Source organism: Haemaphysalis longicornis, unplaced genomic scaffold, assembly GCF_048455015.1.
Source record: "Haemaphysalis longicornis isolate Haplotype H1 unplaced genomic scaffold, Haemaphysalis longicornis Haplotype H1 scaffold_14, whole genome shotgun sequence".
Lineage (NCBI taxonomy): Eukaryota > Metazoa > Arthropoda > Arachnida > Ixodida > Ixodidae > Haemaphysalis > Haemaphysalis longicornis.
In genome coordinates this window covers 29,873,212-29,934,159 of record NW_027526245.1, presented here as the reverse complement: position 1 = coordinate 29,934,159, position 60,948 = coordinate 29,873,212, and the positions used below count along the sequence as shown (strand labels likewise).

The 60,948-nt window shown below is 47.9% G+C and overlaps 2 protein-coding genes across 3 annotated transcripts in view; one reads left to right on the top strand and one right to left on the bottom strand.

The window, feature by feature from the left end:
• The first annotated feature begins 681 nt into the window (after window positions 1-681).
• On the top strand, window positions 682-45,500 carry LOC144164824 (neprilysin-1-like). The gene is made up of 12 exons (XM_077695085.1): window positions 682-870; window positions 2,156-2,254; window positions 5,465-5,542; window positions 5,636-5,748; window positions 7,414-7,472; window positions 7,547-7,598; window positions 8,638-8,705; window positions 10,866-10,996; window positions 14,832-14,897; window positions 37,718-37,825; window positions 38,443-38,519; window positions 45,160-45,500. The coding sequence occupies exons 1-12, from the start codon at window positions 682-684 to the stop codon at window positions 45,257-45,259; spliced, it is 1,140 nt and encodes a 379-aa protein (XP_077551211.1). The 3' UTR covers window positions 45,260-45,500.
• A 15,035-nt stretch (window positions 45,501-60,535) lies between these two features.
• The window catches only part of LOC144165221 (aminopeptidase NAALADL1-like), a 105,068-nt gene continuing 104,655 nt past the window's right edge, over window positions 60,536-60,948 (bottom strand). For both annotated transcript variants that reach the window (XM_077695337.1, XM_077695336.1), the window contains one exon: window positions 60,536-60,948. This exon is cut by the window's right edge and continues 708 nt beyond it. The gene's annotated coding sequence lies outside the window, so the exon portion shown is untranslated.

Genomic DNA, 60,948 nt, shown 5'->3' with positions numbered 1-60,948 from the left:
CTTTTTTTGTATTTTTAGGAGCGGTGCACCGTCTGTCGCTCGCGCATCCGGCCGCGCGCGTGCGCGTGGGCGAAGCGGCTGGTTTCGGTATCGTTATCCGGGCGCTTCCCGGTTTTTGCGCCTGCAAAACTGATGTCTATCTGATTTCAATTGACTCAAAAGGTGCCCGCTTGTTACTCTATCGTTTTTATTTAGAATTTTTCTTGTGTTACTCGTGAATAAACTGCATGTATGGAAGAACATGAACGATTTTTTGTCACTTTAGGGTCACCCTAAAAAATTACGGTACTGTTTTCTCGAAATAGATTCATCCGAAGAATTTAAATCAGCAATAAAAAAATCGACTCTGGGGGTAGAATGTGGAGCAAACATTTGACCCTCAAAGGGTTAAACAAGCGCGAAAATTTAGCGTTCGTGCAGTGCACTCCCTTCACCTGTGCTTTTCGATAGATTCATCTTTCGCCTATTCTTCACCAGCAGGTGGCGCACTAGGCATGTTGAGTCCTTTTCCTCCTGCGCCTGATGATTTAAGTCTATGGACGTTTTTCCTCCACTTTTCATTTTCTACACACAAGCAACGCCTACGCACCATGACTGCGTTGCGGATCAGCGGCTCCCTCTCTTGTGTTGCAATGCAGGTACATAGTGGTCAACTACATCGCTTGGCGTGTAATACAGCTAATGGGGCCGCTGTCCATCGACCGCCTAAGGCGGGCGGAGTTCCGCTTCGACCGGTACCGCTACTCTCTTATGGAGATACAACCCTTGTCTCGACAGTGCTTCGCGCTCACCTTTAAGTACATGCGTTTCGCCATCGGGAGAATCTTCTACGACCGAGACACACACCGCATGATCGAACGACAAGCAAAGGCAAGTTGTTCCCACTTGGTTTATTCCGCGAAGGTGGCGTTCGATGGCATTGCACGCCGCCAGACCCACCTCCCACCACCCCTACCCTAGCCCCCCTACCCTAGCCCCCTACCCTTGTGCATTTTCGAAGAAAGCTCCGTCAGTAGCGCAAATGCTGTTTAGTTTCGAGGACACGAAGGCATTCTTTAATTGAAGAGGTCCCTTTCAGACCAATGACGTTAAAGGTCTAAAGGCGCGAACTTGCTAACCCTTTGGTAACAAGTGTTCGCATTTAGAAATGTAGTCATGCCATGACTAACAGTGCCCGGTTAAAACTTATTATCAGGACCATGCTTGAAGCAACCCCCACAATGTTAGCACCTATATACGATCGGTGTTCCACGCCATTGTTTGCATTGGCACGCGCGCAACGCAGCATCCTAATAATAGTATTCACTCAAATCCTTATGCAGATTTTGAATTTGGAAAAGTGACCAACTCAAGTGTTTTCTGCTTTGCGACAACTGTGTTCGAAGCAACAAAAAAACATGTTTAGGTTTACAACGACTGATCGATTGGTTGTAGGGTTTAAGGCGCCGACGCAACGCCAGCGATGAGGCGCGCCGTTGTGGAGGGCTCCGGATTAATTTTGACCACCTGGGAATCTTTAACGTGTGCCGAAATCTTGTACACACACGGGTGTTTTTGCTTCTCGCTACCCATCAGAAAAGCAGCCGCAGCTGCCGGGAATCGAACGCGCGTCCTCGTGCTCAGCAGCACAAAGCCTTAGCCACTGAGCCACCGCGGCGGGTAGGTTTACAAGGACGCATGCATGAATAAATATCGGATTGTGCATATTATGGGGACATTCGCGCTTTTACAACTTGTTATTTTTTTCCCTCAAAACGATCATTTAAAATATTCCGAAGTGAAGGAAATCAGACGTGCTAAAAGCGAGAAGCACCACAAAATTTTAATGGCTGTTTTCGGACACCACATATGTCTAGCTACAAACCATAGGTAATTGATGCCTCTTTTGATTGGTAGGCTAACGGGTGAACCGTCATAAATGTCTCACCTCGCCATCGGTGTTCAGCCGATTGCTTCTTGATTTTTTAGCTCTACTTTTCGCTGTGTAAGAGGGCAACGGAACTATGCTGAGTTCGCTTTAAGGATTTGGTGTAATCGATTTCAGATACCAAAGGCGCACCTTTGCACTTTCCTCCTCAGTTGTGGTTTTTGAACGTTGAGCCACAACTGATCTTTCTTCGCAAAGTGGGATTCCTGAAGTATTTTCATTTTGCAGGTGCAAGAGTTAGCGGACGAGATTAAAGATGCCTTGGCAATCTTACTGGACCTCGTAGAGTGGATGGACGACGCCAATAAAAAGTCTGCAATCTACAAGGTAGGGGCCTGAATGCATTTCGACGCTTTCTAGGCCAGAAATTGCATGCGTTATAATTATTTCCCCCTTAGCATGGAAGCTGTTCTCATGGGATCCTGAATGGTACAGGCCAAGGCAATTGTATTTAGGTTTCTTAAAAGGAACCTGACTGTAATTACAGTATACTACACTATAAACAACAACAAGAAGCCGTAAAGAATGAGAAGATTGCGTGTGTTCATCTTATTTCTTTTGTACATTAATGACGAACAATACCAAGTCAAACATTATAGTTGTATTTTATACGCTGATGACCGGGAAATTTATTCTTCAAACACATGTTTGGATTCACTAATATCTCACCTAAATTCTGGTGCCGCTAAAATCTTCCCCTTTTTCTCTAATAAACGTTTTCTACTACTACTGCAGTGATAATATGCTGAATAATATTTGCCGTAAACCATACTTCGTGACTTTTTCATCCACACTTGAAAGTGTTCCAGGAATTCCATCCTTAATCCTTGGTCCGAATTTGCTTCGCGCTTTTGACCATGCGAAATATCTCGACATCGAATTCGATAGCCATAGGAAATCTACAAATCACATATGTTTATTAACTCGTAAACCTGCCTATGGTGTGAGAAAACTAATCGGAAATTGACCCTATTTTAATGTACGCGTATTAATTTCACTTTACTTCTCATTCCTTCACAGCCATATGTCATATTACATTTCTCCTTGCGGCAACACATATCAAACTCACATGTCACCTTTACAGAACACAGAAAACCTAAATATTAATCACTTACAGGAATTTTTCTTGTAAGGCATTCACATTACTCAACACATTGATATTATGTCAACTGGTGCTTTAGATATTCTGCTTGCGTCCTAACGAACAAATGTTTTTGAGGAGATTTACGTATTTCGTTATTATCTAAAGAACGAACTCGATATTTCACTGCTACTTTTTCTCACACCACAATAGCAATCTTTCCCCAAAACCAAGACTAACTACGGCTAACTAACTGCGAATTATTTGCCGTCATGATTCTGGAATTTAATATCTGCCAGCATGATCTCCTTCAATTCATTTATTAAACAGTCCGCTCCACTGGGTAATTTTTGCATATTGGGGGTTAATAATATATGTGGGTATGTGGATGAATAATACTCTCGTACACATTTTTTCTGTAATATAACAATTTCTGAGGATTTTTACTGCTGTTAACCGCATTAGGTGTACTTTTTGTAAGTACTTATTTTGTAGGAGGTCCCTTCCCAGTCTATGATTGTGGGAACTGGTTGGACTATTAATTCTTCGTAACATTCAACGGCAACAATAAACAAACTGAACAGAATCTAATAGCAGATATCCCGTTCCAAGACAGGTAGCTATTATGCTAACAATCCGAACTAAGTAAGACGGTCAATAGTAAATGAAATACTACAACAACTGGGGGCTACAATGCTGAAGGAAAAATAATTGGTGAAAACACTTTTCAGTAATTGAACTCAAGCCACTCAAACCCCGGAAGATTAACTCATAGCCCACTAAGAGAGGCTGCTTAAGCTAAACAACCTTCTCCGTGATTGTAACTGAATAAACAAAACATTGACATCATCCAGCACGTAAAACCCTACCCCTACCCCCAAGAGACATCGAAGTAAAGGCGATCTCTCTGCACCCTAATATTCAGTACGGAGTGAATAAAGAACTTGGCAGCAGGATAATCTGAAAGAGAGTTTCTCTTCTCGTCCTGAACATTTTTATAGACAGCTGCGACAAATCATTAGCGTGCTGAAAGAGCGCAAAAAGTCATTACGGCAACCAACCAGTATGCTTTACAAACCGCAAGGAGCACGAAATGTAGTGCAACCACCACTACTTACGAAATACAGCTTGCACTGTAGAACAGCAGCTCTCGGATAACCCACATTACGGCACTTTGAGCCATGTATTGTAGCTGCTAGGCTTATCAGGAACTGCTCATCAGTGTCCTTTTTAGCTGCTGCAACTGATAGAACTCGTACGCTAGGTGTAATTGCCAAACTACAGATATTTCCTAAACAGAACCAAAACAATTGAGAAGAGAGAAAAATACTCTCTAAAAGAAGGGTTAGTTTTTGTTACACCAAGTGGCGCATTACTGAGTATGGGTTATTGGAGGATTTAACAAAATTTTGTCGTAGAGTGACACGTAAGGAATATTTGTGGCTGAAATGCTACGCCGCAACGTTGTTCACGGGCACGCACTTTGTGCACAAAAAATTGCGCACAACATGGTTATCAATCTCTGGAATTAGTTTTACTCATCGGTTTCAAAAAAAAAAAACATTCACGAAAACGCCATCGAATAGTCTCCAAAACATCACTCCATTCCTCGAGGTCCCTCTGAATACCCTACCAGCTACAACCGAAACGACGAATGAGCATGCCAATCAAGGTCATCTGACCGATGGGAAAATGCGAACACCATTCCCATACGCCACTAAAATGACAAGCGCTTACCTTGTAATTCCAGGAATGGATGCAGTCCCACCGCCCTCCATACCATCTAGACATGCTGTTTGGGGAAGTAATCATATTGGCTGAACTCAAAATTACGAGACCTATTTTCAAGCGAGGCGTTTCTACCATTACCGTAAAAGTCAAGTCCTTGCCGGATCATTGTTTGCAGCCGCATAATGGCTGACCCATTTTTTATAACAACACTTCCGCACTCTCTCTATTTGTGAATGTTCTAAACACCGTAGAGCGCAGTAGGCAAGACAAAGGACGAAAGGGGACACGGACGAGCAGTTTCAACGGTATTTAGGTGGAGTACCAACTGGCTCGTACCCATACGTTGTTAAATTGTGAATGTTCGCCTGTAAAAAATTCTCTTTCTCCACCGCTCGTTTGTTCGACACCCCTTTTCCTTCGTGCAAATGAAAAAGGAACCGTTACCCACAAGATGCAAATATTGCCAGCTCACTTTCAAAACACATAGCATTTAAATACATACCAAGCTCAATATAAAAAAATATCTAAACGTCTACGAGTAAGCCTAATAATGCGTAACGTCATCTCTACACACGCAGAAGTTTGTCTTTATTTGTTTTTACGTGCAGTCAGGCCTGCGGTAAAAGACGTTTCGTGAGTTGCAACTTCACGTCAGCTACGCACGCCATTGAAAAGGCAGAATTTTCAAAATGCGCCAGTTAATTTTATTATTACGCTGCTTTCAGCTTAGAGAAATGAAGATCAGCCTCGGATTCCCATTCTGGATAAGAAGTGACACCGACTTGAACGAGTACTACTCCTCGGTAGAGTATCTCTCACCTTTGCAAGCGGCTCGTTTTTCGAACGCTGTGAATGCTCCTCTCACACTCGTAATTTCAATTTTGTTCCTTGAGCAGACACCGGATCTCCGAAAGGAGGAGTTCTTCGTTTCTGCCAGCCACGTCATTAAGGCTTATGTGGCCACCCAACTCCGCAAGCTCAAATTCATCGGATACAGACAAGACTACGGGTATGGCGCCAACCGATGGATTTTCAGTAGCTTATTCAATTCAGTTTTCAATTCATTTATTGAGCATTCTTAACAAAGAACAACCCCGATGCTAGGGGCAGAACAAAAAGCCGCCATGCAGCAACTTGACAAACGTCCTTGCCCCTGAGTTTGGCAACGGGCACAACGAGCACTGAACACACACAAGAAATGAAACCAAAAATTTGTAATTACACAACTAGCAACTAAATAAACAGGAATACATAGTTCTGCGTAAACAAGGGTACCAGTATATACAAGCACAAAAGGAATTTCACATCAAATTCCTCAAACAGAAATTACAGAAACTTTAAAGATTGGCAGCAAACAAAATTAACGATTTAACATCACGCAGAACGCAATGTGCAATATATTAGATTATCGTTAGCCAAATACTGTAGAAAAATGGTTATAGATTACAAAGAAATATATATTTCCTCAGTTTTTTAAGTTTGTAATTTCTTATATGTTTACATTCATTGAGAGTTTATGGCAAGTTGTGCTGCAGTGACTGCAATTTATAGTTATTACGAAATTTAGGTATGGACCAGATATCACTATTCCGCGTACACAATGTGTTTGTTCTATGCTTAAGGGAGGACATGTTCGTCGAAAAATGTTTAAAAGAATCGGAAATAAAATAAAATGCACGTAAATTCGAAATTGGTACATGTGTTCTACTTTGACTAATTTGAGGTCTTTGAAGGCTGTGTCCGTCGAAGCGAGATATTCCAGGTTAGCAATGTGTCGGACAATTTTCTTTTGAAACATAAAAATTTTGTTACTATTCGTTTTGCTTGTAGTTGCCCATACCGAACGGCAATAGTTAATATGCGACATAAACAAAGCATGGTAACTTTGAAGTTTCGCCTTCACAGGCAAAAGCCGTCCACAGCGAGATAACACTCCGGTAATCCGAACGAGCTTTTTACAGATAGTTACTACATGTGAATCCTAGTTCAGGTGAGAGGTAAAATTGATCCTTATAATATTGTGTTCATGGGTAATACAAATTTCATTTCCATCGTATTCAAGGACATGATATGGCTATCCACTAAAAAACATTTATGGTCCGCCTCCTTGTCCTGTACTTTATATTTTTTTATTTGTATTATCCTCACCAATTGCCGGAAATTCTTCGCAATTTCCCCTCTCACTCTTCTCGTTCGTGCACATGGTGCACTACGTTGGAAAAGGAACCCTTTACACTAATCAACTATGATGGAAGACTAACACTGAGGGCCGCTGACTTTTCCTGAATTTTAGCCTTAGTGCCATCTTTTGCGACTTCCCAGTTTTGGTCCTTTACGAACACAAAAAGTGATAGCGTAATTCCGTTTTGCTACAATGCAATAGCAGTAGATCAAGAACAAATGGCGAGAAAAAAACAACTTTTGCTTGTTTTGCTATGGCATCTGTAAGCATCAGGGTATTTTATCAAACGAATCAAAGAGAAACGCATCAAAATGTTAAGCCGCATTGTCACCTGACTTCCAAATTCCTACGTCGCTCCAAATATATGTACGAAACGCGCCTCTGAGAAAACAATACGGGTGATTCAGTTGTTTCTTAGTACTTTCTTTTCATCTTATGTATGTTTCAATGTTATTATAAGCACTGTTCACGCAAGTTTTGGAACTGTCGCAGATGGGTTGAGCTGCAAGAGCAAGAGGACCCAATTTATCAGTATCTTGGAAACTACATAAGTAAGTGCGTTTTTTAAACACTTGGGCTTACGTACCGTGCCGAACAACCTCTTACTTTATTCACATACCCGCAGTGCTACCGGAAACCTACCTTCACGACCCCTTCTTCAGGCTAACGGCCAGCCCGTAAGCGCTCCGAAATTTTTTTCCTGCTCACTTTCTTTGGAGTGTATCATGAAATATTATTTCATGTATCCGGTATCTAAAAGGGTGTGGTGTCGTCTTGCATATAACAAGAGCTGGTAGCAAAATGTTTCGGTTGATCGGAAACATTACAAAAAAACATTTTACACAATATTGCAAAACCACGTGCTTACCACGTTAAAGTTTCCACGTTACGGTTTGCTGAGACGCGAGGTTTGGTAAGTGCTTAAGACAATTTAAATAAAGGTTAGCAATGGTACAGTGAAAACTTGTTAATTTAAACTGCGCAATTCGGTCCGCTATGTATCCACGAAATCTGTGTTTAAAAAGCCCGTTAGCTTGAACGTCAGTAGGATCCCCCATATATAATTACAAGTTCCCGCCAACGCGCTGGCGGCTGCTGCTGCACCTGGCGCACGGATAAAAAATGGGTATGGTGCAAACGCACGATGATGCATCGCCTCCGCTGCGAAAGAACAGTACCGAAAGAAGAAAAAATTAGGTAAAATCAATTTAAATACTCCATGGCAGACGGTTTGGAAAACGTATTCTTTGCGGACCACGTGATGATGCGAACGAAGTGGTTCGTGGAGTGGAGACAGATGAGATAGTTCTTTGGTCAGAAACACGCAGGCTGTCGCCGCCAGTGACGACGAGGAGTTGGACGAAGCACATATGTGGCGGTGTGCTAGAAATTTAAAGTGGAATGAGTACCACCAGTTTCATCTTTCGCTTTGAAGAAGGCAAAAATGAGGCCTCCCGCTGCATTCGCTCGTCAACGCAAAACACGTTGGATGTCGTTTGCTAGCATAGAAAGGTAGGCCGAAATTGCGCTGTTTTTCAGTCAATAAATGGTGCACTGCTTCCTAACGGCGTGGGTAGTTATTCGTTGCTTTTAATAGTTCAAATTCTTATTAGTTCTAACTGAGGAGGCTTCACCTTGCGGTTGGAATTGCGCACCATTTACTCAACTCTGTTCCTAGCCTAAATAATGACAGTTGTCACATTTGTGTCCTTTCAGATCTGTCAACTTTGGGGCGCTGGGCACTATACTCGGCCACTATGTCACCTTAGGTTTGACGTCTTACGGTGGGTGTTTCCAGGTTGCCTAACTGACCGTTCTTTCTTTTTTGTGTGTAGTGGTATTTTCAATACCCACAGAGCGCTAACCCCGTGGGTTTTCTAGCTTTCAAGGAAATGTTGCTGATCTCGCGGAAATTAAAAAAAAAAGAACGCACTTTGCTTTTTTACCCTGACGTTATAAATTCACAGAAAAGCAGAGCATGAACCCTTTTTATGGTATTAGCAAACTCCCAAACAGGATTTTTTGGTTTACTACAAGGAGCGTTCCGATTTAATTGCCTTAAATCACCGACACCTAACCAGAGTGTGAAAGATGAAGTCGCCAAGGCTGTGAATACAATATTGGTACGAGATGGATGTATTTACTGTGAGCTTAGAAGATGTAGGATGAGCGTAGACGATAGAGCGGTCCGTGAATGATGGTGCCAAGTCGAAGCGCAATCTGGTTCTCCTCTTCTTCCTTTCAGCTTGTTCAATTGGTTACCGTGGCAATGTCATAGACGCATAGGCGAATATACGGCGCTTGAGGCTTGCGTAACATTTCCCCCCTCGCAGACGAAGCCCCCAGGGCGACTCAGCTTGTGGAGCGGTGTTCACAACGTTTGAGCCGGGCAACATGGGCTACTTGCGTTCTTTCGCTCTGTCGGCCAGTCAAAGTCAGTCGCGAGACAACATATGTGACATCGCTGAGACGTTGTCGTACAACAAATCGACCTACGTAATGTGCCAGAAGCTTCTCTCACAAGCCACGCTTACGCAGCGGTGTCCAAAGCCACACTAAATCACCCCGTGCGTATGTCGGCTACTGTCGTAACGCTGCTTAGAGTGCTTCTGAGGGCCAGGATTCGTAGGCGGGCAAGCCAACGTGCTTCTTCGGCAAGGCAGGGCGTCCTAGGATCGTCATGCTTGAACAAATGGAATATGGTATCGGGGCACCTACCGGGCTGGCGGGCGTAACGAACGAAGAAGGCGCTGCAGCCGGTTGTTTCGGGCTTCCCAGTATTGTATGCGTATGTGTTAAATCGGTTGTCCCAGTTCTTGTGGTCCGAGCTCACATAAATTGATAGCATGCTCGCTAACGTACGGTTGGTACGTTCCGTCAGTCCATTCGTTTGAGAGTGGGAAAGGTGTGGCATGGCAAAATTGGACGGAACAAAGGCGAAGCAACTCTTCAACGACGGTTGCAGTAAACTGAAGTCCACGGTCACTACTTATGACGTGCGCTTGTCCATGGCGTAGCAACATGTAACGAAGCAGAAAGAGGGCGATCGCTGTGGCAGTGGCAGACGGTAGAGCAGCCGTCCCAGTATAGCGAGAGAGGTAATCCACGCATAAAATGATCCAGCGATTTTCATGTGATGAGTGGGGGAAAGGCCCTAACAGGTCAATTCGAACTTGTTGGAAAGGACGACGTGGCGGGTCAACAGGTGGGAGTCGCTCTGCTGGAGCAGTTCTTGGAGTTTTGTAGCGTTGGCATTGGGTACAAGTGGCGACATAGCGCTCAATAGGCTTGCGCATGTTCGGCCTGTAAAACCGTTTTTGAGCGCGGTGAACAGTGCGCGGAAGCCCCATGTGGCCAGATGTGACGTCGTCATCCAGAAAACGTAGGACAGCGCCACGGGGGCTTTGCGGCACACCAAGGAGGAGACGAGATCCGGCAATCGAATAATTCTTATTGTAGTAAATTTCGTTTCGGACGCAGAAACGCTTGGACCTTTCAGCGTTAAAAGGTGCTTCATCGTTTTCGGCGTTTGTCAGCATTATGTATGCAGGAAAAGCTGATTTGTTAGTAAGGCTCAATCCAAAGCTCATTACTGCAGGTACTATGAAATGTTACAACATCAGTTTTGGTAGAACCCCCGCTGAACCGGTTGGTGCAAGGTTGCAAATTAAAACTCGACATGATTGGGCACGACCTGTTTGATGTGCTCTTCCGTCATAGCTCTGATTTCCAGGCGCAGCTATTAAGTACCACAATACTGGTTTCAACTAAAGTGGGTTTACTGTACAATTAGTAAACAGCACAATGTATTTCATAGGTGAAACTATAGTCAAGATACGTTTCTTCACGGCATTCATATCTGCCTTTTACCTTATATTACACAGCCTAAAACGGGCCAAAAGGGGCACACATTTATCATGTCGTGTGGGCCCATTTTTTCTCAGGAGGCTATTATAATTTCAAGGGCGACCTGGATGACTGGTGGACGCCGAAGATGCGACGTGGCTACGCGTCTGGGGCCATGTGCTTCAGCAACCAGGCCAACTGGTTTGTCAACCCTTCCACGGGAGATGGGGTGAGCGCGTCGTTCATTCTGTCGTGGACTGTTCTTTTGGCCTGGTAGAGCTCCTCCAGTTTACCCCCCAAAAATTTAAGCCGTTCCACACAACATGAAAGCAGTGGGAATTGAGAGCATTGATTCACATAATATGCTTTAGCGCCGTTATCCGCTCACTGCTACCACCCATCAGGCTCTTCACGGCCCTTTCTCGCTCCTCTCTTGATGAATGGAATGGAGGATTGTCCAGTGCAATTCAAATTGCGCGCCTTCCAGTGCTCGTGTGCTATCTACCCTGAAACAGCGCCAGCGGAAGATTTGTTCTTTTTGTGCTTGCTTTTCAACCTGCACGTGCCTGCGCCCGCTGGCGTCTTACTGCGCAGTTTGAAACGCGCCATTCCTGTCTTGCACTGCCACTTTTTTTGCTTACTATAGTAAAAACCAATCCAACCTGCGTCCGTAACTAAATGAACGCCCGCGCTGCCGGCTAGCTACGTATATTTTGCCGATAATGCACCTGCAGTTTTCTTTGCGGAGAAAACGGGGAGACGTATGACAAGCGCCAGCGATTCAAGAGTTTCGAACGATTGTGACTACAGACGGGAACTCTAGGCACGAAAAGTAGCCGCCTGTAAGGCACTGGACACACACACACACACGCGCGCGCGCACACACACACACACACACACACACACGCACATGCACGCACGCATGCACACGCACGTGCAAACGCACACACGTACGCACACGCACACACACATGCAAACGCGCACGCAGGCGCACGCACGCACACACGCATGCGCACGTAGTCGCACACACACACACATGCACACGCACACACACATGCACCCGCACGCGCGCGCACACACACACACACCCACCACACACACGCACATGCAAACGCGCACGCACACACGCATACACTCACACAAACACGCGAGCGCGCGCTAGCACGCACGCACACACGCAAGCACGCACACACACACACACAAACACACACACACACACACACACGCACCCGCACGCACACGCACGTTATAAAGCCCATATAGGCACGAACCTGAAAATAGGCACGTATGTGCCCAATAAAATATGGCTTCAAGTGTTTCATTACCCTTTGTTTATCCTTATATGTCAAATAAGCTTGATACGGACCAACGGAAAACAGGAATTTGGCCTACAGGTGCGATCTATAGTTCAGACTATATAAGCTGCTTAGTTTTCGAAGCCTCTGTGCGACGCTGTTATGACGGCACGCCGGGGTTACTTAGGTCTGTTTTCTCGCTGCGCCTCCTGATTTCGGCCGTAATATGTTACTCGTTACAGTTAGCTACGAAGACAATGCAAGCACCTGAAATGTTATGCTCTTAATACGTATTTTTCTTCAGTCTACATGGCATCCACCGTCGAAGGCAATCTTTTTTTAGTTGGCCCGTGCAGTTTTCTATACACGCGTATTCATGTCACTTGTGCCCGTTGAGAATAATACATGATTTACTTGACCTTTAGGTTAAAAAAAAACCGGGACACCTAAGCACTTATCAGTCGTGAATGACACCTTATATAAACACGTGTTAACGATATGCATTATTATACGCGTACGCCCAGGTAGTCGTTGGGGAATATAAATATTGTTTTGATACAATACCTCGAACACTCCAAAGGAATGAAATAAACGTGGCAACGTACCACTGAAGCCCCACCAATCATTCTCTTTCAGTATAAGAAGTGACACAAAACACAGGAGTTTCGATCCTGCCTTCTTTTTTGTCGAGGCACATGATAATGCCCGTGAAGGGAACTGTTATGAAATGGCCCGGACAATTTGAATGCGGTAGCATTAGAAACGAGCACAAACAGGGTAGCTGATGATCGATCTATAATAAGCTCCCCACTGCGACGCAATTATTGTCTGAAATGCCCGATGACGGACGGATAATTCTTCAGCAAGCAGCGTAGCATTTAACCCAATTGCGGACTCCGGGCTCAAATGTCCCGTCCATTTATTAAGCAGAAGGTAGTGCACAATGCTCTTGCCGCATGTTTACTAAAAGACTAAAGGGATCATTTAACAAGGGCAATACACGACACACATGATGGTTCACTTCAGGCTGTACCGAATGCCTCCAGAGTCTTATCTCGCAAGGGAGAGTTCTTAGGCAGAGTGTACTATCACTTTGTGTTCTCTCGAGTGTTCTCTCGAAAGTTCACTCACATTGCAAGATTTTCGGTAGTAATTTCATAAAACTGAGGAAGTAAGTAGCGGCTTAAAGGCCGGTCGTAGTGTGCGTCCACCCATCGCCGCCAAATGCAGAGGGTGCTAGCACCAAGCGCCATCAAGAAGCCGCCGTACCCGCCGCGGTGTCTGAGTGGCTAAGGCCTTGTTCTGCTGAGCCCAAGTACGCGGGTTGAATCGCCGCCGCGGTGGCTGCTTTTGTGATGGAGGAGAAAATCGACAACGCTCGTATGTTGAGATTTTTGTCACACGTTGGAGATCTCCAGATGGTCAAAATGGATCAAGAACCATCCACTATGACACGTGTCTTTTCCCAGGTATATACCGTTCGGCACCCTCAATAAATAAAATCAGGAAGGCGCCCTCTTTGCATGACAAGACGGTCCCTGCCCAGGAGTGAAGCAGGGTTTCGTGTTTCAAAGACGACACTCTTCGAAGCACGAACGGCACTCGCCCGCAGGCGCTCGGAATTTTCTTGGTGTTTCTATCTCCGCACTGGAGAAATAACGATCTCCTAAATAGCTTTCCTGTGAATTTAGAAATAACTTTCATAAGTGGGCGTACTCACTCCGCGTGTAGAATCCTGTGAGAACTCAGATTTATTGCAAAGTGAATGCTTGTTCAACCTCGCGTAGGCGTTTTTTAAATGGCACCGTCTCTACTCGACAGGCCAGGCCGAAACAGTTGAAAATCTGCTTGTTGAAAGAAGCTTTTGGGCGCCTGGACTGCTCATTCTGCCTGCGCAACATCATCCCGCCGATTGCATTGCGCAAATGACGAAGAAATACTTATTCTCATATACAAAGCTATTCTGTTCCTGTCCGATTAAACTAATTTTTTCGTAACACCCCCGATACTTCATTTGTAAGTTTTTGGGTTGATTTGCTGCAAACAACGGCAGTAATTTTTTGTTGTGTGGAAGTACCCTAACGTACATTTCGGAGAAGGTGTAAAGGGCTCTATTTGTGACGGTTGGTTGCGACACCAGGTACTGTATAGAAAAATAAATTGGTGCGTATATACGACATTTATGTCCATGTTCGTCCCCGTCTGCTCAGTGCCACATTCTCTTTTAACACTGTCATGAACCAACTCGTTCCAGGAAAAACTTTGCTATTCGCTGTATCAAGGTTACCCGCAAGCTCCTATGTTGAGGGCAATGTTCAGGTCCGCCAGAAAGCGTAGAAAACTCTCGGATATAAAGTAGTGATTTTAAGAAATAGCTTATAGCTCCAAGTAATGAATTAGCAGTGGCCCTTTTTCCTTCCGCTTCTTATCTCATCTTTCGCGCTGTTATAGGATGAACATCCCGAGGTAGCATTCAAATTTCTTTTTGAGCTTTTGTGTGCTTGATTTATGTTCTGTCTGACGGTTTAACGCTTAAAACATTGCACTTCGAGGCTGCCAAGATTTCAAGTATAAAACTATCAACGTTTAAATGGTGTCGTTTTCACATGCCTCAAAAACAGATTTGCTAGGTTTTTCGTTTAAGAAACGTGTCTGACCTCTAGGAACATGACACCCTTTGCAGTTACCTAATACTTAAATTACTTAACTTACGTAAACACTTAATTAAATTACTATTTCGCGTCTAATTGGTTGTGATGTTTTATGCAGATAAACACGACCTTGGATGAAGACAAAATCGTGGCTGACTGCGCAGCTGTGAAGGAGGCATTTAAGGTGAACACGGTGCATGTCTGCAATAGAAAAATCGAAGCGGCTTAGCTAAGCTAACCTTGGGTATACAAGGCAAAAGCTTAGTTTAGTCCGGCTGAGTCTTGCTTTCACTTGGTTAACCTTTGATGTAGCTGTATAGCCGACCACGGCTCAAAGCCATTCGGTCCCGTGCCACACTCTTAGAAGGAGGCCCAGCCTCGCTTTCATTCTAGTCGAACGCGGCGCAAGGTGAGTCCCTTCGCCCGAGACGCACCAGCGCGCATGCGTGGGAGGCTTCGGGTTTGGTCGGATGTCGATCAGCTGAGCGGCCGCACCGTCACCGATACGACGGGAGCGGACGCGATTTGAACAGAACGACCTAAAATGGGGCGTTGCGCGGAGCGCCGACAGCGGGCCCGGCGAATCGCGTTATGCGCTTCGAAAGGTGTGTCGCCGGGGGTGTGTCGCCGGTCAAAACGTTAACTTGCGCATCCTGCGCGAAACCACTGGACGACGGTAGTAAAGCTTTACTTTAAGAAAGGAAACAATTACGAAAAAAAACTAGCCAAGCAGAGCGTATCACCACAGCTAGACGCGCTTATCGCCACTTGCCTAATTCTTTTTTTTTATTTATCCGCCGTGGTTAGTAGGTGGCTGTTGCGTTGTGCTGCTGAGCCCAAAGACGCTAATTTGGTTCCGGCCGCAGTGGCAGCTTTTCTGATGCAGATGAAAAGCGAAAGCTCTTTTGTGTGGGGATTTCGGTCCAAGTTAAAGATCTCCATCTGATGAAAATAAATCTGAAGCTCTTCACTACGGTGCGCCTCAGAGGCTAGGGGTAAATTCTGCGCGTTAAATTCCACAGTCTATCTATCTATTTATGTAAACGGTATACAGAATGTAAGTAGTGTAGAGTAAAGAGAGTGTAAACAGTATACATGCGAATTGTGCTGACTGCGCGTGCACCAAATTCGCATTGATACATAAAACCGAGCTATCATATCCGCACCATACCCTATTGAGCAGTACACAACGAAGACAGAAATACACCCGCTCAAGAGTACACAACTTCGTGTATTTGAGTGATTACTCGAAACTACATGTAGTCTCATTATTCACCAACCAAAACCATCGTTCTACGCGTAGTCAGTTCCATGATGTTTTGGGGGGCTTGTACGACCGTCCTATTGGTACTGGTCGTAGAGGTTTTTGGTATGGCCAACATTTCCCTATGATATAATGAGCTTTTTATAGCAGCGTTGCGGAAAACATGGTATACATACACAGAAAAATCATTTCCAAACGTCTCACTGCTGATACGGTTTCTAGATGTGAACATTGCTCCTCAGTTGGAGGCAACCTTGGACCCGTGTAAAGTGACTATCTTGATCTTGTTTGCGTGACGCTTGCAACAAATGTAAGCTCCACGCGACTCTTTTCGACAAGGTCACCCTTGGAACCGCTTACGCTGCCAACTTCACTGCTCACGTAGACAATGTGAAAAAACTTGCACTTCTACTGAGCTAGAACGCAAGTTGCGTACAGCATACAACTTTATGAACAACCCTGTCGCAGAATTTCCAATGACGCTATTCCATTGAGACCCCGTAAGCTCCTTGTGTACAATATTCCGTATCGCACAAAGTTCCGCTAATCTCATTCGCCGCATGTGACGCTTCATCAAGTAACCTGGTTTTTCAGTGCCCTGACGATAGACCTCTCGGCCATTGCCGTAATCCACTTTCAAGGAACTGACATTCCCCGTCAGAACTGCTACGCTGGTGGCATCTTCACTTCCGCTGCCACCTTCCTTACGAAGGCTGGGTAAGGCCACCGTTGCCAGCCAAATGGACATCGTGTCTCTGTCTGCTCGTACAAACCCCGTTGTCCAAGCTGCGGCCAGGGGCTACACGAAGACACCGACGATACCTTCTCAGCAAGTGTACTCTGTATCTGCTGTGGTGGTCCACATCACGCTGATCATGCGAGATATGCTTGCAAGTAATCTGCTGATGCACACTTTCGCTAGTCAGTGTTCAGGCGGTTCGCCCACCCCAAATCAGCGGTGCCAGCTGACGTAGCAGCCGCTATTTCCGTGGCGCCCGAAAAACGTGCAGCCGCAGTCGTCCCGGTCCACCATGCCGTCTCACTGCTCCGCCAGCTCGTTCTCATGTCTTCCCGAAGACGTCAGAAAAGACAGCCTTGCGGCTCACCACAGCCATTATCAAGTAACCCCGCACGTTATCCACCTCCTTTCATAGACACCTGAACACGCACAAGTGGTCTGATGCCACCCCCCGCAGCAACACATTCCCTAACTCCCTCTATCTACCCAACCAGCAAGCACTTTACTACCAGAAAAACAAAAATGCATTTTACTGTTAATGAAAACAGCGCAAATGACGGGACACGAGTGAAAACACACAGGGATGGGCGCTGTCCCTGTCCCTGCCCTAGGTCAGCTCCCGTACCTGTCTCTTTTCGCTCGTGTCCCGTCCTTTGCGCTGCTTTTATTAACGGATTCTTACCTAGTCGTCCAGCTTCGCACTCTCGTTCAGTACTTTACTGAGCGTTTAAAATTCTCCTAGTCAAGCCGACCTTCTCAGCAGCAATAGGTATATCCTCCTCCTGCATCATCGTCACCTCTCATGAAGTAAGCATGGTAGATCTCAAGCATATCATTGAGTGTAACTGGCGTGCTTTGAGAACACGCGGTACGTGCATGGACACACGCGTGCTTCGATGGCACCTTTTTTATATAGCGCCTAACAAAACCTCATCTAGCTGACGTCGCTCCTATTCCAAAGACACCAGCAATTGCTACTGTACCTGGCTGTGTAACTTGTCACCAATCTCCATGTCTCGCCGCACTGGTTCGCTCCATGTGCAGTAATTGCAGCTACACATCATAGCGCTAATAGCGTTACGCTTTCAATCCCTCATTAGTGCTGCCCGCTTGCTTTCGCCGATGCATACAGTTCCCCCTCAAAATAACCCCTTTGAGATTCAACTATTTTTTCATCTCCAGCAAACAAAAAGCCAGTTGCAGCGAATCTTTTCGGCGACAACAGTGCCTGGGGCTACACCAAGAAATGAAAGAAATCCGCAGAGTAAACACTGCTACTCGCTAATATGGTTACCCACCGCACAACGATTCTAGAAACAACGACAAAAAATGTGGCTGATCCCTCTTTCATAGGAATCGGTAAAACACGAAAGTAAAATGTGCTTTCACATGAGCAGTTGAATGGTTATTGCGCGTCGATATGAACTTGCATATCGCTATTTATATTTCGTCGGTAAGCCACCGTTAAACGTGTCAACATTATACACTCCATTACACGGGCCGAATAAGTGCGGAAATCCGATTGAAACCCGGGGCACTCGCGAACCGTTCGAACGAAACGAAACGGGTTGTCAGCGAATCATTTCGTGAAGTCATGGACTGCTACAACGAAAGGAGCATGATTTGCAGGTCGGCAGCAATATTGTGGGTGTGCTTGGATAGCGACGTCCAGATGGCTGGTCGCTGCGGCAAACGTGCGACCACTTCGGTCGTGCTACGTGGCGCGTATGGCAGACGCTTGAGTTCCAATGAGCTCATCTTGTGGAACGCGACAGGCAGAGTTCTTAGCCTAATTGAATTGTGAATGCCTGAACGCGTTCCGCTTCCCGCTGGCGTATCTCTCGTCGTACCAAAGCGGTCAGGTGAGCAACAGTCGCCAGTCAGCCCGTTGCCTTTCTGCATTCATGAAACAGCTTTCTTACACGAGGCCACGGTAGAGAAATAGGTTATTCCTTCACCATGCACGGGGCCATCCTCCCCGCAGCATAGGCCGCGGACGGATAAACACAGCAGCTTACGCTGCTATACACTGTCCTATCAAGGCACCAACTATCGGCGCTGATTAGTGTCATGACGCACTACTTCACTTCACGTCTCCTAGATGGCAGCACCATCCGAATGGTGAAAGTTAGAAGGAACGACATCAGGCGCGTTTGTGCAGCGCATCCGGGCTTCGTGCTCCAGTTGGCACAGCGTTCCTCACCTCCCGTCGCGGCCATGGAGGAAGAAAATGTTAGGAGGGAGCATGACGTCAGGCAGCCCAGCTTTGGCAAACCAACCTCCTGTGACGCCGCATTCTCCTCTCCTCGTGGTCCTGCCGCGCAATGCATCATGGAAGATGCACCACTCTCAGGCCCGCGGTAGCATTTAGTGGCTCCGGCTGGCTGGCGCTAAAGGTGGAGCTGAGTGGCGTTGCCGAAGGCGTCGTACGAGATTTTTCGCCAGCGTTGCGCTTCTGCCCTCGTATCGCGGAAGTACTGCCGCTGTTCAAAGCGACACGAGACGTAGACCCCAGGAAGCACTTTCACGAGCTTCGAGCCGACTTTGACGTTTACCGCTGGAACCACGACCGGCTTTGCTGGAACGCACCGCTGTAAATATTCACAAGCATGGAGCGGCTCACGGTTGCGTTGCCAGGTGTGCTTTGACGATTGCGTTGGAATTCTGCTGGGAGTTATCGCGCCACCTTCCCTTTACATCATGGCCCTGTAACGAGTAACCTGTCAGCTGAGAGGTGGTGCGAAAAGCTTTGGTTTTGCTTGCGTGGACATTTGCATACGCTCGCCTTATCGGTGCTCTGGCATGGTGGCTCGTTGTACGTGCCACGTCTATGTTACGTGCTGTCTCCTTCAGTGCATTAGAAAACAAAAACTGTAGAAGCACTGGGGTTGGGTGCGGGCGCAGGAAGAACGGATCTTTTTCCGCCTCGCGTCGCAGGCAGTGCGCGGGCTGGTTGACCAAGGACTGCTCAATCCGTGCGATAGGTATATGGGTAACGAATGCCAAATTACGCCTGGGCGGTGAAAGGCTAAAATTACCCGAACCAAGAAAGTGCTGTGTGGTTTGTGAAATAAAATATAAGGCACGGATGTCGTACTCTGTCCTCTCCACTTCTGCACAGCGGCGGCACAGAACACTCGACTGCGGCGTGAACTTCGACGGATCCCACAGCTCAATAAATAAAGACGTTTTCTGTCTCTCCCGTCGGACTGCTTTGCCTGCATGATCAGCCCGCTGCGCGTATTGGGTTGCACGCAGCGCTGCGCGCAACGCCTGGACGGCCCGGAAACCGAATGGAACAGAACGACGCACGCAGCGTGGGCGGGCGGGCGGCTGCATGAGGCGTCAAGGACTACCGCTTGCCTGTCACGTGAGGGGTACATCTCCCATCAGTTTTTCCTTTTTATTTTTTAGGACTAGGCTTCACGATTGTCACGTGACGCTTCCCCCTAAACTTTTTTTCCTCCATGGTCGCGGCCATGGTGATCGTGGGCTGGAATCCTGCCGTCGCCACGTCAATGTAACTCTTTCTGATAATGTCATTTCCGTGATGGCTATGACGTCGGGGAGGTTTGTGTACCCTGGCATAAAACACCCATGTTAAAATTTATATCAACTGCGGAAAAAAATACCAATACGCACCACCCTTCAGATACACCGCCTAGCGTTCTAGAGTGGGAACACACTCAAGTAAATACGAGTAGTGACCACGCAAACCTACGTTTCTCTGGCTTCGCATTTTCTGAATGCGTCTACTGGAAACTCCATCGCATCAATTCGTGGCATCAATGTTGGAAAACACCACAGCAGCGCCGCGTAACAGACGTCATATTTTGGACACGGGAACTGACACGCGCTCGAGATAAGCGTACAAAGATTTAGGCCCCAAAGAAGATCCCCACTAACATGGATGCACACTGGGCGCACTGTTGGGAATTCCACGCCTGTTTTCTGGAGAAGGAATCATAATCACTGTACCCTCATTAATCCCGTTAAAAAGCATACACAAGAATACTTGAACCACCTGTATAGAAACTCTGGAATGCCACGTGTGTATTCTTAAAGCCGTCACAAATGCGAACTCAACGCAGATCATGAGCACGCACAACCCAAACACCGGCTACACCATTGTCTACATTGAGCATACTTTTGTGCTCAGGGGGCAAGTATGCTTGCCGGCGCTCCAATTAGCACTAGGTCAGTGCAGAGGCAACTAATCCTGAAGGCACCAACCAGCAACCAGTAACTACCCTCCTTCGGTATAGTTCGGAGCACATCAAATGTTCATCAGCACCATCTCCTACACGACATCAAGCTCGGAAAAACGGGACAACTGCTTCGTCATTTGCAGCATACCAAACAGAAATGGGGGTAATGTTCATTTCTGGACTTTTCTTATATGCTGTAGAATAGGAGGACAAATAAATAACCGTCTACATCTAGAAACTTACGTGAAACCTTTTTCTACAAGTTGTGATTATTCTGCTGTAAAGATTTGTGGTTGTTTACACAAGCGCAGTGAAAGTCTTACTGCATCAAATATAGCGCGTCGGATTAGTGCAAATTTTACGGTTGTTGAAGCTGTAAGCTTCCTCTGAGCCTTACAACTCCAATTGCAAAAACTCATTGTCCGATGATTATGACGTCGAAGGCTTTGCCTGCAGTGGCGCTTGTTTTTCAGATGGGAGAACCAAATAAAAACTTTGGCGAGTGTGAAATGTCAAGCTTAAACGGGAACGTGGGCCCAGCGACAAGGTTACACCTAGGAGCTTCCAAATGCAATATGAACTCGCAATATGCATATTCAACTCATAACGCGTACGAATAAAGAGTGTTTCACATCGTGTGCTTTCTACGAATCTGCTCCTCGCATGTTTTAGACAACCTTTCAGAAAGTGGTACATTTAACGTGTCTGTCATGAACCGAATCTTAGAAGCTTTCTTGCACGGGCTCTTGCACGGGCACCTCTCAGATTTGCTTTTATATTCATAACGCTACGTCGACGGCTGAGAGTTATATTTGTAGAAATATCAACACATATAATGCATTCCAGCATTTAGCGTGTAATTCAGCCGAGCTAACGACATTCTGGAAGAGAGGGGTGAAACTAATTATCTTCTACAAGATGCCAGTGTTTAGGCGAACCAGTAAAAATGAAACACGCGTAGAAACCGCAGTCTATGTTGTTAATTTAAGAAGCCTCATGTAAGTAGGGTGTGTCATCCAGCTCCTAAGAAGATCTGTATACAACGAATGGGTACATCGTGTTCTAAACTATGAGGTAACTACCTCGGAAACTATTAACTCTGGAAAAAAAAGTCAGAAACACCAGTAGGGCAACGGTAAGAAGAATGATGCAGCAAAGGTTAGACAGAGAAAACGAGTGCGATAAATTGGGAGCTAACTCATTTTGAAGAAGTCGTAGTGAAATTTTAGGAGAGAATTGTGCAGGTAGACTCTGAATTTTGTGCTGGTTAGGGACCCAGCTTGAGCACCGAAATAACAAAATGACACCAAAAGACACAATCCGAAACAGTTGCCTGCAGTTTTTCTAAAAGATTACAGAAGTTCGAAATAGAAAATTAGTGGAACGTGGGGATTCCTAAGGCAGTATATGAACGGTTTGGAGTCTGTACGCGAGGCCTTCTTTCTGCCATTTACATCAGCCGGCAGTCCAAGGACGACGCTTGGGATAGTCCAAAGTACCAGGACTTCAACACCATACCAAGCGTAACAGTAGGTAAACACGAACAAGAGACATATAGAGGCTGGGGGCTAGACGTCAACTATTGAAGTTCATTAGTAGCGCCCGTTCTGTCGGCTCTTTTGTGTGTTCCCGCCCTTTCGCACCTGCAATACGATAGCGACGTTCAAACCTAAGTAAAGTGATAGTGCTGGTGACTGTTAAGCGTGCCCTGCGGTTCCGGCGATTGTAAGTACGCTTATATGAGGCGCCTCACTGATGAGGACCGTTCACAAAAAAGGCATCGCCGGAACACCAACTATCTCTGGCGAAGATGATCGTAGTAGAGGAGGTGAAAGAGGGTTGAAACAGAATGCTCTCTCCGGTCGAAAGCCCATGCCTTCAAACTCGAAAGTCAAAGTCCAAATCCAAAAACGCCCTGCCGGAACGACAACTTACCGACTGGGTTGAACATCAGACAGAAAAATTTCTACGATAAATCCCAGGGCAGTGCTTTGCTTTTTGAGGCTAGAGCCCGTTGCTTCCGAACTAAGAGCTTTGTGGGGACGTATTCACAAAATGATGGGGTATGCGTGGACTGCGGAAAAGAAACTGAAACTGTGCGGCACATAGTGTTAGAATGTGAGGGTTACATAGTTGAAGAAAGTGGTTATCCCCGACCAAAATCTTAGTTAAAAAGGCTCAAAAGACGTTTCGGATTCCATACGGAAGCCTTGTTCACTGCGCGGAAAGGCGCGAAGCTCGAAGCTTTTAGGAAGTGCGTCGAAGTAACCCCCCAGGCATCTTGCGTACGTAGGCAGGAGATTGCCTGCATTGTGGTTCAGTGTTTTTTCCGTGGTTTGAATCATCAGGGACTCAAGATATCGGCGTGACAGCCATTTCCCTTCTCTGGCGATAACTGACGCTTCGTCCCAGCCTATTTTGTGTGTCGTGGCTTCCACGTGTTTCGCAAGCGCATTCGACGCAATCTTCTTGTTTTTCACGTCATTATTGTGTTCACGCAATCTTCTTTCGAAGTTGCTGCTCCCGCCAATGTAGCAGTAGCAGTCGGCGCAGGGAATTTTGTACACCACCCCAGGAAACTTCTCTTTCTTGATTCTATCCTTGACAGCCCCCAGCTCGTGCCTCAGCTTGCGCGCGGGGACGTGAGCGACGTGCACATCGTACGTGCGCAGAACCCTGGCGAAAGATTCGCTCACACCCGGCACGTAAGGGATCGCCGCTGGGCTTCGGCAAGGAGGACCAGCGGGTTCTGACGGGCGTGATGACTGTCGTAGCACGAAGTCCATGAAATGCTTGGGGTAGCCGCAATTGCCGAGTTCTCTGCGCACTTCGCGTAGATCAGCAGCCGCGTCTTCTGGCCGTCAGCAGATGTTCTTGGCGCATTGGGTGAGGGAAGCCACGACAGAGCGCTTATGACAGGCTGGATGAACAGAATTAAATTGGAGGTAACGTCCAGTGTGGGTTTCTTTTCGGTAAACCTTGAAGGAAAGGCGATCGCCACGACGTCCAACCAACACGTCCAGGAAAGGAAGACGGCCTTCAGCTTCCTCCTCGAGAGTGAATTGAATGGATTCCTTCATGCCGTTCATGTGTTCCGTAAAGGCAGTTAGCGAGTCCCTTTTGATGATGCAGAAACAATCGTCGATGTACCACAGAAAGACCTTGGGTCGTGGTTCGAATGAAGAAAGTGCTTGCGTTTCCAATGCTTCCATGGTAAGGTTGGCGGTTGTCACTGAGATAGACGCACCCATGGATGTGCCATGAACCTGCTTGTAGATCGCCCCCCGGAAAAGAAAATAAGTGTTCTCGAGGCCGAACTGCAACAGCTTCAGGAGATGTGGTTCTTCGATGGGGGTTCTTTCACCCAAACCATCGTCATGTTGCAGTGCAGTCCAGCAAACCTTTACCGCCAAATCCACCGCTATGCTGGTAAACAGTGACTTCAATTCAAAGGACACCATTATCTCGTCGTCGTCCACCGTGACGTTGCGCACCTTTTCAATAAAATCTGAGGAGCTGCGTATGAAGGTGGAACCTATTCCAACGAGTGGTACAAAAACTTTGTGCAGATAGCCCGACAGGCGGTGTAAGGGTGAACGTGTGAAGTCAGCCATCGGTCGCATCGGCACGTTCGGCTTGTGGATCTTCGGGAGGCCGGATAAACCAGGTGCTGAGCCATTGTGGCAGAGGAGCTTGAAGTACAGCGACTTGTGTTGGGGGGAAACCAACCGGAAAACGTCAGCCAAGAGCGTTTGCAAGCTTCGTTCCACTTTGAGGGTAGGGTCCCGTTTTAGCTTAACGTACGTGCTGACGTCCTGCAGGAGATCAGACATTTTTCCAACGTAGCCGTCGCTATTCAAGATGACGGTGGCGTTTTCTTTGTCAACGGGAAGTATTACGATGTCCATGTTACTACGCAGGCTCTTGATCGCATGACGTTCCTCGGCGAGAAGAGGGGTCTGAGGATGCCGTGGTAGCTTGGCTGGAATGCCGACTGCGCGAGTGCGAGCCTCGTCTCGGCGGCTCGAACTCGCGCAGTCGGCATTCCAGCCAAGCTACCACGGCGTTCTTTCTACTCGGCATTCTACCTACAGCCCTGAAGATCCTGGGTCTTACTATCCAAGCCAACACTAGAAACGACCAAACACTTTACAACCTCAGTAAAGCTACTGATCAGGTAATACATATGATTCGTCGCATCACCAACCGACACCAAGGCATGAAAGAAAAAGATACTCTTCGGCTCGTTCAGGCCTTTGTCATATCCCGCCTCACTTACGTCGCGCCATATATTGTCCCAACTCGAACCGACAGCGACAAACTCGATCGCCTCATTCGCAAAGCAACAAAACAAGCTTTGGGTCTCCCGATGAGCACGTCTACGGCCAAACTACTAAGCATGGGGCTCCACAATACCATAGAGGAGCTCATCGAAGGACACCTTTCTAGTCAACGCCTTCGACTTGCTCAAACCAAAGCAGGCCGCGCGGTCCTTCGAAATATTCAATGGTCATGCCCTGACAAGACTCACCTGGTCACCGTCCCCGACACTTGGCGCCAGTCCATTTTTGTGCGCCCCATTCCCAGAAATATGCACCCGGACCTCCACCCTGGTCGTAGAGAAGCCCGAAGCAAAGCCCACGAAAAACTTTACAGCAGCCGATCCGACGTAATGTACACAGATGCGGCCAGTTACTCAGATAACCAAACTATGGTGGCCGTGGTAACATCTAAGAACGCCCTCATCACCACCGCTTCAATCCGGACAACTTCCTCCCTGGACGCTGAAGAATTAGCTATTGCGCTCGCCCTTACCCAAACCACCTCCAAGATTATATTGACGGACTCGCAAGCCGCCTGCCGCAGGCTCTTGTCGGGACGGGTGGCCCCCGCCACAAACCGACTTTTGAATGAACATCCGCCTGCCCATCGGGTGGACATTGTGTGGACTCCCGCCCACTCTGCACTGACGGGCAACAATTTTGCTCATCAACAGGCTCGAGACCTCACTCACCGAGCCGCTGAGACCGGGGATGTTTCCGCACCTCTCCTCACCTACCAAGAAATCACCCAATACTACCGAACCACGAGACAGACCTTCCCTAGTCCTCACACATCTTTGACCAAAAGCCAAGAAACCACACTCAGACAAATTCAAGGAGGTACTTTTCCCCACCCTATCCGTATGCATTTACTCTTCCCTACACAGTACTCTGATAAGTGTAAATTCTGCCACGAACCAGGAACTCTGGCACACATATTATTCGACTGCACAAAAAACTCGGACCTTCCGCCTCTGAACCCGTCCCCTTCCCCTGAGCAGTGGGAGATACTGCTGTCCAGCTGTCGACCTGAGGACCAGCTACTGCTTGTGACCAGGGCTACGGCAGCCTGGACAGCACATGGGCTCCTGGACTGAGGAACCACTCTCGCATTATTGCGTAATAAAGTAGTCTCTCTCTCTCTACCTACTCGGCATTCTACCTACTCGCGCAGCAGGCAACTTCGACGCACTTCTTAAAAGCCCCGCAGAGGGCACCTTGAGTATTCATGGTGACGGTGAGCAGCGACAGCGCGGACCCCGAGCTCCCAAACATAAGCTGTGCCCAACCGTGGCGAGGTGTTTAAAGGTGAAGGGTAGAAGCCGTAAACGGTGGCCGTCGGAGCCTTGGTGAAACTACGGCCGATGGGCTCCCTGCCTGTCTGCCGGACAGGGAGCTCCGGGACCTCTTTGATTACCAGGGTAAGGTCAAAAAAGAAAGCACCCCCGTCTCCCTGCTTTTTTCTGTGCCATATGGATAATTCAAACCCCCCATTCGCCCCCAAACGTGATCGGCCCCCGAAAAGTGGCCGCACCGAAGTTTACTTTCCACCCCTTCCAACAATCGACATTCAGAAACCTGACAACTATCCTCGATTCTTGGTTATCGAGACAGTTGACAAAACAAACTTCTGTTTCTTCCATGTCCGTATTCTTGATCACTAAATTCCTGGAAGGCATCCTCTGAAAATCGTTCGATGCTAAGAAACTCCGTACTGGTGAAGTCCTAGTCAATGTCAAGACGCAGCAACAAGCCACTGACTTCCTGTCGCAAACCTGCATGGCAGATCTGACCATCAGTCACTCCTCATCGTAGCCTCAACAGCTCTCATGGTGTGATTTCGTAGACCGATTTGTTGCATGAGACCGAAGCTGATCTGTTGGAAGGCCTGAAAGATCAGGGTGTAACTGCAGTGAGGCGTATCACCATCAGACGAGATAAGCAGGAAATCCCCACAAAGCATATAATCTTGACATTCAACCGCTCCACACTTCCTGAATTCATTAAAGCAGGCTCCATCTCGTGCTCCGTCCGAGCGTACATCCCGATTCCGTGTTGCTGCTATAAGTGGCAGCGGTTCGGGCACGGTACTAACTCGTGTCGGGGCCAGCCAACCTGCGCCAAATGTGCGCAACACCATCTCACTGATGACTGTGCATCCAATCCATTGCTCTGTGCCAACTGCCAAGGATCTCAAGCTGCATATTCGCGGACCTGCGACCGGTTCAAACTTGAGACAAAAATAATAAACATCAAGGTCACGGAAAACATCACCTTCCCAGAGGCGCGAAAGAGGTTCGCCTATTTCCACCTGGGGAGGTACGCCGACGCAGCTGCCGCCCCCCCCTCTCCCAGGGTTGCCTCTTGCAGCCCAACCCGCCTCCGCACCGCTGGCTGAGCCGGCACCGGCTGTGGTGGCAACCACGTCTGGTTGGGAGGCTGCTGCACCCACTGTTTAATCTTCTCCACCGGCCCGAAGAACACGGGAGGGCCCGGAGGCGATGGAGACGGAGGCACTCGCGACAGTTCCCACCCACGCCGCACCGCCTGTGCCACCCGGGGCGCTCCTGACGCCCTCGGCCGTTGCGGCTCCAACGAAGGGCACCGGGAAGGGTGCCAAGTTCGGGGGGTCCGGTACGCCGGGTACTCCTTCCAAGTTTGATGACGACTTGGATGTGGGACCTTACCTGTCTCTTTAGCAGCGGAAGGAGCGGGTCCCTCCATCTAAACCTCCAGAGAAGGTAACGAAACTTCTCCCAAGAGTGCAAAACCCGAAAGACCCTACATAAATAGTCACACTCAGGTAGCTCTAAAACATCATAATGGGAAGACAAAATATCGTTCAATGGAACTGCAGAGGCCCTCTGAACAATCTTGACGACGTGTGTGAGATTCTGCATGCCAATCAGCCAAGTGTAATGTGTGTCTAAGAAACACATCTGAATTAAAAATTCCCGCGCCTAACCGCGAGGGGAACACGAGTAAATGCAGAGCATTGGGGCCTCAGTACTGATTGAAGGCAGTGTTGCTTCCATCGCTTCTTCCGTGATGCTGGAGTAGCAGACACGAGTAAACGTGGGCACGAGCGTCAACCATGGAAGGAAGGAGCAACGCAGTGACTGAAACACGAGCGACCGCTAGGCGCTATATTTGCAGCGCGCGCAGTAGAGGGAGAGCAGTACGGGGGGGAGAGCGCGCAGGCGCAAGCAGCGCGCGCCCTTCCACGCCCCACCGCGCTGCTATCACGCACCTGTTACGCCGAGACCGCGACGGAGCGAACGGGCAGACTAGGCCGCATGCGCGCGCCAGCTGCTGTTGAGAGAGAGGAGGGAAGGAGAGGCGCACCTGCTGCGGACGCGAAACTTGACACCGTCCGACGCAGGAACAGGCGAGGCTAAGAAATGCTCTGCATTTAAAACACACATTTCTTGGATAGTTACCTGGTATACAGAAAGGACAGTGATGGCTGCACACACTCTTCTGGCGTTGTGGCCATAATCGCCCAGAAATCCTTAGCCTGTCACCCTGTAACTCTCAACACCATCCTTAAGGCTGTAGCAATTCGCAGAATAATATTCAATAGGTTGATAACGGTATGCTCCATATACATTCCTCCGGATCTTGCACTTTCGAGCTCTGACTTTGAGGCACTGGTCGACCAGCTGCCAGAACCATGCATCCTTACAGGTGACCTTAATGCACACAACTCTCTTTGGGGCTCTTCTCGCACGGATGCCCGAGGTTGCCTGATAGAGAAATTCCTGACATCTCCAGGAGCATGCCTTTTCAAGAATAAACAGCCTACATGCCATAACATAAGACACAACACATACTCACATCTTGACTTGGCTATTGGTTCTGTAATTATCTTTCCATGTCTTGAGTGGGGTGTGGGCAGGGACCCATATGGTAGTGACCATTTCCCCAATTCATTAACATATATAGACACACGCCCGAGCAGTCCATCTTCCCATAAGAGGTTTAATGAATCAAAAGCAAACTGGAATATATTTAAAGAGACATCCAAACTACACCACACAACCATTAGACACATACACATTGAAGAAGCTTCCCAACTACTCACGGCGCACATCGTCGACGCCGCCGAAAAGTCCAATCCCCATTCCTCTGGTGCCCCGCGCAACCAGCGGAGGCCGTGGTGAAATGAGGACTGTGGGCGGGCGCGAGAGGCCCAGAACAAGGAGTGGGGTATCCTTCTTCGGTACACCACGTCGGGAAACATCCTCTTGTTCAAACGGGCCAAGGCGTTTGGAAAACGTGTGCGCCGTGAGGCAAAACGCGATAGTTGGCGTACATTCATAACATCAATTAACTCCTACACAGACACACGGAAATTATGGACACGAATACGCAAACTCAAGGGGCAACAAACACACAGCCTGCCTCTGGTCAGCACAACAGGGGACACACTGGAAAACGAGGCTGACACACTCGCACAACACTTCCAACACGTTTCCAGTTCAGCACACTACACAAACACTTTCATGAAACACAAACTCGGGGCCGAAAAGAAGCCTTTACATGACAATGACAGGTCAGCCACTTCTTATAACACTGAGTTCGCGCTTCATGAGCTGAGGGCTGCTCTGACCACGTGTAAACCCTCAGCTCCAGGCCCAGACAACCTTATATATACCATCATACAGAAGCTACACACACACACTCCTGTAGCACTTCTTCACCTTTTCAACAAGATATGGTATTTGGGGCACATTCCAAAGTCTTGGATGGATGCCATAGTTGTAGCACTATTGAAAGAAGGGAGAGAGAGAGAGAACAGACTTTATTTACAGATCCTGCGTGGGGTTGCCAACCGGCCGCGCAGGGCTCGGGGCTTCCCTTCTAATGCCCTAGTCTATTAAAAGTCCTAGGGCACTGGGCCTAGATCTCGGGGTGTGCTCCTGGCAGGGCGTCCGGTACTGGGGTCCCACGGCACCCGGTAACCGGGTCCTTGGTCCCCTTTCTCTTCTGCCTAGCCAGGGCCTCCTCGCGCCGCTGGATCGCCCATCTCTGTGATGATGAGTCTATGGAGCGCAACCAGCGTTCCACTTGCTCGGGGTACGTGGCATCCAGGGACTGCCCGTCCCCATCGCGCACTTCACCGCCGCACTTCATGATGTGGCCGAGTGTCGCTAGTTCCCTTTCACAGACGCTACACACTGGGTCTGCGAACACGTCGGGGCAGATGTGGCGCGCCAACGCCGGGGTTAGCACGCATTCCACTTGCATCTGACGAAGCATCACCGACTCCGCACGGGATAGTTCGTGGTGCGGGGCCGGGTACTCCCTCCTCTCGCCCCTGAATCGCTTTAGGATCTCTCCGTAGTCCGTCAGGGGCTCGAGGTCTTCCTCGGCGTTGGTTTCGCCTGCATCCGCGGAGAGGCTGGTGCTGGCGTCCCGGCATCTGACGAGTTTACGGGCCGCCGCGTCCGCCTCCTCGTTGCGGTTGTCGACGCTCGGCAGCTCCCCCATGTGTGCGGGGAACCACTTGATAACGGTAGTCGGGCTAGCGGGGGTGCTCCCTGCAGCCCGCGAGGCCCTGGCGAGCCCCACAAGCCGCTCGGCATCCCGCCAGACCGTGCTCCTGGTGAAATTCTTTACCGCCGTCTTTGAGTCACTTAGCACCGTGCGGGTGCCCGGTACCCCCATCGCCAGGCCTATCGCCGCCTCCTCTGCCTGGCCGGGCGTACTGGCCCGCACGGTGCCTGCGTTGAGTAGATCCCCCGTAGATGCCTGGACGACTGCGACCGCGTAGGCGTCTCTCCTTCCAGGGTACTTGGCTACGTCCACGTACGCAGCGCCCCAGTCGTGTTGGTATTGCCTGGCCAGAGCTGCCGCCCTCGCCCTGCGTCGGTCCAGGTCCCTCTCCGGGTCCATGTTCTTGGGCAGCGGGAACACAATGATGCCCCTCGCCGCCTCGTCGCTCAGGGGGACTTGCTCTTCTAGCACCCCGTCGCTGCTTGCTCGATCTCCCGGTGGCTTGAGCCCCGCGCGGTCGAGGACTCTCCTGCCCGTTGTCGTGCCGTTCAGCCGGGTCAGCTGCGATATTCGTTGGGCCTCGCTGATCTCCGAGAGCGTGTTATGTACTCCCAGAGACAGCAAGGCCGACGTTCTCGTACTGGGTAGTAGGCCCAGGGCACTCTTGTAGGCCTTTCTGATGGCGGCGTCGATCTTGCCTTCTTCCGCCTTGGTCCAGCGGTGGAAGGCTCCCGCGTATGTTGCTTGGCTAACGACGAAGGCCTGCAGCAAACGCAGGAGCCCCCTCTCGTTCATGCCTCGGTGTCTTGCCGACACCCGCTTCACGAGGCGGGTGGCGATCCCGATCTTTGTCACGATGTTCTTCAGAGCCGTGGTGTTCGTCTCGACCCCGTCCACGAACATCCCCAGGATCCTCAGCCCGGGCACGTGCGGGATCGGTGCACCGTCGCTCGTCCGCACCACGATGCTCCTTGCGGCCTCCTGGCTTGCCGCCTTCCGGTGCCTCCCCGGGGGCGGCAGGATGAGAAGCTGCGATTTTTGCGGCGAGCACCGCAGGCCCGTGCTCGAGAGCGCGGACTCCACGGCGTCCACCGCGGCTTGGAGATTCGACTCGATCTCCCCGTTGCTGCCGCCCGTGACCCAGATGGTGACGTCGTCGGCGTATAGGCAGTGTCGGACCCCCGGGTTCAGCGTCTCCAGGCGCCTCGCCACCTCGATCATGACGATGTTGAAGAGAAGTGGCGAGATGACCGAACCCTGCGGGGTCCCGACACTGCCCAGCTTCCGCTCCTCCAGCTTCTTGCCTCCCACTTCCAGCCGGGCCGTGCGGTCCGACAGGAAGGCTCGAACGTAGTTGTAGGACCTCGCCCCCAGGCCCAGGCGGGAGACCTGCTCCAGGATCGCCGAGTGCCTCACGTTGTCGAAGGCACCCTGCAGGTCCAAGCCCAGGATTGCCCGGTTGTCCTTCCCGGGCAGCCCGCCCGGAGGGTCGAGGATCTCCCTCTGGATCAGCAACATGGCGTCCTGGGTCGCCAGGCGTGCCCGGAACCCGAGCATGGAGTCCGGGTAGATGCCGTGTCGCTCCAGGTAGTCGTTCCACCGGGTGTTGAGTACGTGCTCCAGCACCTTGCCCACGCAGGACGTGAGCGAGATGGGGCGCAGGCCCTCTATTCCCGGTGGCTTGTTAGGTTTGGGTAGCAGGATCGTCTTCGACGTTCTCCACGCTTTCGGTAGAGTGCCGCTCCTCCAGCACTCGTTGTAGTACTTTGTTAGCGCCGCAATCGCCGAGTCGTTCAGGTTGCGGAGCGTCTTGTTGGAGATCTTGTCCGGCCCTGCGGCCGAACGGCAGTTGAGGTTCTGCGTTGCGAGCCTCACCTCCCACTCTTCGATATCTCTGTCCAAGTGGGAGTTGGGCCGCCCCTCGTAGTCTCGGTGGTCTTCCCTGCTGGTCTCTGGTGGGTAACGGTCGTTGAGACGTTTGTGCATCTCTTCTTCCCCCATCTGGCGCGCCGTGGTGTGGAGGATTTGCGCCATTCGGGTGTGTTGGAACTCGTGGCTCTTGGTTTCGTCCATCAGTTGTCTGAGGATCTTCCAGGGGCCGCTGCGGTGTAGTTGTCCGTCGACCTGGTTACATAGGGCGAACCACTGTTGGGCGCAGAGTTGCTTGCTGTACCGCTCGATCTCGCGGCCCAGCTCGGCTATCTTCTTACGAAGCTTTCTGTTGTGTCGTTGTCTTCGCCATCGCCGCTGAAGCGATCGTCTGGCGTCGAGGAGGTGTGCGAGCCTCGAGTCCATCGTTTCGATGTCTCCGGTAGCTTCCACCTCTTTCGTGGCTTTGTTCGTGGCTTCTTTTAACCTCGCGGACCATTCGTCTATGTCGGCTATTTCGCCCAGCTCGGACTTTCTGAACTCGTCCCAGTTTACGAGTCTGTGCCTCTTTAAATTGTCCCTGCTCTGGTCCCCGTTCGTGTGGGCCAGCGGGATCTCTATTTCGATTATAAAGTGATCGCTGCCCAGGTTGATCCCGGTGTTTCTCCACCTCGCGGTACCACCGCTGGGTAGCAACGCGAAGGCAAGATCCGGGTTCGTATCCCGGGCAGTGGACGTCCCTATTCTTGATGGCTGTGCTGGGTTCGTTAGTAGCGTGAAACCCGCTTCGGCGGCGTCTTCTAACAGGTCTTTCCCTTTTGCTGTGGTTACCGTGTATCCTAGCTCGAGGTGCTGCGCATTGAAGTCCCCGCAGACTATCGCCGCGGCGTCTCCCATCTTGGCCATTTCTCGCTTCGCTTTGGTCGTGGCGTCTTTGACTCTGTTGAAGAGGGTCTTGAACTTCTGTCCGCTGTGCCTTGGATTGCTGTAGATGTTGGCGAGAAGAAGCGACGTCGACGTCTTCTGCCTTCTACCCCGCGATCTGCCTCCCTTGCCGATGAACGCTAGTTCGGTTACGCACATTTCGATCGCGGTGCTTGGGTTGCCCAGAAATTGCTGGTGTTTCACATGGGCAAGCCCCTTGCGGATCAGCGTACACACCCCCTGCGCCGCCCCCTTCCCGCATGTGCGAGCCGAGGGCGGGCAGTCGTGCGCCCGGTAACCCGAGAGTTTCGGGGTTTCCTCCAAGTGAGTCTCTTGTATCGCTATTATGTCGGACCTTTTCGCTGGCTCCAACGATCTGATATGTTGCTGTAGGACAGCTTTGCGGCATCTGAAACCGTTTGAGTTCCAGTGCCATATTCTGATCTTATTGTTGCTGGCCATCTTGAGGTTTGGGTTCGCAACGGTGTTGCTGTAGCATGTTAGCAAATTGCTGCAGCATCTGCTTTTGTAGCTGCTCGAACTGTTGAGCTATCTGTTGTTGCACTAGCTGGGAGCATCTTTGGAAGGACCCTTCTTCTCCCGCTAGCTATCTACCCATTGCCCTGACGAGTGCGTGTGCAAGTTTCTCGGGAAGGTCATAAACCAAAGGCTCGTGTACTTTTTGGAGTACAACGGCCTTCTCGAGGGCTGCTTGGCAGGCTTCAGGGCGGGGAGATCCACAAAAGATCAACTTATGGCACTAGAGTCATACATCAAGGATTCCTTCATTCACAAAAAGTTCTGTTTTCTGTTTAACTGTGTGTTTCGCTCTTGAAAAGGCCTATGACACCGCTTGGCATTATGGGATCCTTACTGACCTCAAGTCATTCGGTGTTTCTGGTAATTTTATTGAGCACCCTTGCTAGTTATTTGTCGGAGAGAACCTTTCGCGTCAGAGTTGGTTCTGCACTGTCAAAGGTAGAAGATGTGCAAGAAAATGGCATGCCGCAAGGTGGAGTGTTGAGCTCCACGCTCTTCATAGTTAAGATGAACTCTCTTTGAAAGGCATTGCCACCCACAATCTCTTATTCCATGTATGAACACGACGTCCAGACATCCTTTAAATCATCTATATGTCCATCTGCGAACGTCACGTCCAGCTCGGCGTCAAGAAACTTGCCGGCTGGGCACACAAGAATGGTTTTAAAACTGAGCTCCTGCGTTGTATTCTCCAGGAGGCGCGGCGTCCACCCGTACCCAGACATCACTCTTTCGAATATGGCGATTCCTGTGAACAAGGAGCACAAGTTTTTAGGCATTTTATTCGATGAAAAACTTACATTCATTCCTCATAGCAAACAGCTCAAATGCAAATGCTTAAAAACAATGAATATTCTTATGGTCCTCTCGCATCTTATGGTCCTCTCTCATCAACAAACAACTCCTGCTGCGCCTATACACAGCGTTGGTGGGGTCTCGGCTCGACTATGGCAGTGTCTTGTATGGGTCGGCGACAACGACCGCTCTGAGAATGCTCGACCCAGTGCTGCATCTTGGCCTTCGCATCTCATGCGGCGCTTTCCGCACTAGCCCTGACGAAAGTCTTTCTGTCGAGTGCGACAAATGGTGTCTAGGGCATCAGCGGGAGTATGCTGACCGCTATATGCATCTAAGATTGTCTCTCTTTTACAACCATCCTTTTAATCCCATCAAGAACAATATATCAAACTTGCAACTCTTTTTAAACAGGCCATCTATTTCCTTACCTTTCTCTCTCAGAGTTAGGGAGGAGGCTTCTGCACTCACGGTCCCTCTTTCAGACACGCACAAGACACCCATGCATAATTTAATTCCAACATGGCATCTACATCCTATATCATGCCACCTATCATTCACATTAGTAGAAAAAATAGGGTACCCAGGAGTGCAATTCTGCAGCATTTCCTGTTCCTGCAGGACAAGTACAGGTGCGCAGAATTCTATAGCGACGCGTCGGAAACTGGTTTTATTGTCTCTTGTGCAGCGCACGGACCAAATTTTACCGTTACTAAACAATGAATTTTCATAGGAGTATTTACACGGCAGAATCATATGGCATTTTACTCGTTTCAAATCACATTCTCGAACATAAAATTCCAAAGTCCATCGTCTACACCGATTCTCTAAGCGTTGTACAGGCACTGTCATTAGGAAAGTAATCTAAAAACTATGTGATCAATGCTCTTTTCAAGGTACAAAGACTGCATATGCCTGAAATCTTCAAATAACTATTTGCTGGGTACCAGGTCACTGTTGGATCCCTGGCAACGAGACTGCTGATCAAATGGCTGGTGCTGCTGCTCTCATGACCACAGTTAACATAACAACAGTACCTTACACCGACCTAAAGAGACACATCAGACGACAGCTTTGTGACACATGGCAATTACGCTGGAGTCAACAAACAGACAAGAAACTACACATAATAAAACCACAACTGGGACGCTAAATAACTGACTCACACAACAGATACACTGAAGTCGCCCTGGCTAGGCTGCGGATTGACCACACACATGTGACGTACTCCCACCTGCTCACTGGAACTTCGGGACCCACGTGTAGCATGTGTGGAAAGGGCCTATCCGTAGACCACATACTAATCACATGCAAGGCTCTTGACACAACACGACTCAAACATTTCCCTGAATTCTACAGACGACACATTCCTTTGCACCCATCATACTTTTTAGCCGACGAACCAATGTTTTCTAGTCAACGTGTTTTTAAGTTTTTAGCTGAGGTAAACTTTCTGCAGCTCTTGTTATATCACGTGTAATCATCTTGGCCCTGTACACCAGCCATCTCCACTGTCTTTTGTTTTGCATCACCTTTACTTTTAGTTTCATGTTTTAGTATTTACGGTCTGATCAAAATTCAGCAACTTCTTCTTTGGCGCTCTATGTCCAGAGTCGGCCTTGCGCCAATAAAACCCAACCACCACCATCATCAGCATCATCATCATAATCATAATCATCATAATCATCATCACTTCTGAGAAGCTTCGAGCTTCGCCCCTTTCCGCGCAGTGAACAAGGCTTCCATATGGAAGCCGAAACGTCTTTTTAGCATTTACTAAGCCTTTGGTCGGCGATAACCACTTTCTTCAACTATGTATCTTCCACCCGACCAGACGAGTTTTCGTCAAACCTCAGATTTCATTTCTTTTAGAATGTGAGGGTATCCATTCAAATCTACATTAGGGAAATATTCTGCTTTTAAAAGCCCTAGGATTTAAGCGTAGCACAAAGGAAGTTATCTTCAAAGCTGTCGAGGGGACGAAAAGAAGATAACAATGTTGGTGGACGAAAAGCAGAGAGGGGAATATTGCCTAGGACAGTTACCACCTTTAAGAGAAAAAAAAGTATTTTGTGCCTAATAAGCTTTTTGTGCCTGCCGTAAACAGCGCTAGTATTAAACCAAGAGTATAAAACATAGGTATATTAGATCCTTTTTGTTAAGATAACATGTCATCACCCCACTACAAAGGGGAAACCAATAGCAATCATCATCATCATCATTCTCAAAGATAGAACAAGGCCTCAAGAAAAAAAGAAACTCCTTCCCGTGTTTGAAGCCAAACGAGCGTCTCCCACGAGGGTCCCACGCGTTAAGAATCCGCCGTGTTTCAGATTTTGCCATTGCGACACGGTATACGCAGTTTACAGTTTCTACTTGGACTTGGATTCAGGTTGCACAGGAAAGAGCTTCGCGTTTTAACCATCTTCAGAAAGGGGCTTTGATTCTATCTGTGTATTCCTTTTCCCCGTCCGCTGCTTTAACTAGTTGGTGATGTTCGCGCAAAATATTTTATTTGCACGAAGTGGTAGAATAAATGTGCACCCACATGTACAAATTTTGGTACCAGTGTGTCTGCTTCAAAAGTTTCTTTCGTAATGCCCAAATAAGTTTTATTTCTCTTTTCCTTGTATAAGGGGGTCCTCCTGAAGGTCTAGCGGACGTCTGCATTCCGTACATAGAATTCATCTTTATCAACAATATTAATACCTAAAAAAAATCCCAGAAATTAAATTATGGGTACTGCGTAGGGACATTCCGTATATTTTTTTCATGGCACGTTTATAATTTATGGCGTGTTAGGACCGACTTTTAAAGACATTTTTTTTCGCGCGTGCTCTGCAGGCCTACCGGGTGTTCATGACCCGTTATGAAGAACTGTACAGGCTCATTGTCGTCCAGGGAATGGAAACGTACACCCAGGACCAGATATTCTTCGTCTCCTACGCCATGGTGGGTGCCCTTCTATGTATTTTCCTAGCGATTGGATCCCTTGATCTGGCCATTTTTTCGATGCACAATGACTTTCAACATGACAGAGAAATTCGTTTGGAAGTTCAACGTAAAATAGTAACACAAATCTTTTAAAGTTTACGCCGCTCATCAAAACATATCGTTTCCTTCTTGTTGCGTTCATGTAATATCATAAGTTATGTATGGTTAGGCATGACGCAATTTTGCAACACTTGCTTGCTTTGATGCAAGCCATTATTCTACGTTATAGCTTCAAAGCAACCAGGCAATAAATAAACTTTGCACTTCACCGCGTCCAGTTTCTAAAGTTTATTGAAGCCTACGAGGAATCGCTGTCATGTAACCCCTTTGTTGCACACTCGCTTTTTGCTGCACAAGTATGCACATTTTATGCTCTCCGGTGAGAAGAATTGCAAGGACGCGTCATTTCATAAAGTCTTGGCTGCAGGCGAATAAGCCAGGAAATCCAAGAAGAGAGCGTTATGGGCCCTTTGGTTTGCTTTCATGCAGCAAGTAAATCACAACAGCCTGACTTTTTTCTCGCCGCCTAAGGCTTCCATACAAATTGTGAAACTTCTTTGCTTATTCCGCTGCAGACGATGTGCGAGAAGTCCCGACGAAATTCCGTTTACAACTACCTGTACCCGTCAAAACTTATTCCCAATCATCAAAGGTAAGGCTGCTATTGGAACAACTCCGAGTGGAAAGGTCTGAAAGATTCAGTGAATGAAGACGTTTTGCATGTGTTTATACCCCACCTAGTAGCAAAAAATTAGACGATTGAAAAAGCAACAATAATAACAGCTTGTAAAAAGAATTTTTTCCAACACTGTGCACACCTCGGAGTTATATTTAGGGGAAATAACCTTTAGTACGGAGGAAATATGTAGGAAAAATGCGTTGCAGGACTGTTCCCTCGTATCTTCATCTCGGAAATATGGGTATGCAATGCTTGAATTATTTTGCTGGTGTTTCGAACAGGTAAACCGATCTCGTTTGCATGTCGGGTCCGCACGCTTTTCTCACTGAGTGGTTACCTGAATCAGGATCATAGTCCACCTCCTTGCTATCGAACGTGGCAGTACCCTGATAAAGAAAACTTGGAGCGGAATCATGACATCGTCCTCATTCAAGAATGTGACGGACGAGCAGACAGGCACGCCGCATTAAAAGACTTTTTTACAGCCCAGAAGTGCTTCCGAAACCACGAAGTAAGACCAAATCCCTACGTAGCAAGACACTCCTTCAAAGTCAAGCTCTAAGTGCAAAAGCAACACTTTCCGATTGTAAACCCGTCAGGTCAGCGGGTAATATATTGAAATCAGAGATGTGTAAAAAATAATGTAAATGAGAACAACATCGTCCGTCAGCAAGGCCAAAATAGAAAGCCCATTAAAATGAGAAGGCAAACAACAGCACAGAAGCTCATAATTAAGAAGATGGTATCCAGGTATATCGCAAAAATGGCGTATATACTGCGGGCATTATTGTGCGGTATCACTTTTGGGCAGGGCATCTATAGAAGGCAAGAAGACACCGTTGGCACGTGCGGCGAACAGCGCCTTAAAATTTTTTTAGAATTATTTAAGGAATAGGCAAACCGACAACGGCTGGAGACGATGGAATCCGTCAATCGAATGCAAGAATCAGATGTTTTGATATCAATATTTCCGATACATAGGACACAGACACGACTGTAGCATACAGAAAATACGTTTTAGAGGTAGGCTTTGGCTTTGTTGAGCATACAAAAAGAGAAGAGCGGCGGTGAAGTGGGTCGTGGCAAAACAGCGCTCGGGCAGCGAGTTCCACCTTCTAGCGCGTGGTGTAATGGCGTTGATTTTCTTCGGAACAAGAGCTAGTATGGGTCACCGTTCTTTCTGCGTAGCCCCAACACAAAAGTGGGCTCATTTACAGAGCACATCACTACACATACCAGCACTGTTGAAACATCGTAACCTAGTTTTAGCACACAAGAAAGGTAATGGAGGTTTAGCAAGATATGGCCTGGAGCTGTGTTTACAGCAGTCGGGTGTCAGGAGACTTCCTATTTACCGCAGTCAGGTGTAAGGAGACTTCTTAATTTGTTTGCAGCTGGACCCTACCTTCTCAGGGAAGGCACTTCCTTGTACACTTCGGTATCGCTTCTGTCGAGCTCTTATATTAGTGGATAGTGTTTTCGAGCTCTCTTGCACATTATAAGAGCCCTGAACTGACAAAACGTTTTGATTATCCACATAATTCTGGAGTAAAGACGGTTGCAGCCTCTAGTTCGTTATAGATTGAAATTTCCTCATCTATTATGGCGACACTCGCTGACCAGACTGAAGCTTGGGGTCAGAAAAAATTGGAAACTGTCACCGTTTTAATACTGAGTAGCGGCAGAGGTAGAGAGAGGACCATTTATTTTGACCTCAGCGGCAAGAAACGTTCCAACAGACTGATGACGATAGCACGCGCCACCGGGCCCCACACATCCGACCCGCTTGTGCTAGGTTCGTCGTTGTCTTTTCACAGTTTCTCATAATTTGCCACAGGCTCCAGGTCGGTTAGGTATAAAGCCACTGGTTCTGTCTTGGCTGTGTGTAAGTTACAAGAGTGCAAATTGTCCCAGACGAGGTGCACAATTTGTACAAACGAACAGTTAAACATTCGCTTCGGAAACGTTCTATTACAAGAGCCATCCCACACATTTATATTCGCGTGTCTCGTTTTTTAAAATAGACGATGTTTCTCAGCTTACGGGCCTTTATCTTCACTGTACCGACTAGGCTCATTGCCAAGATCTCGCAGTTGCTCGGGCAGCTTAATGCCTAAAGATCATAAAACAACTGTCCCGGATGCGTCGTCCAGCTTTTTTTCAGTTCCATTGCCGTCATTCATAGATTTCTCAGACTTGACCATCTTATCGAAGCAAAGTTCTGACAAGACGCTTATACGTAGCTGCGTGACTCTTTCACGCGCATTTTTTTAGTTCGGTTTTCACGTAGGCAACATCTGCGATGGTTACTTCAAATCCATCTTTGTCTGTCGCGCCTTTCGGACTAATCTTCGGGTTCTCAACATCGTTATCAATTTTACACTCCTCCGTAATGAATCATCGTCTCGGTCTTGTACTGCTCAAGCTCAATGCGGCATTCATAAGTCAAGGGCTTGTTATTTGCTGCAGAAGCGATGGCAGCTTTATCTATGGCCTTGACACCAGTTATATTGCACTTCCAAGTTGTCATTGAGCATGCTGTATCGGTCAAGGGTTTGCTCCCCTATCGTTGCTCAGTGACCACTTGCAACTTGACCTTGGGCGTCCCAGTGGACTTCCGTTCGTCGCGCACCCTCGTTTTCCCAGATACATCTCGGACACATCTCCTCGGGCACATCTGGAGTGGTGTCTTTCACGTGGCCGCGCAGGGCAAACATAGCGTTCACTTCCGCGCCGTAGTTTTTTTTCCTTCCTCCTAATGAGCTCCTTCTCCAGTCCTTGTAAGCCTGCACCCTTGACCGACATGTCGCGCATGTCTTAAAACATGTTTACGACGTTCTGCTCCCTAAGCCGCGGTACTGGCCGCATCGTGACTCGAGGGGCTCCCTGAACATTTCTAGCCCGCATCTGTACTGGTGCCATCGGTATCGGTTGCACGATCGCCTGCGTCGGTGCCGAGGTGGGCACATGTTCTGTACAGCTGAGCCACCCTACGGTTTGGTGGGCGCATAACGGCTAATTGTGTCTTCCAGGCTGGGCACAGAACCGCTTTGTTGAGAACAGAAAAGCGGGTGAGGTGTAGAAAAAGCCATTCTATTGCGTACTCAGCGGCACGAAAAGTTCCTAAAAGTGATGAGGATGGCACGCGCCACCCGGTCCCACACATCCGACCCATCCATACGGGGTTCACCGTTATTCTCTTTTCCTACTCTTTATTTGCAACAATTACCTTAGAGCAGTGACATGAGAAAGTTGCGAAGTTGTCAGAGATCATAAAGTTTTAGTTCTCACGACTGTGACGTGTTCACCAGTTGGAGAAAGGTGCCTTTCTACTTTCGAAACCTTGGAATCCAGGAAACAAAAAACGTACACACCCTGTACGGCACCTTACCGCACAACTTTTATCTGTTCTGAACATCTCCAAAACAGCGCATTATCGGTCAAATTGCATTATAAAGAACAAATAGAAAAAATGCGCAATTGTAAGCCGCATTGTCACAAAAGTTCGCCGGAGAAGGAATATTTTTCGCGCAACCTTGCGCTTTAAAACGCCTTGATATTTTCCACTTCAAAAGCAAAATATGGAATCTGGAAACCCGAAATATTAAAAAAAACGTGCCTCGTCTATTGTAAGTTGCGATGTCAAGCTTCCTGAAACTATTCATGAGAGTAAACTTTAGGCATTGGATCTTCAATGTCTTTACTGTTTGCTGTGCCGCAAAACTTGTAGCCGAGGTCCATCTAATTAGTGATATTGGAGCATTATAGTGCTAGTTGTCTCCTTGACATCTTCAATGCTCGCGCAGATATGTAACTGTTTGATATGTGCGGCTAAATTCCAGATTCTCATTAGTACACGTCGCCTAGGTACGCTTTTTGGATGATTGAAATCCTGTTTTTTATAAAACTCCCTGCTTTCTCGAGGTGTATATTCAAAAACCATTATTTTAGAAGGAAGGGGCTGTTCGAGTAGAGAGAGAAATAAAAATTATGGAAGCTGGCGGAAATTTCCAGCAATACATTGACAATTGTCGTGAATTACTGACCTCAACAGTTCTTGGACGAAAGTTTTATATTGTCACGGAGGGATGACAAAGACGACGAAGCTGTTCACGGTGTGCGTTGCGTTGCTGGGTTCTGTGATGGCCATAAATATATAGCCTCGAATTCAGCCACCGTTGGTGTCAATCGTCCTGCCGCCACGCAACATTTTTGGCCCCCTCGTCGACGGCGACCGTGCCGGTCGACGACGCAGTCGGTGGGCGAGCACGTGGTATGAAAAATGACATGATAATGAGGTTCATTCCGCCACAGATGCAGGTAATGATCTCGAAGAACCATGGCCAATGAACAGTGATGTCCACCAATACAGCTGAAACGCCGAAGGCCCTTGGAGATGCGCCAGTGTGCTGGGAGGGTCAGCGGCATCGTCGTCAGTTCTGGCCGTGGCGGGTCACTTCAGAGCTGGTCGCGGCGGGTCATTGTGTGGGTACAGGGTGCTCGGGACAGGCCAGTTCATGAAGCGCCGGGGCTGGGGTGAGCCGACGCAATCCAGGAACTCTAAGGGAAACGCATCAGGAGTCGATGCGGGCAATGTTTAGTGGCCCGTAAGAGGATGCACACCGTACCCTCCACCAAGATGATTCGTGCCGGCAGGACGAATGACAGGAACTGTGGCTGAATGTCAAGTGATATATTTGCATGATGTTGGCCCTCACAGCATCTAGTAACGCCACGCACAACGCGAACAGCTTCATCGTCTTTCTCTTCGCTCCGTGACAATATTATAAATGGCCTTGGTAGGAGTCGTTCGGAAAACTATATTGATATGGCCAATGCAAACATTTCAAACACGAGCTTAGCGACGTGACACATAGCGGGGTGAAGAAAGAATAGAGTTGAATACTCATGTGTACGAATATAGACGACGCAGCGCAGGGAAAAAATCACACGGGTAAATAAAACCGAACGTCACCACTGAAAAAAAGACAAGCTAGGTGCACGTCTGTTGCAGGTTTCATTTAAAATGCGGTAAAGCGGACATAATAAATCTTCTGGAGCATATCAGGAGCGGTAAAACATTTCTTTGTTGCAGCTGCTCCTCTTAAATGGGGCGCTGTATACATGCTTCCGATTGCTTTGTGTTTTATTTCCAACGTGTTTGTTATTATTATTTTCACTTCATTCATGAACATGCGTAGCTTCCTAATTTTTCAGCGCCTAAAGGTTTTGTGCTTCAAAAAGCTTTACGACGCCTGCATAGTGTGCTTCGCCAGCCGAAACGATAGTTAAGAAGGGTTGTTCGAATCAACATGGCTTTACTTTATTCGATATCCTTAAAAAGGGGGTTGGTGGCACGCGCATGCTAGCCTAAGTCAGGTAACGGAACGGCGTGCTCACGTACATTCATTCTATCGTGCCGATAAAGGTGGTGCGGCTGTGGTCATATGACGTACATCTCTAACTCTTAGTAATTTTGTATTTTGTAACTTTTTTGCGCACTGAACGAGCTGCATGCGTTACGAATGCTCTTAATACCTTGACTGATTTGAAACCTGCTGGGTGCTTCGGGAGATCATCCGCTAGACTAAGTGCCTTTGTATTTTATGTGCAGCCAGATTCTCTAAAACGAGAGGCCGTCATTTTGAAACGACGCGGTAGCGCCCTGCGAATGTGTGTGTTCTGGTGCGGGGGCGCCATTTTGAGGTGGGGAAGAAGGGCGAGTTCAGCAAAAAAGGAGCACTGTGGCAACGGCGGAAAGCGAAAAGAAGCACTGAGGCAAGGACGCAAAGCGACAAGCAAAAGGACAGAGGGCAGTGCCCGTCGCTTTGCGCCGTTGCCACAGTGCTCCTTTTTTGCTGAACTCGTCCTCCTTCCCCACCTCAAAGCGGCGTCCTCGCCCCAGAACGCATGCATTTGCAGGGCGCTACCGCGTCGTTTCGAAACAACGGTTCTTTTTTGGAGAATTTGGCCCCTGAAGGAATGACATCGTTTAGAGCAAAAAGTGAGAATTTTATGCAACCACGGCCGTTCTTGAGACTTCCTCCTGCGGTTGCAAGGCAACACTACTGAGATGTAGAATTTAAAATACAACTGCAGTGGGCGATCTAGATAAATAACGCAAGCAAGGTAAGAAGCTGTCACCAGAAAATGCTCATTAAACTGTGCTATCAAATATCCCAACAGATTAGAAGAACGAGAGCAAATAGGACATCGCCTCGGTCATCGTAGCCCTGTTTCTGATTAATGCGAAAAACGAAAGTTCCCGCGTGTTGGTTTTAGGTGCGGAGTACCTTAGGACCGCACCGATTTGCACACCCAATTTGCGCCCCGACCGTCATTCGATGTGATCCGTGAGTTGCAGTTTCATTTATGGAATAATCAAGGTGCAACTTACGGCTCAAATCGAATGACGGTCGGGGCGCAACTGGGATGTCATTTCGAGTTCCCGTACTCCGTGCGCTCGCCATAATCCACGGAGCAGAGATGTTGCCACTTTTTTTATTCGTATCCCACCACGACGACGCGTCTAACCCTCCACGTGCAGCTTCGACACGTTAGAACCTCGTAGCTTCGAAACATTGTGCCGACCTCTCTTTTGCGGTTTTTCCAGGACAAACCTCGCTCTTATGAACTTCGACCGATTCGCCATCGCCTTCAACTGTCCTGTCGGTACTCCCATGAATCCCGACACCAAGTGCGAAGTTTACTGAAGGCGTCGCTGAAGATGCGGGAGACTGCGCACCGAGGACACGGCGATATTTCTGAGGACGCAAATGCGATGTTAGGTTATTTTAGGAAATTAGTTTATATATGCACCTCGTCCAGAAATACTTTCTATACTTGTGCCGCGCTTGTGAGATACACACAACCGAAACATGATGTATACAATTTTTTTAAAAAAACAAAGTATTTTTACTCAGGCGTATGTGCTTTTTGGGGGGAAATATTGTGTTTGTGATCCATGATGTGCTGAAGTACGACAAGAAATTAATTTGGGCTCAATAAAATATTCCGACAAAAGTACCTGCAAGATATTTCGAATATGTGTCAGGTTGTTTACTGCGGAAAGGGTGCAAATACGCGTGAATAATACTCTTTCCAAACTTTCGATGGAACATTAGGCCGGAATTTGCAAGTAATACAGCGGTAGCTATTGAAATTTTAATTCACGCAGTCTTTGCATGCTTCACCAAATTTTGGTATCGGAGCATCTAACACCTTACACCGTGCCTTAATATACAGCCAAACACGCTTCCTAGGTCCGGCACTTGTCCCACAACTCACACATCTCAAGTTTATTTGTCGCAAAGGTAACCTACACTACAGTTGAGGCGAAGACCAAGTACGCTATGATGCTCACAGTGCTTTTAAATTTGAAGTAGCCATTGGATCGGTTCCAACGAAAAGTAATTCAAATTTCTGCAGCTAGAAAAAAATGGCTGCTGAAACAGCATGGCTGGTGGTCCCTGTCCCTTTGTCGAGAAAACGTAGGCTGTTGCACCTCACACGGATTCCCGAACTAGCGGTTAAGACATCTCCGTAACGGGCCGGGTCATTTTGTCCGCAGGCTTTCATATCTGCCACAAAGTGTGCAGCGGTAGCACGGGCTAGAACGGGCGGCAACCAATCCTCTTGGAAGTAGCGAAGAGAAGAACACGCGTGAAGTATCGCCACAAAGACACAGCGTTCTCGCAGGTCGAGCTGGACGACACCGTGCGCTCCTCACGAAGCGCACGATCGCGTGCGCTCGGTATTCTTTCTTGGCATTTTTGCGAGCTCGACACGCGGCGAAAGCCAACGCGCACGTCTGTGCGACGCTGGGTGCTTTTACGAAGCGCAAACTCACGTGAGCTGAGAATTTTTCCTGGCATTTTTCGCTAACGCCAGCGGACCAGTTTTAAGAGAGAGAGAGAGAGAGAGAGAGAGAGAGAGAGTCACTTTATCAGAAGAGAAACGAAAGTCGACTCAGCCGATAACTGCCTCTCGGGTTGAGGGCACCTCAATTAAGACTGAGACTAGGAGGGGGATAGACAGGAAAGAGGGTGGACAGAAAAAAGATAGAAAGGGAGGATAAGATAACGGTTCACACGCCGCGCAGCATGGACTGTACTGGCGGCATGATAGCCGGTCCGAGAGTTCCGTGTCCTTTAAAAAGTCCAGCAGGGCTCGGAACGCTTTTTCGCGATTTGATTTATGACAATCCGGGAACAACAGGTTTAATGAGGTGCATAAAGACAGTCCCAGTTTCGCATACGGCGCTCTCAGCGCTGATCGAGCCTGCGAATGTTGTGGACACTTGCACAGTGCATGCGAGAGTGTCTCTATTGCAGGACAGTATGGGCAGGCGCGTGAACTGGCGATACCAAGCCTGTGACTTCTTTCCGCGCAGCGGTGACAGCCGATTCGCAGACGAAGAAGGAGAGCACGGTCAGCTCGGGTCAGTCCCCTCGAAGGAAGCGCGTGCGGTGGCTTGCTGGATGCAACTCGGGAGTCAGGATGCATGGCTTGAATGTCCCTTCAGATAAGGTACTGCGCGACGTCCAGGGGCCTGATTGCCTCACTTATCGAAGTGGATGGATGATGCGCTTCTTTGGCTAGGCGATCAGCCTCCTCATTTCCTTTGATGCCTACGTGAGCAGGTAGCCCTTGCAGAGGAATGCTAAGGCCTCTGGTGCTGAGGCTGTGCAGTTTGCTGGCAAGACTTTGTACAGCGAGACAGCTTAGATGGGCCCGGTCGAGCCTAAGGAGAACAGCGTTCTAATCTGAGAGGATGGCTACTTTCCGGTTGGTGAGGTTCTGCTCCCACTCCTTAATGATGTCCGCAGCCAAGTGAAGTCCCGCGATTTCTGCCTTTGTGGAGTTGCTGGCCACTGGCAGGCGGCATTGCCTGGCTGAAGCGAAGGCAGGCGCGATGGATGCTACAGCCGCCTCCCCCTTGTCTGGAAGCTCGGACCCATCGGTGAATATCAGCACGTGTCCCTCGAGGTTCTCCAAGTAGGCCGCTGCTTCGTGCCTTAATTCACAGAGTGGAGTTATCCTTTTTGAGGTCGCGTGCGGTAGAGTTGCACTTATGGTGATCTCACTCGTCACGTGGGGTGGAGGAGGTATGATGTGATCCGTGGGGGGCTGGCCGATCACCGTTTGGAAGGTACGGACAATCATACCCATTCGAGAGTGAGGTCTTTCTCGTAGCCGTGCGAGGAGGGCGCCTCCGTCTGGTGCCCTATGGAGCCACTCGACGTGATTGAGAGCTCGCTGTAGTGCGCGGAGTGCGATGGGCCAGGCACCGGCTTCAGCAAGAGTGCCCGCGCATTGCGACGATCGGGGCAAGCCTAGAGCGGTCCGAAGTGCATTTCTGTGCTCGATCTCGAGTTTCCTCCACCGCGTTGGCTTGACGGTGACAGGGGCATAGCGTAGAGGACTGCCGAGCACACCGTGGCATCGTAAATTCGTCGTGCCCAAGTGTGTGGGCGCCCACGCCCCTTGGCCAAGAGTTGACGGATGGCTTTCAGGACACGACTGCACTGGCCGAGTAGCTGTTTGATTTCCAGGCCCCAGGTCAGGCCATGGTCAATAGTAATAGCTCTGCCGGTAAAAAAGGTAGAGGACACCTACCACCCTTGCGGAGGTGGTCCCACGAGAACGTGCAGCTGCAGTATGTCGCTAAGTACTAAGTGCAGCTAACTAATTTGAATTCGTTTTACGTATTTTAGTCAAAATTTATGTATTTGCAGTTCATTATCTATGTCTTTTCGTTGCAGGGAGCATAGCGTACATTTCGGTCGCTTTTTCGGAGATAGGCGACGCAACTTCGGCGTCGGTAACAGCTCCTGCAATAGGGATGCTTGAGTGGGGTGTTTGCGGCCGCTGCTGCGACCTTGTCTGCCGAACAGCGTTCAAGTACCGACGAAGGGGGAGGACCTTACCTGTTGATTTGCGGCGCTGTGGTCATCCCGTGTCAACCGTTTTTCCTATCTAATATCGTGCCCCACCAGCTCGCCTTCTTTTTTTTTTGCACCTTGCTGCCGATGCGTCTCATTCCTGCCTCTCGTTTACTCGCTTACTAGTTGCTGATTTGCCGCTTCTGGCTGGCAATGGCGTCCTTCGGCGGACGCTTTTTGAGCGGACTCAGTTCGAATGGCTAGCGCACATACCTCCCCCCACTAGCAGTTTGGACGCTTTCTCTATATAGTGCGTCAAAAAAAGGCCATCACATGGCAAAATGTTTGGATATTTCGCAGAGTTGGTATATACGTAAGCCCAAACCGGTTTTAGGACTTCTGTTGAGGCATTCCTTTTCTTTAACGATCAAGTCGTTCAGCTGGGACCAGTGCGTTTCCATAAGATGATTCCGTGCTTTCACATCCTCGCCGATGCAGAAAATGTTCGGATCGTCCATGCTGGCCATTGTAGTCTGTGAAGTGCGTGCTTCGTTTTACGGTTTTTGGCCCAACGCGGAGGCGCAAGATTTGACGTTTTGGCTCCGACGCGCCCGTCACGCCCGCCACGCGTTGTATGGGTCCCGATTGGTCCGCGCGCTGGCGTTCCGCCTCTACGTCATGCCCCCTCACTTCGTAGGTGTGCCGCACCACTGCGGCAGCTTTTGGCGACAAACAGATCCTGCGGGTTTGAGCGGCTCAGTCTTTACAGATTAAAAGACGGATGTTACTTCCTACATGTAGGAGGAGCGCCGCATTAGTCCACGTGACGCATTTTCGCCGTAATTCTAACAATGTGCGTATATAAAAATGTTCACAAATGTGGAGGTGATACAAACATGAGATGTAGCTAAAAGGCAGTGGTAGGGTAGTGTGACCGCGAAATATCGCAATAATTCGCTTCGGTGACCACGTATTGATGACGTCTCTGTTACTTGCTTTTGCTCGTCCCGAAAAGAAAATCTCGTTTGGGGATTTGCGAAACGACCACGTTCAGCCGAAATTCATCCTTGGCTCTTTGGAAGGTAATGATGAAGCAGATAGGCTTTACGCTATATGAACGGAGCGGTTCTTGTAACTGTAGGGCATTTGCCTCTATCTAATCTCTATTCCCAATCGGAGTTTATGATGAAATAAAAAAAACAATTCAGCGTCTTTAAATAACTATGTCCACAATTTTTATTCTATAAAAGCGGTTGCGAGCGAGGGATGCCAAAATAGTATAGTTTTCTGTGCAAAAAAAGTCGATGGGACAAAAACTTCTGATATTGCCTGTTTACGTATTAATTTATTGGTTTGCATGGTACTGCTACCCTTGGGGCAACGCTTTAAGCAGGAGCAGTCTTGGGCAGTAACTAGTTACTTTTAGGGGGGAAGCTCCCCTTGCTCGGGACCTGTCCCGTCCCTCGTTGCTGCTGTATACGGCACGGCACATTAATGATGATTGTGGCAGGATCCCCCTCGGGATCGGCCAACCAAAGATTGGCCGAAGAGGACAAAACGTTCAACGCGTTCGTTGCTACCCAACAAGGAGAAGAGGAAGAAGAAGAGGTTGTCGTTCGTCGCCTGCGAGCTTAAGACACGTACCGGGGGTACACGACACAAGACGCTCGCAGAAGGCAACGGCCAAGGTGGCTAAAATGTCACACACCGAATTCGCCAACTTACCCATGGAGATTTTCATCGTCCAAAACAACCCTTACATAACCACCACAAACATCGACGTCGTCGACGGGCTTGTCAACGGAGCGGTGGAAAGCTTGACGTGTCGAGTCTTTATATGATGTGCGGGCGAATGTTTCACGGTTTTACATTTTACATTTTTGCTTCGCCCCTTTCATCATCATTCACTTCGTGGAGATGGCGGAATTTTTTTCCGTAACTTGTAACTGTAACTAGTTACTTCTAGGTTAGAGAAAGTTTTACTTTAACCGTGTTACTTTTTACAGACTAACTGTAACTGAAATACCATTACTGTTACTTCCGTTTTTATAACGATATTATCCAACCTTAACTTTTAGAGGCCGACGTACAGATGGCACTTTCCACTTTTTTGGAATTTCTCCTTTCAATATGGGCTCCATTTTTCCCTTTTCCACAACACGGTTTCCCGGGCAGTCTAAAAGAGAAGTCACTGAGCGGTAAGATTATCTCCCGTGCGAAAAAACGCGGTCAGAGGTCGGTATTAAGGGTGATTTCTCGCAACTTTTCCTTCGCCTTGAGTCGAGCGGAAACAAACAAAAAAGAAACTGGCAATTAGATCTATGAAAAGAGCGAATCTCTCAGATGCAAACTTTGAGAAACAACTCACCTCAAGTTACAATGGCTTTTCCAAATAAATTCCCCGACACCAAGGGAGCATCAACAAAAATTTCGCAGCATATGTGCTGACTTCGATCAGGCGTCAGCGAAAGATCGTGGTCTTCTGCCGCGCCTGTCATATAAGTGCCATTCTCCTCTATCCCGCCAACCTCAAGCTCTGTCTCCCCCACAATAAACATGCTGGCGGTTTCCTCAAGTCTATTCAGTTTTGCCGCGTTTCAATGCTCGCGCTCTATCTTCAGGGCTGGATTAATGGGGGGGCTACGGGGGCTGCAGCCCCGGGCCCCCAGCTGTCAGGGGCCCCGATCGATCATATGAAAAAAAAATATCTCGAGTGTTCTCGCTGCCCGCTTGTAAGCTGAATGTACGAACTTCAACCCTACCTTCCCACCGAAGCTGACGATCTCTTGACAGGTGGGGAGGAGTGGGGGGCCCCTGACATTGTTGACAACCTTAGAGTCCATTCCAATTTAATTTATTTATTCCTGCTCTTCTTCATTGTTTTCCCGGGGTTTATGAGAAGTCGTCTTGGACTAAAAGTCGTGGGTACAAGATTGACCGGGCCTAAGAAGCCACTTAAAAAAGGCCGCGAGCTCGGCTCCAGTCTTTTTCGGCACAGGTCGTTTCGGTAGTCTTTTCGGTACACGGACTTATCGGTACACGGATTCGCACTTTCCAGCGAATATAGGTGGCGCGACGGGGTATCCAAAATGGAGGACGGGACGATGATCGGGACGTCGCGTATGCGCGCGCGTCTGGAGGAAAAAGCCGATATGGGCCCATAAGTGTCTCTTCAGACCATCTCTTCCCTTGCTGATGAGACACGAAGATGCTTTGTCGAAGGCGAAGCAGTTTATAACACGATCACTGTTTTGCGTCATCAGGGAGGCCACCGATGACATGTTGAGCATCGATTGATTTTGCCTGCAACCGAATGGCGTCACCAGCCAGCCGCACTGCGCGAACGTTTTTTGGCACTACAGGTTCTATGAAGGGTACGCTACACTTCCATTCATGCTCGTAAAATTGTTCAAGCACGCTTTACGAATATTTCTTAGGCACCAAGCAGAGCTCGGTATACGCAACCGAGCACAGCCTTTTGTTATTGACACTTGCGCAATTGTTGCGGGTTAAGTGCGAGTAATGCGAGTAAATTATAATTTTGTTGGCTGTTTTTGCAAGGAACGATCCAACGGAATTTATGGAGGTTACAGATAATAATAAAAATACCGAAACTGAATATCAAACGCTGACGCCTTTATGGCAGGGCCTGTTACATCAGCTGTGCTGGCTTTCAGCGCGCTGTTGGAAACGACGACGCCGCAGTAACAAGTTTATTTATTTATTAAAAATACCTACATCGCCCAATCCTGTGGGGGGTTTGAGAAGGGAAAAAAAGCAGCGAGTTCAAAACATTAATAACACATGATGCTAAAAAGAGAACGAAGCACGAACAACCCAACAAAGCGAAAATGCAACTGGAATGCAGCAAGAAACCAGCACGTTAATAAAAGAACAATGACGTTCTCCTGTCAGTTCTTGGCTTCACTTTCTTCTCGGGCGTGCGCATAGGAATGTCATGTGGAGGCACGGCGCCTTTCATCAACCGCGGTTTCAGTGGCTGCAGACCATCTATTAATAAACGACACACTCAGCTTGCACGAAAACCACACCACCAATAACGAGAGAGCGAACTAAACTTACGGGTATTGCTCCAGAAGAAGTCAGCTTCCGTAAAGTGACTACTGCAAACCCCATTGTGCTGCTGACACCTTTTCCAATGCGGAGCATGGTTCTTCAAACCTTTCGGGTTTTTTTATCTCGAAGAAAGGGATGAATGCTGGCTTTTCCCTGCATTGAGCGATTTGTATACTGCGGTACACAGCACATTCGATTTCCTTCTAGTTTTGCGTTCTCAATCTCCACGCTTCCGTACGCTCCGGCTGCCTTCGCCCGGGACGCCGATCATCTACACACAGCTTCGGAAAAAAGGCGCGCGGCGGCGCCACCGTTGCGGGAAAGTGCGAAGAGAACGCGGACGTTTCGGCGCGCGCACGTTTCGGTATAAAAAAAGGTCAGGCATGCGAATGATGAAATAATGTGCGAAAAACATTGTAAATTCTTTAAGCCTGAGGGACGTTATATGTAATTATTGGCAAGTCAAGCACTGCCCTACGGTCTAATACGCAGTTTCTGCCAGAAATTTGAATGTATGGCGCTTGACAAGGAAGTTCATTGCAATGACGGCCCGTTCAATAAAGCTATAGTGGATTAGTTGAATCACATCAACGTCATTGATATCGATTAGATATTTCTGACTGAATGTCAGCGTATATATGGTTATTTAAATGTTCAAAGGTTGTGTAGGCCACTCGCGCGGTCGATCGGCTCCAGCCCGCGCCTCTGTGCTGTAGCCTCTGCAGGCTGTCTGAGCAACAATCCGCGCCACTCCAGTCGTAGCTTATGTCTCTAGGCGCCACTCCGTGTGGACGCAGACGCCGCTGGGCCAGCCCGACACTAGTGGCGGCCCTCGAGCTGGGGAATCAGCAGGCCTAGGCGGTGTGAGCAGCTCAGGCGTGGACGCCAAACAAAACAACAACAACGTCTATTTCCTTTTGGGATGACGAAAGCTGTGTCATCTTAAAAACGCATCCTGCGTACGGCCCCTTTGATGCCATCCTCTTGAAAACTGAGCTTCGCGGCGACTCGGGGACGGTAAGCTGTTTGTCCCCGTGGGTGCTTTTCGCTTTGGAATGAGCCGGCGGATGGCGCGGACCAAAGGGCGGCCCGCACACCTGGTCCCGCTTGGGAGCGGCGGCAGGAGGAGAGGAACGCCCGAAGGAGCGCGGGAAAACAGTGGATGCGGCAGACGTGTGGGGGACTCGAAAACGAGATGTCCATTCATACTCGCCTCCGTCGTAGACCCCTAATCTAGACGAGGAGCTCCAGCATGTTTCCACTGCCAGTTACGACCGAACAACGACCCGACCGATCGGCAACAAACTACTGATTGCTGGAACTGTTGCGCGGCACCGACGGCAGCAGCAGCGCGGGAGTGAGCAGAGACATTCTATCCCTATGAAACTGTTGTCTGATGCCATCTCTCGTGCTCACCTGTCGCCCTCCAACCCAAAGGGGACCCGTTAATCTGTAACGGCTTGCCGACTGACCATCACAGCTGCGCAACAGGAGTTCATCGCCGCTGAAAGTTCGACGGCCATGCGTAAACCCACACACGAAGCGAACCACTCCCCAGCCCAAAAAGCGATATTGTTCTGCTTATCATCGTTGTGGTAATCGTGCTGAGATAGTAAGGTTGCGTTGCGCGACACGTCTAAGCCCCCCCCCCCCCCCCCCCAACCAACGTAAACGTTGCCCCAACCTCCTTCAAAGGCGGCGCGTTTTCTAAGCGCCGCGTGCTTTCTCGTCTGCGCGGGTAACCTACAGGACTTTGGCCCGTAAGCCTTGGCGGCTAACTGTTTGGCAGATGTCTGTGAGTGACAGCTGTCTACGCGGACTTTGAGCCCTCCCGTATATGCAGGTGGAGAACTTTACAATAGAACTAAAACCATACAGGCTTAATAAAATATGCTTCTTGTAAGAAGATACTCTTCTGTACCATGGCGTGTGCAGGCCGACATGGTGCTTCGATTAAATGTGAATCGGTGATGCACCGGCAATCAAACCATTCTAACTTTTAAGCCTTATAAAATCGGTTCTATAATACTAGACGTCAAGCCAAGAAATTAGTTTCCGGAAAGCGTAAAATTATGTATAATTTACCACTGATCAGAGAGCATAACATGGGCTTCGAAAATTTTCGCATAATAAAGCGGAATCATTATCATCATCATCATAATCATCCTCATCATTAGGGCCCCAAGGACGCAGTAGCCTCGGGCCCCACAGTTTCCTAATCCTGCCCTGTCTATCTTCTGCAACCTTTTGTTGCTGTTGGACTTTTATTGGAACGCTTGCACAGCGGGAGAGATTGGGGGGTTGTGAGCACTTTCTGAAGTTTTCGGTCGAACCATTTCTGCATAGGGTATTTTATTTATTTCCACTGCCAAAAGCAATCACACATAAATTTTAATTAAATTAACGCTGCATTTATTACTTATGCATTGATGTTTTGCCACAAATATACGTGAACGTTTCTTTTTTCTCAACAACATTGAGAAGTACGAGCATTGCCACCAGATTTAGTAGTTTTGAAATGTTTTGCCTATTTAAATTTCTCGTTCAGCAATTCTTTTGTTTTCTCCCGGCGGCTGAGTTGAGGGACAGAAGACAAACAAATAGGTAGACAGCCCAAAATTTTCGGGTTTGAGCAACCCAAGAAAGACTTGCTAAAACGGAACATTAGACCATTTCTTACTCATTAAAAGGAAAATAAACGCTAAGGGCGACACACAAGAAGAAGGTAACAAACAGTATCAGCGCTGTGTCGGTTTGTTAGCTTCTTGGGTGTCGTCGTTTTGCATGGGTTTCCTCTATTATAAAAATACTACAGCCTTTAAAAGGTGCTGCAACAAAACAAGGCATACACGATGATTGTTGGTGTGGAAATTGACTTGAGTGTGCAACCTTTTAGGTTCTCTTCGTTTGGGGTTTTACCACGTGCAATTTGGACTACCTGCCCTGCATGCCTTCGTACATTTCTATAAAGAAAGTATCATTTGGTTTGTGATAAGTTTCTTTTATGTTTGTAGAAAAGGAAAAGTTATGACGTTATTTTTACGCAGTAACTGTAACCGTATCAAGTTACCTTTGAAAACTTTTACTGTAACTGTAACAGAGTTACTTTTCTGGCTTAGGTAAGTGTAACTGTAACACTGTTACTTTTTCCTGGTAACGTGCCCAGAACTGGGCAGGAGTGAGCGATACAACAAAATAATCAGCACAACAAAAGGAACAAAAAACAAAGGATGCACTAAAACTGTTCAGGCGCAAATCATATAAATTTTGGTGGGTTCGGGAACTCACGCATAAATGATAGAACGTCCGTGGATTGTACAACATTTGCAGGCAACAGGTTCCATGCACAAGTGGTTCAGGGAATAACTTTTTGATAATAATTAGTCCGACATGCGTAATTGGTGACTTTTTTAGGTTGGTGGGATCATGTCTGCCAACGAAAGAATGGTGTGATGTATGTACTGCTTGTGATTCGAAATAGCTGGTGATAAATAAAATGTTTTTAATATTGCAGGGTATTGTATAACTGCGAGATTTTCTAAATTTGCGGTTTGCAAAAGCACTGAGAGTGAAGTGTCTACTCTAAGAATTGTACTACTGTAACTGTAAGTCTACTGTAATCTTGTAGCCTTCGTTTTTACGTTCTCTAGTTTGGAAATGTTTGCGACAGTGTGTGGGTTCCATATGACTGAGGCGTACAGCAGTAGAGGGCTGATGTATGTTTAAAAATTAGAAGTTTTTTCATACGTGGATTTTCCTAAAGTTTTCCTTAAATAACCTAGTTTTGCTTTTTCTGAAAGTGAGTAATATGTTGATTCGATTTGAGATCTGACGTTATCATGACACCTAAGTATTTAACTTGTAACTGTGCAGACCACATAAATATTTATGCCATATGTGAATGACAGCAATTTTTTTTCGGCGTGTGATTGTCATGGCTAGTATTTTATGTAGATTAAGAATCCTCTGCCAGTGCCAGGTGTACCTCCACTTTTGTATTAGATACGAAGCATCTCATGGTCGGGGCTATGTCACTCCCTTGTCGTTGTCGTTGTCGTTGTCGTTGTCGTTGTCGTTGTTGTTGCGCCGTCCACACCCCCACTGCGCATGGTCGGCTTGCTGAACGCCCGGTCCCTTCTATGGCTCATGGAGCGGCAGTGTCGCCGGTGTCTTCCTGGGCCGGCACGAGACGAGAACGCTTCACGCGCCTTAGACGTTTCATCGTCGTCGGCACCGGTGTGCGTCGGCGAGTCTCGGCGGGCCGGGATTACAAGCGGCACACAACCATCCGGGGAACGTGCATCGACCTCATCTTCAGCAACTTTAGGGTTCATCCACTACAACAGCCCTTGACTTTACATTTCGCAGACCATAAGACAGTCATAATCAAAGCAGAACGCCAACCACAGCCCGACGTCACCTACGTTGAACATGATGATGATAATGCCTAAATAAAGGTCATCTTCCCGTAGGAGAACCCTGAGTAGTATGGGAACAGCCATTGGGTCAACGAAATTTCCCGTTTCGTAGTTCCGGTAAGTGAAAAGTGTAGTAGTTACCATGGAAACCAAACGGTAAATATAACGGTAGCTACGTACCTCAACCTTACAGAAACGACGAACTGAAAACTAATGGGCAGTTGAATAGACCCCATGGCTGCTTCGCATACCACTCAGGGTTCCCCTACGGGAAGATGGTGTAATTTTTTTACCTAGAGCTTCATTAAGGGGGGCCTGATCACTATGGTTACGGATTGCATGATAGATAATGCAGTCGTCTGCAAACAGTTTTATCCTGACGGGTGTATCGTGGGCTAATCATTATAAAAAGCAAACATAAAAGGGCGCCTAGACGGAACCTTGCGAAATGCCTGATTCTACAGTGGCAGTTCTTGAGGATACGCCGTCCACGGTTACAGTTTGACGCCGGAAGGAAAGATAAAATTTTATCCAGCCTAGCAAAGATTCGATTTTAAGCATGGCGCTGAGATATATAAGTAACTTCGCGTGCGACACACGATCGAATGCCTTTTCGACGTATAAAAAAATTATATCAACTTCACCTTGTTTATCTAGTATTGTTCCGAAATCACGAGCCGTCTCTAATAACGGCGTGATAGTTGACAGCCCCTGATAAAACCTGTGTTGCCGAATGTCTAGAATATTATTATGGTCAATGAACTGCTAAATATGTTTCAATATTATGTGTTCAAGTGCTTTTACGCACGTTATTAGTAAACAAATTGGTCTGTAAGACTTTATCATCGAGCTATTTTCGGTGCCTTTTGGTATGCGCATTATTTTAACGGACTTCCAGTCATCAGGATGTAGAGCGAAAGCCAGTGATTTATTGAAATTTTGGCATAAATACTTAGAGACCATTCTGCGTAGCGGGCAAAAAATGCGTATGATTTATTTCACACCCGGTGATTTGTTTTTACACCTCAACTGAGTAAAAGTGACAACACCTTCCTCAGTTATCCAAATGTTCCATGTGGGCGATACATTCTCGAAGAAAGTGAAGCTTGGTGTGGTACCATCACTTCTCGTAAAGACAGAACCGAAAAATTTGTTCAAAGCTTCGGCAATTTCAGGTTTGTAATGAATACTAGCCTTGTTAACCTGAAGGTTTGAAACGAACTATTTTTTGGGAGAGAAATGGTGCCAAAATTTGTTTGGTTAAGAAAGCAGAAAGTTTTGTAGTGTCACTTGCTGATAAAATTTCTTGGCTTTATTTTGTCGCTAACGATGGTACGTTGTTCGCATATGTTTGCTTCGTTAGCCCAGGTAGAAGGGTTCTTGTGTGGTTTTCTTGCCTTTTTTAGTTTTTGTTCGAGGTGCACAATTTCTTTGTCTATCCATGGGTCAGTCTTCCGCAGTATTTCATTCCTGGCGTGAATGAAGCTACGTGTGCACTCGTAAAGCAGGTTTGTAAATAAGCACCGCATGTGTTCTACAGACTACGTGTCCGACTGAAATTTAGCGGCAAAAAACGGAAACGAACTCTCAAATGCGTCCAATATATCTACATCACCAAAGCGGGAGAAGATTGGGAAAGTGCGCTTGACTGGCTCGACCTTAGAGCCAAAATTCAATGGCATAGTTAAATTTACAATCTAATGGTCTGATATATCATCTACGACTTCAATTTTTCACTTTGGCCGTGAAAGTACATGCTTACGAGAAAAAGGTCTACAATTGACTCTACTCCATTTTGCATTCGTGTTGGCAGTTTAACTAAGTGCTTTAGGTCACGTAGTAGAATTAAATCAACCAAGGGCTCGGCAGCAGTAGTCAGAGCATCCGGAAAATAACTTTCCCAGTTTACAGACGGCGCATTCAAATCATCAGCGAGTAGCAGGTTGCATGAACGACAAGAACGGAAAAACGCGTTTTTTATCTACAAAAACATCGTCGCAATTGAGAGGGCAGCAAAGAACGCCAACGATTAAACTTAGTTCGTTTAGAATTATTTTTGCAATCCCGTATTTAATGCCTCCGACGTTCGGTAATCTGGATAGCTGCAGTGAGCATATGAATAATATTTCAATACCCCTCCGCGGGTGTCTCTGTCACTGCGTAAAATGTTGTAGCCCGGGTGCGTTACTTCCGCGTCACTGATGTCGTGGTGGAGCCACATTTCGGATAAAACAATGATATGCGGCTTGTAGGCAACTTCAGCGCTTTCTAATTCTTCTGATCTCTTCACAATGCTGCGCCCGTTTACATTCAGGCAGCGGAAGGATTTTTCTTTGGTTTTAATGCTAGTTTATTATATCCCATTACAGCTGCCGCGGTGCTGCGCACCCAGTGTACCGTTAGCGCGCGTACTGCGATGTGCACATGAAATTATTTGCATGGTCTCAGTGCCCCATTCGAACATGTCGTTATCAATTTTGACTTTCCCATAAAGAAAAGCTTAACTTTATTGCCAGCCCTCCTAGCGTCGCTGCGCTTTCCGAAAGATATTTGCCTCGTGACGGGTGAAAATCCTAGGACACTGATACCGCTAGCCCCTTCAACTTTGAACAGTGTTTCAGCACATTTGTCTTCTCATAGCAGTCGATAAATATCATTACTACTGGTCGAGGCTTATCTTGATGCTTGCGCCCTATTCCGTGTATCCTCTCAATTGAGGATACTTTCACGCCTAGCTTATTCTGAAACAAGTCTTCTGTCAGAGTTTTTTAGAGCGAATCCGGTGTTTCGTTGGTGGTTTCTGCAAGCCCAATTACTAGAAGGTTGTTGCGCCAACTACCGTCTTCACATTCTGTTTTCTTTCGAGATTAAAAATCGCGTGCTCCACGTTTGTTATTCTTCAGTTGAATTATTTTACTACCGCGGCGTATAATTCAATTTCGTTAATTTTTTGTCTATGGAGGCGTCTTTTTTGCGTGGCCTTCTGCCCAACGAGTAGTTCTTCTACCATCTGTTCAGTAGCGGGTCCAGGGTTGCTCTCAACGTCCCCACAAAGCATCAGCGTCGAAAAGACTAAATCACGGGTGCACGAACAAAATATTAACAGTTTGAGCACGTCAGTTGAACAAAGCAGCGGTCACTAGTCTTAACAGATTATTGTTTAACAGGAATGGGTTCATTGCTGTTGCTCAGGGCAAGCTGACGTGCCCACTGAAGGCATCTCGGATCGGTGTGCTTCTTACATCTGTGGCAGTCCTAGAACTTGGTTGAGGGGCGTACATTTGTAAAACTGGAGGCAGGGTAGTTGCTGTGCGCATGTTTGTCGGTTTGCTGGTTCGTTGAGGATAACGAAAGTTGTATCCAGGAAAGTGTCCGCCGTACGCGCTGTGCCGATCAGAAGTACCTGCAGTAGGAACTGGATTCGGTTTATTGCTGTTGATTGCGACCAGCTGACGTGCCCGCTGAAGGCATGTCGGATCGGTGTGCTTCTTATACCAGTGGCAGTCATTGAACTTGGTTGAGGGAGCGTCTGTTTCAAACCCTGGAGGCAGGACAGTTGCTGCGTGATAATAGTGACGCAATGGGATAATAGCAACACACTTCTTTTAAGTACAACGTACATGTCTTCAGATGGGTAACATTTATTCTGAATATATGAGGTCTCAATACACCAGATACCACAGGTAGTGCGAAATTTATTTGATGAAAACTGATAGTACAAAACCGATGATAAAAGTGTTAAGACAGTGTTCTACGCAATGCCTTTGCATACGCTTCTCATTATCATATACTATTTTGTTCTTCTGCAGCGACTTTTTCAAATGCACAACGGGCCGATACATTCAACGAATATACAAAAGACAGCAATTTTCCGCGCGGAATAGTATTCATCTGACGACCACGGTGGCTTCTCAAAATATCTGGTCAAGCCAAGCAAATGCATGCAACCTCTTTCCTTTTACATGTCAAGGACGACACCAATCCATGTACTCAATTTTAATTTCAGTTTCCAGAGTGCTTAGG

Excerpts from the sequence above, each read along its gene's own strand:
- LOC144164824 (XM_077695085.1), top strand. The coding sequence starts at position 682 with ATGGGGCCGCTGTCCATCGACCGCCTAAGGCGGGCGGAGTTCCGCTTC. Across the intron at positions 2,255-5,464 it reads AAAAGTCTGCAATCTACAAG|CTTAGAGAAATGAAGATCAG; the intron begins GTAGGGGCCTGA and ends CGCTGCTTTCAG. Across the intron at positions 7,599-8,637 it reads TTCAGGCTAACGGCCAGCCC|ATCTGTCAACTTTGGGGCGC; the intron begins GTAAGCGCTCCG and ends GTGTCCTTTCAG.